This window comes from Periplaneta americana, chromosome 12, assembly GCF_040183065.1.
Source record: "Periplaneta americana isolate PAMFEO1 chromosome 12, P.americana_PAMFEO1_priV1, whole genome shotgun sequence".
Taxonomy (NCBI): Eukaryota; Metazoa; Arthropoda; class Insecta; order Blattodea; family Blattidae; genus Periplaneta; species Periplaneta americana.
This window is the reverse complement of record NC_091128.1, coordinates 93,695,380-93,767,468: the sequence shown is the minus strand read 5'-3', so window position 1 is coordinate 93,767,468 and position 72,089 is coordinate 93,695,380. Positions and strand designations below refer to the sequence as shown.

Genomic DNA, 72,089 nt, shown 5'->3' with positions numbered 1-72,089 from the left:
TCCTAACAGAATGTTCTCAGAAAAGAGCTATGACAGCCCAGCCACTAGCTGGCGAATAAAAGCTGTTGGGGGGAAACCGGGATACGACGTAGGCAAATGGACGACAGTACGTGTGCGAAAATGATTCAATATTGAAAGCTCTTTCGTCACTGGAAAACGCGAACGTATTTTTGGAACGTACTGTTGACTATGACTGTATATGCGGTCTCATCTGTGTGGAGGGCGGTTGAACTTCATTAGTAGAAGGGGTGGGAGTGAAGTACATTCAAAAACTCAGGTACAATAAAAATTGAAGTAAAAATAAAATGATGTCCCTGTATAAGAAGAGAAAGTTTGTAACGTTTGAGATCAAATATTTTTCTGTGAACTCTGATATCGCTCATGGTATCGTGGAAACAAAAATATAAGCTCAACATCGTGTCTCACGGTTTTCCATGCGGCTAGTGTTCCTTTCTTTCTCTATTTAATGTGCTTCCAGGTTTTGGAATAATAGGTTGGGGAGGGATAGTAAAAACAGTTCTGTTCTCCTGAATCAACTTAATAAGAGAATAATTAAAATATATTATTCAAATAAGCATTTAGATTATCAAACATATCTCATAATGTAAATATTTCAAGGGTTTAGTATCAAAAACAATTACAAAAATATACTAATTGGGCCTAATTGTCATAGCATAATTATTCTACAAGAGTATACGCTATTTCTCTCTCACTAATTTTACAAAAGTCTAATACCGAATATGAGATAGGCTTTAGACCTCTAATTTCGGCACAATATTCTTAAAAGCTCTATAACACGAGACGCTGAAAATTTCAACTTGAATTTGTCTAAGTTCTCTTGTGCGGGAAACTGTGACAGGTTAGGTCAGATTAGCTTAGTTTAGGCTTTTCGTATGCCTTGTATATACGAATCTGTGACAGATTAATTTAGGTTAGTTTAGGTATTTAGTATGCATATACGAATCTGTGGCAGGTTAGGTTAAGTTAGGTTATGTTAGGTAAGATTAGTTTAGGTTTTTTGTATGCTTTGCATAGACTAAACGAAGTGAAATATACGTTTCGCGTTATATTTTGAAGTATTCTACCTCTTTATTTTACGTGTTAAATAATCACTTTTAGGTTATCTACACCGATCAATTCTTTCAAATTGTTACCTATTTTCTATTACGTATTCAAGGAAACTGATGTCCTATACGAATTCATCACATTCCAAGCTATCTGCCCTCTGAAAATTAGTCCTTTAATCAGTTTTTTTCGTCGAAATAAATAATTATCTTCACCGAGAAATAATAACTGGGTTTTAAAAATAAAGTTTACAAATATTTTTGCAAACATTTATCTAACAGAAAGAATATCTGCATTTTTATATAATAATTAATCATATTTCATATTGTAATGTATGCTGTTAATATTTGTTTGTAATCTTAATATGTTTGATGTATACAGGTAATATTACTCTTAGGTTTCCAAGAAACGCAAGAAGACTCCCGAGCACAAGTTTACATCCATTTTCGGCTTTTCTGCATCAAAATTATCTTAAATCCCTTCAAAAGAACGACGAAAAACGGAGTGAGACAAGTGCCCAGCAGACTTGGAGCTCCCATAACACATTCTTCCTCATAGCCCCAAATTTTCTTTCAAAGACGCACGATCGCGTTCCTTTATTTGTTTTTCCATTTCCGCTTCTTTCATTGCGCCATTTATTAGGTTATTTAGAGTTCAATGAGATGAAGGTGATAATGCCGGTGAAACTTGTAAATTGGTAGACTCAAAAGTTGAAAAGTAATAGCAAATTTTTCACTTCTTTCACTTATGCACAACAGCCATACGTTCAGACTATCCAGTTCCATTAACGAAGTTAAAGAATTTTAAATCTTTCTTGACTTGAATAACCCTGAATATGTCTGTGCATACTGCAGTTTCTTACATTCATTCATCGTGAATACGTTAAATTTAGGTTTCCGGTATCTTGTCAGTGGAAATTTTTATGAAGCATTCAATCCCAAATATACGTCGTTTAAAAAATGGAAATTATTTCTGATAAATACTACAAATCAAATTTCTGTTAAAATAAATAGTCACTTAATCCACTGTAATATTCATTCTTAAGGTCCCGCCTAAAATTTTCTACTTTTTCGTAGATCATGGACAACATTTGGTCTAAAGGGAGTTTAATCAAACAATACTGTATACAATGTGAAGTTCGCTTGACGAAATTTGTCAGAGGAAGAACAATTCGGAATATGTATTATATGTCTTTCTCGTGTTAGATTTTACCGTACCTGGTTAACATGTTTCGGCCTGTTATTGGGCTTCTTCAGAACTGGTTGTTGCTGGTCTTGGCACCATAATACGAAAAGAAAACGTAATCACAAAAAACATAAGAATACAACACAAACACAACACAAGAACACAAAAAATACATCACACTAACATACGAAAACAAAAACACACACAAGATTGCAACCTCATTCAAGAAATTAAATTACAACATCACATACAGAACAAATAATACTCTATAAAAACATCTCAACACACAAACAACATAAACAAACAAATACAACCACACAGGCATATATAAACTCAAATGTAACACCAGCAAATAGGGATTATAAAGAATGGAAACTTCGCGTCGGTACCTTTGATGTAGCCGGACTGATTTCAATGACCTTCAAGCCAGCTAGAGCGTACGATTCTGCTTTCTCCCTAGAGCTGGCGCTGACATCACACCAGTTAGCAGTCGACACAGCGGAAATATAACACATAATAATTAATACATCTAGGTATATTATGTACTCAAATAAAATAAATTGGATCCATAAAATAATAGATCCGTCATTAACTGTAATGTCTAGACTCTAGAGTTCCTTTATAATGAGAGCTGAGACGTTGACCCCAACATCAATTAAAATATGTAATGATTTGATAGCATTGAAAATGGAAAAACAAAACTCTTATGAGAAGTAAAACCATATACATATATTATATTATATACAAATATTAAACGAATTTGATACATCATTTTATTATGTATTATATTATTTTATAATATAATTTATTATATCTGAAATATAAAAAATTATTATTACAACTAGTTCGTCACCGAGAAATAAGGAAAAGTTGTTAACTTGAATTTATTTGAAGCAAAGCGTTACTGGATTATGCAATAACGTAGGCGATGTTTGAATCCTGTGTCTCAACTTTATTCTCAATTATTATCTTAGCCTATGCTCGATTACACTAACCCATAGCGCTTGAAAGTAGAGCTAAACGCTGGCGCACAGAGAAACACAACACAGGAAAATTCGCTCAGTGGCCATTCTTTATAATCCCTATTCGCTGGTAACACCTGCAACAACTTCTACATAGGACGGACAGGCAGATCATTTCAAACACGTTACAAAGACCACATCACAGCCATAATAAAATTACAAAACACTTCCACATATGCAGAACGCATCACAAATGCTAACCACACATACAGAGACATCACCACAGACATAGAAATTCTACAACATCCAACCAAAAAGTCAGAAACTAAACACACTAGAACAACACAAAATATACAGACATACAAAAACACATCCAAATGAAATTCTCAACACACAGCTCAATTTCAGAACACACACACTCTTTGACTCCACATTAGACTACACAAATACACCCCCACAGAAAACAAAACAAAAGGCGCCAAGACCAGCAACAACCAGTAACAGACCGAAACATGTTAACCAGGTACGGTAAAATCTAACACGCCAAAGACATATAATACATATTCCGAAGTGATATAGGCTAGTGTTAAAAGTTGTGTAATCAAAATTTATAGAAGTAAAATTGTTTGTATGCATCTGAAGTCTGATTACTGTAATATGTAGGTAATCGGCGATATATGAATTGGAGGGGAGAAAGGAACTGCCACCCTATTCCTTTTCGGGCATCCCCCATTTCTCCTGCCCTGATTATATCATAAGTGGTGCCTTGTTTGTATAACTTGAGAGGTTCAGATCTGTATTTAGATAGTTAACTAAACAACAATTTGAAGGAAAATAAAACTGATATAACATATTAATTTTGAACTTACCTGAAATGAAAATCCATGGAAATCACGTCGTAAAATTTTCGTTAATGATGGTCTTAGCCGTGATGTTACAAACTGTAGGCTTAGAGAAAAGTTATAGACAAATATCTTGCAAGTAAAATTATTCTTTCAAGGCGATCACCTCCGTCAGTATTGTCCATAAGTTGAAAAATTACAAGGACTGGGTTCTTAAAATGGCTACACTTTTATATTATACACAAAGTTCACTGTCACACGAGATGCCTTTATTTTAAATATTTACTGCAGAATTCATACACTGAAATTATTCTTTCAAGGCAATCACCTCCGTCAGTATTGTCCATAAGTTCAAACATTACAAGAATTGTGTTCTTAAAATGGCCACACTTCTATATTATACACAAAGTTCACTGCCACACGTGCTGTCCACATTAAAATGTCTATTTAAATATTTACTATAGAAGTCATTCACAGAAATTGTCATTCATTTATAAAACAACGTCTACTATATCCCACACAATTCACTCAAACGTGACGTAGTGCGTTTCATTCAGAGGAAATTCTTCATCGTCATGAAACCCATTATAAAGAATTCTTTCGTCATATAAAAACGAAGCAAGTAGTGTATATTGGCATACAAGTCCAACAATCCCAACGTACTTGAAGACTCGAGAATAGTCCACCAACGCAAAGGCAATTTGATAGAAAATTGCTATCAGAGTTAAGATTAGGGTTACATTTATCAACAGCCGCGGTGGATCCATCGATTTTGATATACACAACGCTCTGTCAGATTGTAGACTTGAAACTATACTGATAGGCAACTGTTGATCATCCCAGCCCCGTTAAAATGGTCCAACTACATACTAAATTCTTAAGATGCCTGTTCGTATGAATAACTTTCTGAAGTCATGTGGACAGGATGCTTTAATTCTCGATAGTTGATTCTGTTACCTTTATTTTTTATCTTAATTTTGTTTTGTGGTAATTTAATATATTTATTTATTGTAATATTACTTATTATAGTTTGAGCTAACGAAGTTAATGAATTTTATTCCGCTGTTACTTTTATTTGATGTTTTTAGGAAGTAAAATAAGTGAGCAACTCCATAAATGTAATTATCAACTGATATTTGTGTCATATTGCTTCAAAGACAAATAGGCCAATTAAATAGTTGTTATACTTGCGAAAAAAGTTGAATGTTCAAGATTCTTGAAATGAAAATTTTCGTCAAATTATAGTTTCTGGGATGTGGTGCTTCCTAATTCATTAATTTCTATAGCATCAAATATTTCTCTCCCTTTACCCTTTTTTTACTAATGGCGGGTACTTGACTGTCATTCACCCAATTGAAGCCAGTTGTGTAGACCAATTTACCGATAAAGACGTTGCCGAAGATGCGTCATAGGAGGCTGGTCTACGCTACATCCGTCATGAGATGATGGTGGAGATTTATTCGGATACCACAGGAGAACCGAACGCCTTGTATTACATGAACCTCCCCAACACAAGTTATAAATCGGGAAATCGAACCCGGCTGCATAGAAATATAAGTCCAGCGCGCTAGGTCTATATCACCGTGACGACATAGCATCAAATATAAATGTTTCCTTTGGTAGCTATGTTAGCAGAACATTATTGCTTACGATGACTGCGGGACGAAGTTCCTATTCCAGTGATGACAAAGTCATATTTGTGGTGGATAAAAAGCAAGATTCATGAGGACGTTTCTCGGAGTTCTTCTCTTTCCCTCCATAATTACTCTCAATTTAATATTCATTGTCATCATTAACATTAGTATAAAAAGATGCAACTGTTGTAGTATTGTCTAGCGTACAGTTGGCAACGGTCTGTGTATTCGCTTCCCGAGAAGGTGCAGGGCACTGTAGTTTCTATCGAAATTGTAAAGATACGCTAGTTGAATAGTGACTAGAACAAGAATGTATGAATCCCCCCCACCTCGTAAGATCAACAAGTTTCCGCAGCTCCACCTAAGACAAAACGGGTCATCATGTTGTAAATAAATGTTATGTTTTATTTAGCGACACTCGCAACTCCCGAGGTTATATCAGCGTCGCCGGATGTACCGTAATTTTGTCCCGCAGGAGTTCTTTTACATGTCAGTAAATCTACTGACATGAGCCTGTCGCATTTAAGCACACTTAAATGCCATCGACCTGTCCCGGGATCGAACCCGCAACTTTGGGCATAGAAGGCCAGCACTATACCAACTTTCCAACCACGTCGACTCAGGTCATCATACGGAGAACACATCTTTGCCTTAAGTGGACTTAGAATCCATGTGTATGCTTCATATGTCAGAACCATGATTTAACTCCTGGAGTAAGAAATGAAGAAGCAAGAATAATTTAACACATTAATAGAGTGTCGTTTAGGGACATCTCGACATTTTAAGGAAAAATGTTAATTTTGGGCTAAATTTAGCAAATTTTATTCTATTTTTTCCCTAATATATATGAACATGTTTTCCGTATATTTCACATATTTGGTGCCAATGTAATCACTTTATATCACTGTATTTAACAAAATATAAATTTATACCGGTGTTGACTTCTCCCATAATTGGGGAGATTCAGACACAGTATGACAAACATAGGAAACACTTTAAAACCCAACATTTACAACACAAATTTTGCTCCTGAAATGTAAATATTTTATAATACTCTTATTCGCGTTGGTCACAAGTGAATTTTTCATCTGTGCCATTTCCCACACATGCCTCATAAAACCATTTGTGACATTTTCCAACACCTAAAGTTATTTAGCATTGTCATCGTATTAATACTCAGAACATGCGGCACAAAAACTTTTTTGGATTGTCCAGATTGTTTGGTGAATTAGCTTCCTTCCCAAACACGCTGAGCATTAGATTGCTACCATCTGTGGGAAAGCTTAACTTCTTTTTGCAGTTTACTCACCTTCACCTATTTCCTATTGTTTTCAGACGTTATAACGTCTGAGTCTTGCAGTTTTATTATTATTTTGCCACCAGATGAAGTGTTAGTAGCGGAACTGGCAAGTTCTTTTAAATGTCCTTGTGCAAATTGTATCTGTGGTGTTCTTGGGAGAGTGGTAATGTCTTCTTCAACGCGAATTTCACATCAATTTTCGGTTAGAACCAGATCGTACTCAAGCATGTTATCGTGCAGTACGTCAGGATGTCAATTCCCTTACGACATTAATTAATTTTAATTCGTATAGCCTTTAGAGTCAAGGCGAAGGATGATGTTATTTAGTCAACTGTCCGAAGAAAGGTCTCAACCTTACAAGTGATATATATATATATATATATATATATATATATATATATATATTCGTATTAGAGGCCCTCACCGTCCTCTAACGAATAATATGTAATCAATGATTTTATGTAGTAATCAAGTAGATACTTATTAATGAAGAAAAATTTGCCGGAACGAATATTTCATTAATAAGTACTCACAAGAGATACCAACAAGGCACCACTTATGAGGCAACCAGGCCAGGAGGTAATGAGGTAGGGTGATCAGTTCCTTTCCTCCTCCATTGCATATATTGCCAATTAGCTACATATTGAACTAATCAGTAATCAGACTTCAGATGCATACATATAATTGTTCTTCCTCTGACACATATCAAGTGAGATGTACTGCTTGATAATAGATGTACGTACATATTAGAGGGAAGGATACGCCGAACTAATTGACCTTACATGTTTGTATCGAGAGTTGTGGCATTTATTATTTTCTGATATCAATTAAAATTAAAATATAAAATTTAATTAAGATTGGTTCAATGGAAGATGTGAAGTTTCATACATTCAGGCAGACACACAGAGAGGAAAACAGATAGACGGTCGGACAAAGTGTCACTAAAAACTCTATGAAGGACTGCGAACTCTCCTAAGATCAAACACACCAAAAGTTTGATAGAGACAGCCCCCCAGGTCATCTAATAAGGACCACAAGCGAAATCAGGGAGAACTCGACACCACATATCGAGACCTCCCAAAAACACAATTTCGAAATCTCCCCGAGGTACATCTTCATTCAAAAGATGACAGCACAACCGAAACAAATATATTTGTTTGAGGATAATCAGTTTGGCGCCTTTACTAACCTGTAAAACGTATATACAATAATTTGTCATCCACTAATATCACGCACATCCAGTCAAAGTACAATAAACTAAATATGGTATGATGAAAGAGTAATGGAACGGAGAAAAATTCTCTCCGGCGCCGGGACTTGAACCCGGGTTTTCAGCTCTACGTGCTGATGCTTTATCCACTAAGCCACACCGGATACCACCCCGACGCCGGTTAGAATCGTCTCAGATTAAGCTCCAACTCTTGGGTTCCCTATAGTGGCCGCCCTCTGCACTACGTCATAGATGTCTATGAACGCAGGACCGAAGTCCACACATGTGCTAAGGTGCACTCGATATGAGTGACTAGTTGGCCGGGATCCGACGGAATAAGCGCCGTCTTAAATCACGAAGTGATTTACGCATATCATATATATTATTTTTAATGTACCGAAGTACATATGATATTTCCATGCAGATTATCTGCGTCATCATACGATGAAAGAGTAATGGAACGAAGAAAAATTCTCTCCGGCGCCGGGACTTGAACCCGGGTTTTCAGCTCTACGTGCTGATGCTTTATCCACTAAGCCACACCGGATACCACCCCGACGCCGGTTAGAATCGTCTCAGATTAAGCTCCATCTCTTGGGTTCCCTCTAGTGGCCGCCCTCTGCATTACGTCATAGATGTCTATGAACGCAGGACCGAAGTCCACACATGTGCTAAGGTGCACTCGATATGAGTGACTAGTTGGCCGGGATCCGACGGAATAAGCGCCGTCTTTAATCACGAAGTGATTTACGCATATCATATATATTATTTTTAATGTACCGAAGTATATATATGATATTTCCATGCAGATATTCTGCGTCATCATACGGCCACTAGAGGGAACCCAAGAGTTGGAGCTTAATCTGAGACGATTCTAACCGGCGTCGGGGTGGTATCCGGTGTGGCTTAGTGGATAAAGCATCAGCACGTAGAGCTGAAAACCCGGGTTCAAGTCCCGGCGCCGGAGAGAATTTTTCTCCGTTCCATTACTCTTTCATCGTATGATGACGCAGAATATCTGCATGGAAATATCATATGTACTTCGGTACATTAAAAATAATATATAAAAAATATAAAAAAATAATATATAAATATGGTATGCTATATTTCATGACCGAAAAGAAAAGTGTAACACACATTTGTTGTATTTATTGTTTTCTGTGTAAGTAAAACACAAGTTGAAGCAACGAAATTTGCTTACACAGAGATTACCAATACAGTCAACACAGATCTCGTGTAGTTCGAAGTTTTTCCACTCCCAATGTCGAGATCTCCCAAAATGACCCTATAAGTAAATACACATTTAAAAAAAACCATACACGCTTCTAGAAACACAATGTATTCGTACTTAAGTACGTGCAGATGAACGTCAATTGAAATGCACGACACGCGTGTTGGCTGGCTGGCTCGTGATTTCGACGCGTGCACTATAATGTGTGTTGCATGCTGTATAATTAATGCAGCCTGTGCTATATCGGGAATGGAGTTCACTGACGGTCCCAAATATATTCCTAATCCAAGTTCATTTACTCCGTTACCCTACAATGCTGTAATTTTGTTTCCTCGGTCATCCAGCGGTTTTAAGGTTATATTGACGACAGTACTTCTTCACTGCCGTGTTTCAGACTGTAGAATAGCATGACTAGTTTTTTTTACTTGGTTATTTAGGGACGCTGTATCAGCTACAAGGTTATTTAGCATAGATGGAATTGATGATAGCAAGATGATATTTGGAGAGATGAGGCAGGGTATTCACCATAGATTACCTGACATTTTTGCCTTTAGTCTCCATTATCGTCAGTAGTTTCTATTTAAAGATTTTGTCAAATGTTTTTACAATACTCAATAAAAACAGTATGTGTGTTTTGAAGTAAAATTATAATCTCATTTTCATTGCTTGCTTCATTTTAAATATACAGTGTGTACAAGACTTGCCCTTTGTGAAACCATGTAGTTCATTCAGTAGTAAAACCTCACTGATAACATAGCATAAATTGTAACACAGATGTGAGGAGACTGATACTCTAATAAATGATTACAATTACTTCTATTTTCTTTTTTTAAAATAATTTTATAAGCACACCAGCAGAATATAGCCTATTAATAATATGTAATAATATTCTTTTCACATTATTTTTTTAAACTTAAGCATTTGAAACAATATAATACATAATCCAATCCTGAGATGTGATACAACACAATGCAAAACCGAATTAATTGCTAAAATTAAAAGAAATAAATAATTTAATTAATTTGAGGCATAAATAAGAGCCTGTCTCCTCTTACATAGTTGTTGCACGAAAAAAGTTAATAATGGCATAATGGGACTAATTTGGTGAAAGGCAAGGTGAACTGTTAATTCATATTCTCTTTTACACATAGGGCCTATATATAGTTGAAGTTTGTGATGCGAACTTACAAAGGGATAATGGTAACTACTCAATTATACACTTTTATGCCTATTTTAGGTTAGGATATATTATAGGCTATCATGTGTTTTGTTTGTGCCATTTTCATTTTAGAGAGAGTGGTTGGATCTAATCATAGATTGGGGGGGGGGGGAGTGAAACCTACAAAGTAGCACTTGTTTTACACATCACGTACGGTCAGAAGACCCGTACATTGGATTTAAGAGAAAATTCTGATAATATAATAACTTACATCTGTATGTATAATATTGCTCAATAAATCCATCTATATAAAAATAATAAGATATTTATTTTCATTCATTAATTTAAAGCATTCTGAAATTTACAGAATATAACAGCACTCATAAAACGAATCTGTTTCGAGTTAATAAAATTCTTAATAAATATCTTCGAGGTAGACCATTATTTCTTGTATTGAATTCGTGAAGAGTGAGGGAGGATTAAGATGAAATATCGAAGCCTTCCAGGACTAATGTCAACTGAAACGACAAAAAAGAGACATAATATGTCATAAATAGTATTTACAAAATGTTTTGCAATTATCTAATACATAAATAGTTCAAATATTGCACAGTTACTCATTAATTTCAGACATAATATTAATCACTACAACCACAATAATCATCACTATAAACAACAACAACAATAGGCATTAGTATAATTGGCTTGGAAATATGTCTGTTGTAAAAGATAATTGGATGAATATAGCAGCAGGGGCGATTTATATACACTTGTTTATTATAGAGTTAAAAAAGAGAATTTCAAACTTAGCAAGTAAAGAAATTTGAATGTTTAAAATAAATGCAATGCATTGAAAACTTGCTCTAAAACCAGAAGTAAGTGCAAGTTAAACAAACATAAATTGAATAGTTATATGATAGAAAATTTCTTATTAAATTGTATATTTATTGTGTATAATCACTATTTGTGTATATATCAGTTTTAATTGAATCGGTTATTGTTGAAAGGAACTAAGTCCACTTTTTAAAGTTTTGAGATAATCGAAAAAAACTGGTCTGTGTATAATCTATCGAAGATTAAACCAACATATATTGTACACATATTTTTTATGTGTACAATATATGTTGGTTTAATCTTCGATAGATTATACACAGACCAGTTTTTTCGATTATCTCAAAACTTTAAAAGGTGGACTTAGTTCCTTTCAATAATAATCGATTCAATTGTTAAATTTATGTACTTTTGAACTGTTAATAAATAATACTAATAATTGGCTTGGTTAAATACTAATCCTACACTTACTGCATAAAGATAATATATCAACAATAAAACAGTTACGAATCACAAAACTAGAAAATGCATACAGTCACTGTGATTAATGGCTTGTTAAATCAAAAGATAATGCTAGTAATTTGTTTATATTATTATTAATCTATTATTTAAGATTAAATATAAAGAATGCAGAATATAATTACAACAATAGAATATAGAAATAAAATAATAATCAATATAAAAAAGAAGATTCTGTAATTATTAGATTAATCAAAGAATTTCTGAATAATTTTAAACAAGTTATTACTCCAAAAGAAAGTTTGAAATTCATTTTGGTACGTACCTTTGTTTTGAAATTTCCTTATAACAAATTGTGATGACTTTTCGTAGAGCGCAAGATTTGCTCAAAGAGAGGTTCTGGAAAAGTTGTAATAACTGTTACATATTCTTGCATTATTTTGGTGAAAAGCGGCGGAGTGTCCTTCAAATTAAAATCTGTTTTATGTACCTATTAAATAAAGAGAGCTTCAAGTTATAAATGCATGGAGCTGGTAATATCCTCAACTTTGGAGAAATGAGTTTGCTTGGAAAACAAATAGAGATTTAAATCATTGCCTTAAGTATTCCCTTCTGAAATTTATAGAATTCCTACATTTTACTCGTATATGAAGATCAAAGAAAGGCATGCTATATAATATTATAGGTTGAACTAGCCTAAAACAATTCAGTCTTAATGATTAGTCTATATGTTAATAAGTTACAAGTTTTACTCAATATTCTTATGAGGTAGCATATCTGACTCAGTTTCTGAAGCACGTAATTTCTTATTAGTTTTCTTGCTCGATTCTCAATTAATCGAGATTGCAAAGAATTTATCTTCTACACATGAAGGTTGGAATTCAAAATGCAGTTTTATTTAAATTGAAAAAATGCATATTGAAGTAAATCTAATAAATGTGTAATAGTATTATTAACGATTCATGCATCCCTGATTAAGATTTTGACAGGTAATGTATATCTTATCAGTCAGTACATCTTACTTCACGTTATGTGTCATAGGAAGAACAATTTTTTTGTATACATCTGAAGTTTGATTAGTGAAACAGGTTACTAGTCAGCGATGTATGCAGTGGAGGAGGAAAGGAATTGGCCATCCTACCCCAGTATCTCCTGGCTTAGTTGCCTCATTGTTGTTTAGTCAACTGTCTGTAGACGAGTCTGAACCTCACTAGTGATATCGAGAAGGCACCACTTATGAGGCATCTAGGCCACGAGATAATGGGATAGGGGGCCAGTTCTTTTCCCCCCTCCATTGCATACATCGCTGACTAGCAACATATTACACTAGTCAGACTTCAGATGCATACAATTGTTGTTCCTGTGACACATATCGTCAAGAGAGATGTACTGCCTGATATTAGTTGCCTCAATGATGCCTTATTGGTGTCATTTATGAGGTGCAAATCTGTCTTCGTACAGTTGACTAAACAAACAAAAAACATAATATGACAAAACATGAAATACCGGTTTAAAAAGGTGAAGTAATTAGTGGTGATAGTATGAGCAAAATAGGATTAGTGTGTAGCAGCAGCAGCAGTAGTATTAGTAGCAGTAGTAGTAGCAGTATTAGTGTATTCAGCGACAGCAGTAGATCATGAAATACCAGTTGAAAAGTGTAGAAGAATTAGTAGTAGTAATAGTAGTAGTAGTAGTAGTAGTAGTAGTAGTAGTAGTAGTAGTAGTAGTAGTATCAGAAACAATATGTATCAGCAGTAATACTATTATGAGCAAAATGAGCATTAGTGACTGTAATATTAGTAGTACTAGCAAAAGTAGCAGTACTAGTAATAGTAATAACAGCAATAAAGGAGTTATCAGTAGCAGATCATGCAGTAACAGTATCAGCAGCAGGAGTAGGAGGAGTAGTAGTAGTAACAGAAGCGACTGTGGTAGTGTTAGTAGATATAGTAGTAGTAGCAACAATTGTAACAGAATAATTAGTAGTGGCAGTAATAGTACTAGTAGTAGTAGTAGTAATTGTGGTAGAAGCAATAGCAGTGTCACCAGTAATAGCAGTAGTGATCGCAGCAGAATCAGCAATAATAATAGTATTAGTAGTAGTGACTGTAGTAATAGTAGCAGCACAAGTAGAAATAATAATAATAATAATAATAATAATAATAATAATATAATAATAATAGTAACAACTGTAGAAGTAATGTTAGCAGTGACAGCTGTAGTCGTAATGTCATCAGTAATATCAATAGTAACAGTAGCAGTTTCAGCAGTAGTATTATTACACAGTACTAATAGCAGTAGCAACAGTATTTGTAATAGCAAGAGTAGCAATATAATTAGCAGTGGATTTAGTAATAGTAGTAGTAGTGAAAGTAAGTATGTTAAAGATCTCCTTATGATAGTTTCCTAGAGAGCTTATACCGCCACAGATTGAAGTGGCAGATCTTGGTGTAAGAGTAATCAGAATTATAACGATACGTACGATCGAAGTTAAGGACGATGTTTTAAATATTCTCTAAATCATATCATAGCCAAAAAATAAGTTATACTGCAAAGAAAGCAAAACTTCAGCTAAAACCGTAGCCCGTCATGACGGCTTCTTGCTTTCATTTTCTTTCGAAAATGACCATATTTCATGGTTTTTTTAATCTGAAAATTACTCAAAAATGGCGGAAACACAGTTTAAATTTCTGAAAGCAAATAAAACGTTACAAATTCAAAATTTGAAATAACGCTAAAAATTATACTTTTTACGACGAAAAATCAAAATGATTTACTTTTCACAAATGTAGCACAATTATACTCCCTTTTCCCATTTTTCGAACAAAGCCCTAGGTGCAAAGCATACCCAAAACCTAAACAAACATAACCTAACCTGCCACTATGACTCGACCTTACGATAACTCACTGTCTACCTATCTATCAAAAAACGTATATGCAAAATATATCAAAAGACTGATAAAACCAAATCTAACCTGTCACTAATCCTCGACCTCACGAAAACTCTCTTATTCCTAGTTCCACAATTTGTACAAAGACATTGTCATGTTGGATAAAATAATTACCAAAGTTTAAAACATGTAATACTGTATAAATAAGTAAAAAAAAAATACGAAACTTACCAGATTGAAAAACATCTTTGATCTTAGAACTGCATTATAAATCTTTCTACCATATTTGCAGTACATTGCAGTCATAATTTTGATGTGATATCAAAGATACATACGTTAAAATGTGAATCTATTTCTTCGAATAAGTGTATCTACAGGCTGATACATGAACATGTAAGTGCAAATGAAGACCGCCAACGAATATACGAATAGCTCATAGAAAGGAGACCAATGGCTTATTTTATATATGTGGTCTAGCGTAACTGCAATTAGAAGAATTACTACAGCGCATAAAAACACTGAAACCATAGCAGCCACCACTAGAAAATAATATTCTAGTCGTCTGTATAAACTATCACGTAGGCCTAGTATGTTGCCCTCTCGTCTGATCTTCTTAGAATGAAATGTGATTGGCTTGAAGTTTCCACTGTGACATGTATGACATCTATGAATCAAAAACCATGATTAGGCCGGAACAAGTAAGGCAGAGAGAAAAGTATTTACCAACACAACACCTCAGAAGATATTCTTTCCTTTCATAAACATTAAACTAAATGAGTGCCAAAAGGTAACAACTTCTTAGAACACAAGTAAAATAGCACTGAAAGGAAGGGAATATTTTGGACTTCCCCGGTGCGCTAAACTGGAGAAATTGCTGTGGTAGCTTTGAACCGTGTCGTTACGGTTACGACCAAATTGAACTAAAAACACATTGTCACCAACATAAGGACATGCTGATGGTCTGTGGTGTTGTTAGAAGGAAAAATTTGTTTTTTTTTTCCTCTCTCTCTCCACGTCCTTCGTATTGAACATTATTGAGAGATAGCACCACTGTTAGCGAAAAGATGTATTTGCGTAGATTACATGATTTAGATGAAGGGCTCGCGACAGGAACAGTTTTACTGTGACGCTTGTGCAGTGGCAGCTTGAAAAAAGAATGTTATGTTTCATTTAACGACGCTCGCAACTGCCGAGGTTATATCAGCGTCGCCGGTGTGCCGGAATTTTGTCCCGCAGGAGTTCTTTTACATGCCAGTAAATCTACTGACATCAGCCTGTCGCATTTAAGCACACTTAAATATCATCGACATGGGCCGGGATGGAACCCGCAATCTCGGGCATAGAAGGCCAGCGCTATACCAACTGCCCCAACCAGGGGAATGGCAGCGTGACCCTTACTTGAATTTATTTTCGTGTGTACATTCCAGATCAAATAAAAAAGATCACTTCTTGCTCCGGTTACACATCTTGCATATTATACGAAGGTTAGGTTTGGTTAGTTTAGGTTTTTATTATCCAAGTCCGCGCATGCGCAGATAGCCAAGGTGATCCTGTCGGTCATGGCCGTTATGATATTTTTTGTTTCGTAATATTGATAAACAATAATATAATGAAAGCGGTGAATAATTTTCTTTGCCTCTGAAAGTTTTCTTCGTAAAAGACAAGGTATTTTATTTAGACCACAAATAAAACGGCAACGGAATCATAATTGCTTACTTAACGCTTTGGTGAACATTAACCGGAAATTTACTTTCCTTCATTTGAATGATATTCCCTGAAACACATTCTCCCTTTATTTCGTTGTGATAACCTACTTTAAGATCTTCCTACATCTGCATTTTCTTTTGGTGCATTCAAAACATCGCCGTTGTACTACATACACGTTGCACTTGATTAATGGAGTCAATTATTTAAGAATATAGTCTCGAATTTTACTACCACTATTTCGATTGTCTTGTGTTTGACACGGCTCGGTACGGGTCGGTTACTGGTGGCCAGCGAGTCGACTACCGACGTTGGTCTATCGTGCGTATTATCCAGTTGTTCCAAACTTCAATGATAGAGAGTCCAACCATCCGTTGTAAATACTATACTTTTCTGTAACCAAAACTGACACAAATTTTAATATGTTCTAGTTATTTTCCCACTACGTGGTAATATTATGAGTAATATAAATATACGAAATTAATAGTTACTGAACCTAGTCTTGTGTACATTTGCTTCAAAAATATCCAACCTACAGTTTTCTGATGGCTTATATGCGAACTTTCTAACAACGGGGATAAGTCAGAACCAAAGGAAAGCTTTGAAATAGTTCCTTTAGTTCTCAAGAGGTGACATTATTATTAGACCGGTAAAGGCTTTGGGAAAAATTATGATGTAGGTCAGGGCTGGGGACCAAGAGCGAATTCTACTCTCTCACAAGGAACCATATGACTTCTCTTCAACCCCTTTCTTCCCTAGCCGAACACCGCGCAGCATTGAAGCAGTAACGGATGAATATTAAGCATCCGCGTTTAGAGTTTCGATTCGCTCCCGATGCCCAGCACTGATGTAGATTAAGTAAGTGGGTGGGTGAGTGGATGGATGGATGGAAGTAGGTAGATGGGTGGACGGGCGGACGGACGGACAGACAGATATATTGAGCAATATTATACATACAGATGTACTATGTTATCAGAATTTTCTCTTAAATCCAATGCAGGGGTCTTCTGACCGTACGTGCTATGTAAAAAATGTTCTACTTTGTTAGATTAAATATAAATTATTCTCATAATTGACAATATCAGCAGTCTCTTCCCAAGCCAACTGCGTTTTACAATCAGCAAAGAGGGGTGAAATTTTGAATATTATAATGCGGGTACATTTATGTACCATAGGCGATACTGACTGTTGTCTTCGCTATCTATTCATAGAAGTAATAACTAAACAAGCCACATTTACACGAACAAATCTTCGATTGCTTTCGTTACTAGGTGTCAAGTATCTTTGAACGCCAGTGTATTAGCAACATGTGAGATTTTAATAGTTACTAAACCTCTTGAATATACGCTATTCAATGGTAAAAAGCAATGAATCGAAGCCTCACTTGAAATACGTTCAGAGTTTACTACAATGGAAAGTGTAAATATATATATATATATATATATATATATATATATATATCTCAAATACACAGAGTGATAAAATTAAAAAAAAAACAACCGAAATTATTCCAGTGTCAAACGCATGATTGTGGATATTTGAGCGCACTCATATCGAGTAGAGGTATTCCGTGTTTTTACATTAAAGATTTACTCTGAAGTCACTCGTGATACCATGGCAACAGAATTGTAAGATGGAATTCGTGCTTCCTTTTTTCCACGCTATGCTTCTTTCTTTATTTAAGGTGTCATCCATTTTATACTTTTCACCTTCAAAATTCTCTTAAGTTGCTCCATCGGAACGATAAAGATCGGAGTGAGACAAGTGGTTAACAGGCTTGGATCTCACATAGACATTTTTCAGTCCCAAATCCCTTGCAAGGACACGCGATCGCGTACTTTTTAATTGTTTCTCCTCCCGTTTCCCCTCTATCTTCACATAATAGACATGGAAATACTGGGTACAGGCTATGAGAAATATATACATTAAAATCAAATACAAAACACTACAGTGTTAAAGAAACCATATATATATATATATATATATAATTTTATAACTTTAATTAGGGCACAGACATTTCACAGAATCAATGGGATTTCTTCAAATTCCATATCAATTATTTATCTTTATCTTGCAAGGAACTCTTTTTAGGTATGTAAATGAAATCTGTCTTATATTTGTTACAGAATGGAAACTCCTGAATCTGTTATGTTAATATTTATTTCATGTATTATTATTTTATTATTATTATTTTTATTATTATCATCATATAAAGGTCTGGGGTTATTTCGAGTTCAAAGGGGAGCATACTTATAACCCATCAATGCCTGTAAGAAAGTAATTGGATCTGCAAATATTTATGTTACCACATCGTACAGTCTTGATTCAGATATAGATTAATATCTTCATAAGGTTAGCTTCATTGCTGATAATGAAGTCGCTGAACATAACAATGTTAGAAATTTAAGAAAATAACTTAGAGAAGGAGAGTTTCAGTCTTTAAAACTTCAGAAAAAAGATAAAATCTTTTCATTAATCCCCAAAACTAATATTTTAAATAAACTACTTTCTGACATTAAAAATATTATAATTAATTATATATATATATATATATATATATATATATATATATATATATATATATGGTTTCTTTAACACTGTAGTGTTTTGTATTTGATTTTAATGTATATATTTCTCATAGCCTGTACCCAGTATTTCCATGACTATTATGTGAAGATAGAGGGGAAATGGGAAGAGAAACAATTAAAAAGTACGCGATCGCGTGTCCTTGCAAGGGATTTGGGACTGAAAAATGTCTATGTGAGATCCAAGCCTGTTAACCACTTGTCTCACTCCGATCTTTATCGTCCCGATGGAGCAACTTAAGAGAATTTTGAAGGTGAAAAGTATAAAATGGATGACACCTTAAATAAAGAAAGAAGCATAGCGTGGAAAAAAGGAAGCACGAATTCCATCTTACAATTCTGTTGCCATGGTATCACGAGTGACTTCAGAGTAAATCTTTAATGTAAAAACGCGGAATACCTCTACTCGATATGAGTGCGCTCAAATATCCACAATCATGCGTTTGAGAGCAATATAGATTTATTCTATAAATAGTATTTATGTTTAGGGAAATCTTTGGTTTATTTTTGCGTGAAAAGTATTCTTACAGTTAATATATATAATATTAACTGCAAGAATACTTTTCACGCAAAAATAAACCAAAGATTTCCCTAAACATAAATACTATTTATAGAATAAATCTATATTGCTCTCAAACCCAAAAGAGAAAAAGTGAGGTTCTCTAAAAAAATTGCCTTGGAGGCCTTCTTTGGTCCTTCCTGCGCCCTGTATACCCTATATGATTATTATCTAAGTCCGACAGGAGGTCTGGGTGGTATTCGTAAATCCAATCCTAACAGGTGGATCATTCTGCCTTAGCCCTGATAAGAGCCAGGTCCCGCTTCGCGGACGAGTATTATGGCAAGGCTCGGAGCCCAAGCCCTTCCTGTCATCGTCGGATGGCAGGGAGTCATCCTGATTAAGCCCCTGATAGAACCAGTTTCTGTCCGCATACGAGTAGCCTGATAAACCCAAGAGGTTCGGAGCCCCAAGTCCTTCCTATATCAGCATTGGAGATCCGTACTACGTTCTACACACAAGACTGCATCTCAGTCTGTTTTTACTATTGCAAATAGATGAATTGAAGAGAAATGGAAGGTACTGGTTGAAAGATAAAGGGAAACAAGTATCTCGAGAAAAACCTTATTACTTTCATGACAGTTTTGACTTGGCTTTTGGCAGGCCACAAATTACACCTGCATAACTTGTGAAGAGAATGTAGTTAAAATTAGAAGCTCTACTTTAAGTGATCATGCTAGAAATGTGGCAGCAGTGGAGCTCATGATTCATAAACTTAATAAATCCACAATTTCTTCACATGCATGAAAGAGAGAAAAGAAAGGTGCCTGGAAAGTAACAGTGTCTTATCACTGTGCTTTGATTTCATGCAAAATTTGGCTCTTCCACGCATCCATTGTAAGATGTATTTTATCTCGGACAACTTTGGGTTAATATATTCAACATTCACAATATTGCAACTGGCCACTTTGTCATATATGTTTATCACGAAGGATTAGCGAAGAAAGGAGAAATGATGTGTGTTCATTTATTTTGGACTATGCTAAAAGTCATGTACCGAGAAGTATTACTGAACTGAATTTGTACTCGGACGGATGTGTTGGATAAAATAAGAACCATGCTATGGTTACAAAGAGTGCTGCATTAGTTGAAACTCAAACGTTTAACAAAACAACTCATTTATTCCCTCTTAGAGGGCACTCATTTAATGCTTGTGACAGGGACTTTGGTTTGATTAAAAGATCAGTTCGTAGGGAAGATACGATATATTCCGTTAGAGAATATGTTTCAATTATAGCGGCAGCTGCTAAAAATAATAGGTTCGTAGTGATTTTGGTGGAAAATGATGATGATTTGGATGTTAGTAAATGGTGGTCTAAATTTTACAGAAAGATTGCAGTGGCAACTGAAACAAAAAACAAACAACGTGATTAAAGAATCATGTTTCAGCCTACTTTGTTCAATAAGTTTGATTATTCTTCTGTACACCCTGGACAGGTAATTGCTTCAAGATCTATTGCTGGTCTTGAACAGTATACATATGATCTAAGGTTGACAGCTCCATCAAGAGTGGTTCAACTTCCAACGCATAAAGCTTATGACAGCAAAATGCCTATACATTTTAAAAAGATTGCAGATTTGAAGAGACGTAGGCCTATGTGTTATATCCCAGAAGAGCACAAAGGCTTCTATGAAGAAATTTTAGCTTGACCTATATGCAGTGCAGATGTTCATGAGTGAACTGGTTTAAGTGTGTCTATGTCGGAAGGGTGAGACTGAAGTTAATTCAGTGATACAAATTACTTTGTTGAATATTTTGAACTGATTTTGAAATAATGAAAAGTACAAAAGTAAAGTTTGATATTTCCGTCTTTGACTTATTTATGAAAATGTCAACAATGTCATTTTTGCTAATACATCTCATTACACGTGAACGTTTTCGCCCCTTGTTATGGGCATCATCAGAAAACTGTGTGGTGAATAAATCAATATTACATAGTGCAGGAGCTTAACCAATTTTTACAAACTTTAAAATTTAAAACATTTTTAAAAACTTTTAAAAACTTTTTAAAAAAAGCTTTCTCTTGCAATATGTACTATTGATTTATTTACCCTACATAGGTATCTACACAGTTGTCTGATGATGCCCATAACAAGGGGCGAAAACGTTCACGTGTAATAAGTTGTGTTAGCAAAATATCTTAGAACTGTGAAGGTTTTGAGTTAGAACGGGGTTCATCTGTTTAGCCTCAGGAAGCATTTTGTAATTCTTTGTCATTTTTTTTCTATTGCAGTATAATTATAAAAGTCACGTGACACAATTTAAGGGTTCTCAAATAGGAAATGGAAACCATTTTATTAAACTAGAAGGTTGAAATGTAATTACGAACATAAAACCAAATAAGTAGATTTTCTTAATTGTTTAGGCCTATCATTATTTCACCTAGGTTTTCCCTTAATCACCCACAAGGACACAGACAACAAACTTTTCTGAGAGTAGGTAGCCATTCCTGTGTAAGAAGTCGTCTCAGTGAGTCGGAGAAATAAAATGTTTGTTGGTAGTGACGTCTGTGTATATAAATATAAGGAAAAAAATTTTGTTAAAAAAAATATATGCTGAAAATCACGCTTTCCGACTCTACTCTGTTCTTGGCCTAACTCTATTCTAAAGAGTGGCTGGAAACCTTACTATTTCAACATATCCTTTTCCCTATTATTTAGTAGAGTGGAGGACCTAATATGGGATATTCCACGTTAGATATAGGCCTAGTAAGTGCAAATGGGGCTTTTTTATCTGCATGTTTTCTACAGTATATGAATCTTCATCCTCACCCGAAGATGATATTAAAAATAATAGAGACAAAATTAATTGTGAGTTACTGAAATGCTCTTTTTTAGATGATTATTTAACGACGCTGTATCAACTACAGGGTTATTTAACGTCGATGAGATTGTTGATAGCGAGTTGAGGCCGAGAATTCGCCATAGATTACCTGAAATTCACCTTACGGTTGGGGAAAATCTCGGAAAAAACCCCAACCAGGTTATCAGCCCAAGCGGGATTGCAACCCGCGTCCGAGCGCAATTCCGAATCGGCAGACAAGCTCCTTAGCCGACTGAGCTACGCCGGTGGTTAGTCAGCTCTTCTGTAGTGCTGAAATTTACTTTTTTTTTTTTTTTTTTTTTCAAAATATTGGGTTTATTGAATACTATTCTGAAATCCAATCTGATAAATAAACAACCAGATTAAGACCCTAAAACACTATGGTAGTTTCACATTTAATACTCTAGTTGTGAGGCAATGAAGTTTGGACTATTCGAAAACAGAATACGAACAGATTAAACGCATCAGAAATGAAATTCCTCATGATACATAGACATAACTTAATATGACATAAAAGAAACGAAAATATAGTTCAATTATAATGAGAGATCGTACCAGATGTAGAAAAATGTAAAATAAATGGATATAATTATCATGAAATGACCGATAACAATTGCCTAGCATTAATTGTCTGTGTCAATCCAGAGGAAAATGAAGTTTTGGTAGACCCTGAAATAACTGGCAAATGAAATTAATTTGAAGATCGAAACTTCATTAGATCTATTATACGCGTCATAGCATATGATAATAATTAATAAGAAAGTTATGGTAGTGGTTTCAATGCTAAAATAATTAAAATTATCACATATTTGTAACCATTTTTATAAATATGTATTAGTATAATAAATTACAAAGAAAGGCTAAAAGTTTTGTTAAACTAATTACTTAGTTTTTGTGCGTTAACATCTCACATGAAATATAAACAATTTTCATGTTTAATAATACAATAGGTAGTTCTGTTCTCGATTGATACGACCCATGAATATATTTATGAAGTTGAACTATTATACGTATCATGAAATTTTACTTTATTAATGTCACAAAAGCATTAAAAATAAATTGTATATAATATTTATAATGTCAAAATTAGTAATTACACTCTAGAAACATTACATTAGTATACCAATCAGGTCGCATTTTTAGTGCTTTCTTTATTTTAATATCCAATTAGATTAATGCAGATCACGTGGTTTGAGATCAAACATTAAACCTATCAGGTGTTGAGCTTGATACAGAAAGGAACGGAGAGTTTCGACGAAGCGAGTGTTATTGCCGACGTTGGAAGTAGTTGCCGAGATTGATGTTTTGGACGGCATGAATTGCTACACCTTTATCATATTTTTAATCATGACTATCATCTTGTTGGACTTTATAAAGCAGTTCGGCGATGAGTTAAATTTTTTACGTTTCTTTATTTACATTGTATCTATATATATCGCTATGTGTCATATTCAACGACAGTTGATATCCAGTCATCAAAATCCACCAGGCTTTTAGTTTTTTGTATGTGGCGATTTATTTTAAAACATTGGAAACTAATGCATTAGGGTATGGATTATGATTTCGGTTGTGGACAACATTTCAAAAATATGCTGTACAGTTTTGAGGAATGTTAAAATTAAGTTTTCGATCTCATATCGAAATGAAGTGTTTCAATTGGTTTTAATTTTTTTAATTTAACTTAAACTTTCATAAAATGCATAACTAAGACTAGCACCTAAATCTGTGTAATTACCCAATGGAAAATTCCGTTGTTATACTGCGAAGCTTCAAATATTTGACATGAGAATCCTAACTTATTTTAATGGACAAGGTAAGTTATTTTCATATATTTCGTTAACCTGTTCGCTGTAGTCGTTTGTGGATTCGAGGTTCGTTGCTTTGTATCTCATGGGCGGTAAGTCCAATATAGGATGATTATAATAATAGGGAAGTAAAGCTGAAAATTCAGATCATAGTTTTGGAACATAAAGATTCTGATCTAAGAACCAGAAGAGTTTAAGCAAAATGGGGAAACATCCCCGTTAAAGTTCCCTCTTCGCGGACAGACAAAGGTTTAATGTGAAAAGTAGAAATTTAGTTTTTTAGCAGCGTTTGGAAGGTCAGAATTTCCACAAGGACAGTAAAATGTGATAAAAATAACAAAACTTATTTGTAAGGGATTTACGACATAAAGTGTGTTTAGTTAATATGCAGGGTGAATCATAAGGAATGTAAATAATTTCAGGAGATTATTCGTAGAAATATTTCAAACAAAATGGTTAAATATATTTCCTAGATAAAAATTGTTTTGTATGAAATATTTTATTGCGTGTTTTGGGAAAACAATTGATTTAATTCCAAATATACTCGGCCAATTTAAGAAAGCAATGTATTATGATAATAAATAATTGAAAGAATTTAATTTTGTCCTTTAATTATGTAGGAATTTTATCCGAACAAATGTAACATTTTAAAATTCCTTTGCAGAACGAAAAGTTATATTTGTTCGGATCAAATTTCTGCACATCTAACGGAAAAACCTAAAATTCTTTCATTCGCTTATTATCATACCTACACTGGCCTCTTAATTAACTGAAAATTGAATTTACACAAGTGAGGTCAGATTCAACAGTGTTCATAAATGAGATATTCATACAACTGTAATAAATTATATCTTTGTATGCTTAATAACTGAGAATATTGAAAATTACATCACTAGCTTCCCCAAAACACGCTATGAAATAATTAATATAAAACAGATTTTATGTCGAAAAGGAAGCAAACACTAGCAAAATTTTATTCTAATTTTTTGTTTGAAATATCTCGAAGAATACCCCCTGAAATTAATGACATTGCTTACAGTTCACTATGTATATTGATTAATGTCGATTGTGCATATATTACCTACTTTATCTGCCTTCTTCGGAGTTAAACAAAGGCTTGCGTAAGTGAATGCAATGTGTGTAATTTCTTTGAACGTATTTTGCCACAACAATATTTATTAAAAATATGTACACACTGTACTGAGGAATAGTTATAAAATATTTCTGTAGAGTATCTAAACTGACTCATGATAAATTCTGCATAATTTTTCATCTTCAGATGTTTTTTTTTTCTTTACTTAAATTGACGCTTGCGTGAGAAACGATAGTTCCTTTGAACGAATTTTTTTATAACTATATTTTTCAAAATTTCCACGTTTTCTAAAGATGTGTAATAATTTTTAATTACTCAAAAGTATAACGCGCTTTGTTAGAAACAATGTTGACATTTAATTGTAGTAACTGAGGATAATGTGCTACTATATATCAAAATGGTAATTATTTATTTCGGCGATACTGGCCGTATTTACTATTTTTCTACTTCCTGTGTGATTTCGATCCAGCTATGCTTGCTTTAGACTACCCGTCACTCTCAGGAAGTTAAGTTAGATTGGGTTATTTTCGCCTTGAAACCTTCCAACCATACTTTCTCGATTTTATTTTTGGCGGTGTAGGCCCATATTATTTCCCGCAATTGAAAAAAAAAGCTGTTTCTATTTACTTTCACTGACCATTCACGACGTCCACATACCATGTTATTTGTCATGTCGTTGGCCGCTTGTTCAATTAATTCCATAGACACGAGAAGTACTGTATCGCTAAAGTAAATAATTACCTGATAGTAAAAACTGAAATATATGATTTCCGACATCATATTAAATAAACGTTATACGTTCATATACTATTATCCCATTATTCAATGATTTCATGGGTACCGGTATGTATTTATTAACTTGCTGCTGAAATGTTGACATTTTTGTTTAATATATACAGACACATTGTACTGGTTTTGATTGCTTTTTATATTAAAATTTAATTTTTACTGATTTCTTCTGAATCTACTCGTATGTACTTTATAACTTAATTGCAACTAATATTCCCTGACACTTCGTAAATGTCATGAAAGTAACTTCATTATGCCTTAAGCGGTCGGAAAGATAGATTAAATTTTTAGTCGATATTCCTGAAACTTCTCAAGATATTTTAATTTTGTATTCCAAGACAATTACAGTGGATATTTAAGAATGTTCATAATTCAACAAATATTTTCTGTAGAGTACCTGATTTATTTTCTTCACATTTTGTACTAAATTTGTTTAGTTTCAATTAACTTTAAATAATACAAGGCATAGGCCTATATAAAATTGCACAGATTCTAGGCCTATAACATTTAGGGAAACTTGTTTGACCTTTAGAGCCGAACCATAGTCTTGCATACCTATATTTGTAAATTTGATGAATATTACTTATGTCCCAGCCACTATAGGAACTTGAAAAAATACCTTGGAAATGCCTTGGATTTATAATATTGATTAATAGAAATTGATGTGATCACTGGGAGACCTGTAAGTCCACCCAACCCGCCAGTACCTTATATATGAAAATCGTCGTGCGTGAATGATGAATACGGCCATATTTAGTTTATGTAACAGTGGGTTTCAGTGTTTCCAACATAGTAATAATACTACACACCTAATAAAACCTAACCTAAACTCTCTTATAATACTACACGCCTAATCAAACACCCGGTGGCAGTGGTAAGTTAATTACATACTTATAACCTACAATAAACAAGTTCTAGCTGACACGAACCATAATCTTTGAATTAACCATGGTGAAAAATTCATTCTAAAGGGAGACTGATTTTGGAATGTAGCTTCATATGAAAAGAAAAAAAAAATATTGCTTTGACTTCATTATTTATCATACGAGTGTATACCCATACTCCCTGTTTATAAGACGAAACAAAATAAACATTCAAACAACTCTTGTTTTATTCCCGAAACTAGTATTTTGCGTGCCACTGTATCCCTGATGCAGCGTTTTTTTAATTTTTGGGCATTATTTTAAATTCACGATAAACATTTTTTTGTTACAACAAAAGAAACTAATTACTTTAAACATTCAGCTTGCAGAGATTCTTTATGCACAACTAATTTATAATATTCCATTGTAAATATAGAAAATTATAAAATATATCTGTTATTAATCTATTTAACTAAACTCAATACCACTGCCTTGCTTCATATCAACGCCTACTATCAGTACTATATTTCCATTGGAAAATAATGTACAGTCCCAGACTCTTGAAGCTTCTTACAGAGCACGATTCACACCACAAAGTTTTAACAACGGTTTTCAACCCAGTATTATTTGAATAATATTACACACAGGTATTTCACAACTGAAGTCAAAAGCACAAGATTAAGTAACGTCAAATTAAAGCCTAAGATACAGGCAACTTCGATTGTGACAATTCATCTCAAGCATTCCTATAGCTCTGTGCTAGCGTGCTCGCTCGCAGACTACAGAGTTTGGGGTTCGGATGCTGTTGAGTTTTTCTTTAATTATGCAGGTAAATTTCGTTTACCTTCATTTTATTTTACTACTTGATTTATAAATATTCATCTACTATTAAGAATAGATCAATTTTCGTCGCATCTTTTTAAATGCCTTTCGGGTTACGAAAACAGTCGACGTAAAATTGATTTCAGTAACTTCCAAAACGATCTCTTGTATACCACTGGTTTGGTGCACTGAGCATGCGCAATGCGTTGAATCTTGAACTTACAAATTATAGGCTGGCCATTTTTTTTCTAGAACTGTACATTGTGTTGTAAATCTCGCAGAGGAAATGCCTCTACTTCGCATCACATGATCTTCAGTGTCACTCATATCGTAGAACAACTCGCTCGTAACGAAATTTCGAAGACTACCCAAACTATCCCATTCCTACTCCAAACAAGATCTGTAATTAAAAAGATCATCGAAAGTTACCATTTCACCAATATATTTTTCATTTAGACGTGGGGTACTCTACAAAATGAAATCAACTTTAATCTATGAATTTTTTTCTTGTTTCGGAGTTACAAAATTAAATAAATTACAATCTAATTTATTCATAAGAATCCAATTCTTAATTAACATTTCTCTTGTTTCAGGTATGGAAATGACAAATTGACTTTTCTTCTCTTCTGCTTTTGGTAACTAAAATCTCGCAATGGTTGTTATTCTACAGACTTGAAGAACACATGTAAGTATAATACGGGTAATAGATAAGACGTGACTAAATTATTTTTTTTTTGGCTTTCAATTAATGTCTGCATACGAGAACGTCATGTAACAGTGTATCGTTGCTGTAGTGAAAAGAAAGATTAGGCACTGAGATAAATGTTCTCTTAAAAACTATAGCTCTTTCGTCAACTTCATTAAAGTGAACCAGTCAATGGTAGTCACTTTCTTTGTCCAGTGTTTTAACTTCAGAAATTCGTAGAAGAAAATATATTTCCAACATGGTGCAACTTCGATTTCGCTAAGCATCACATTGGGAGAAAAATATTCTAATCATTGAAATAACTTCAAAATTGTAACACACCACCTAAGAGATACGATGTGATCTCTGCAAAGCTTATAAATCCACCCAACCTAGCGCAAATACCTTCGTTTCTCATATGTTCGACTAATGATTTTCTCAGTCATTCACACGCAGAGATCACGTAACCCAGTTATATTACTATGTTGAACTACGAGGGGAAAACACACTTTTTCGATCCAGGATAAAATATATTTTGTGTACGCATCTACCAAAAAGCATATGTGAAAGTCACATCAAAAGCCTGAACAGACTAAACCTAATTTGTTGCTGATCCTAGATCTTACGAAAATTTTCATTCTATTTAATTATAAAACCAACCTGTCGGTGTTCTTCGGCCTTAAAAAAGCTCACTTATGTACTTTTCCAGATATTTTATATAAAACTTCTAGGGATGGTAGAGGAGCCCAAAACAAAGATTTATCGCTAAATAACCATAGGTCGGAAAGCAATAGTTACGTCAGTCGTCACTTTAGAATGCATCACTGAGTAGAAACAAGCATCTCTGCGCATCACAAACACGTCACAATTAGCAGACTGCACACAGCTTTTACGTGACACATTCGCTGAACATTGGATTGGCCGGGGTGGGGCCCATTGCATGGCCTGCTCGTTCTCCTGACCTTACCCTACTCGATTATTTTATGTGGGGACATTTATAGAGTTTAGTATATGAAACGCCAGTTGTGTCAGAGGAGGACCTCCTTGCTCGGATTCTTGTACCTGCCGATCACTTACAACATCAACATGGAGTATATCAACGTATGAGAGACGCATTATCACGTCCTTGTACATCATGTATTGAAGCAGGAGGCCGCACGTTTGAACAATACCTGTAAACAAAATGTCACCAAAACCATTTTAAATAGTTACCACACTCTCAATGTCTGTCAGCAATGTCTGCGTTCGAAGGTGAGAACTGACGTAACTATTGCTTTCCGATCTATGGTTATATAACAAAAAATGTTCGTTGTGGGCTCCTCTACCATCCCTAGACGTTTGAGTATGGATTTTTGCAACACTCTGTATTTGTAAAGGCATACCGTGTCTCTTTCATATAATCATGAAACAAAGCAACATAAATCAAACGTGAGTTCCATATGTGGTGCATAGCGGGATCGAAGTTTCATTCCAAACTTCTTTGAAGCGATCGAGGTAAAATAAAAAGTTAACTACAGATGTTATCTGGAAACCCCCACAATTTAATACATTGCAATAAGAATCTCGACTTTCTTCGAATAGCTCATATTTAACGGACCTGAAACCTTGCTTTCGGTTATCTAAATAGTCTTCAAATGGCACTTATTCCCTGAATGAGAAGTTATAACATTGCAAAATGACTACTTCGGTGTGACCGAAAATTATACAGTCATTGATTGTTTAACCACCGAAGTTTATTTTAACGTGGAACGTTTCAATGAACGTCTATTCGAGAAAAATATCATTTACAAATTTCTATATTAGGCCTACTCTAAAAGCATCTTTCTCGTTAGTGGCAGCGGACCAATCCAACCCGCAATACGGCATAAAGGATTCAAATAAAGTATTCCCCGTGTTCCAAAATATGATATAGAAAGATGTCATTAATTCTGTTCCAAAATATGGTATAGGCCTAAAATTGTTAAAGTTCTCAGTAATATAATGTAACTTTAATACATCTTCTACATACTTATTGTTTTGATATATTAACATAAAAACATAAAAATTAGGTACATTTCATCGTGTGTGACATAAAATTAATAAAAGACAAAACAAACATTGCTTTGAGAGATGCAAATTAACATAAAACGGAAATTATAACTCGTTTTTGTACGACTGTTGTGCCTTAGATGTTCTATTCAACTTAATTGATTGGGTTGGTGTTAAGTTTCCTGTAATAGGAACACAACAGCAGGTGTCCATTTGATTTCTGTTCACAACGAACTATTTAAATATTATAGTTTAATGCACTACAGAAGGTAACAACAGAATACTACACCGCGAAACATTTCGTGCGCGCATGCGCAATAATGAAACTCGCTTTGTTTGTTTCTATACCATATTTTGGAACGGAAGGAGTAACTCTTAAGATGATACGAGTACATGCATAATCTTTAAATTTATTTCATAGACATCATAACCAGACAGCGGATTTTCGGTGCCGATACTAAATGTTAGGTCTACGTCATTTGCTGGGAGGTCACTGCACTCACTGCTACGCTGTCCACACGCGAAGGGACGTGACGACTATGTAGGGACCGAAAATCAGCTATCTGATCATAACTTACAAACTTCCACAATCATACAACATTAACCACTTAACGTTCAGCGGAATTATAAGGATTCTCCGAATCCCCTCCTGACATCTTTATTCGGGTAAGCTCAATTAAAAACTTGAGCCTGTCTCGAATTATGTTGACATAAAAGTTACAACTATTGTCTCTTTGCATATTAAAATTGTTTATATTTGAAAATTTACATTTAATTAAAAGAACATTAAACATTATTTTCATCAGATTTTAGACGTAAATTACATTAAAATTATCGAAATATGTATGATAAGACTTTCTTGTGTTAAGTTCTAACGTACCTTGTTTATATGTTTTGATATTTTTTGGGTCATCCTCAGAACTGGTCGTTGTTGGTCTTGGTGCCTCTTGTTTTGTTTCCTGTGAGGGTGTGTTCGTGTGGTGTAATGTAGAGCCAAAGAGTGTGTGTGTTTTGAAATTGAGTTGTGTGTTGATAATTTCATTGGGGTGTGTTTTTGTGTCTGTATATTTCATATTGTTCTAGTGTGTTTAGTTTCTGGCTTTTTGGTTGGATGTGTAGTATTTCCATGTCTGTGTTGATGTCTCTGTGGGTGTGGTTAGCATTTGTGATGTGTTCTGCATATGTGGAGGTGTTTTGTAATTTTGTTATGGCTGTCATGTGTTCCTGTCTGTCCCATGTAGAAGTTGTTGCAGGTGTTACATTTGAGTTTGTAAACGCCTGTGTAGTTGTATTTGTTTGTTTGTTTGTGTGTTGAGATGTTTTTATAGTGTGTTATTTGGTCTGTATGCGATGTTGTAATTTAATTTCTTGAATGAGGTTGCAATTTTGTGTGTTTTTTTGTTTTCGTGTGTTAGTGTGATATATTTTTTGTGTTCTTGTGTTTGTGTTGTATTCTTATGTTTTTTGTGATTATGTTTGTCTTACGTATTATGTTGTCTATTATTTTGGGGTTGTATCCGTTTTCTTGTGCTATGTATTTGATTGTGTTTAGCTCTTCGTTGTAATCCTGTTGGTTCATTGGTATGTTGAGTAGTCTGTGTACCATTGTTCAGAATGCAGCTTGTTTGTGTTGTGTTGGGTGGTTGGATGTGTTGTGTATGTGTGTTGTTGTTGTTGTTGTTGTTGTTGTTGTGGGTTTTCTGTATACTTTGAATTTGTGTTTGTTGTCTACTTTTGTTATTATCATGTCTAGAACATGTCTGATGTCTGCATTCCGAACAATGGTACACAGACTACTCAACATACCAATGAACCAACAGGATCAAGATGTATTAAAACTATATTTGAAGGTTTGAATATGTGTACACCAATTTGTAGACGTAGACATAATGAAATCGCTAATGTAACCTAGAAAATGAGAGCGCTCTAAGAAACACGATGTGAACACTGTGAATCTATAACTTCACCCATCCGTCCCATCGCGAACGGAACAGACTGCTGAGATCGCTCGGCCGCTGTAGGGTAAAGGAGTGAGAGGGGAAAGTAAAAAAGGAGTTGAGAGTTTACAGGCGAATGAAAATGAATACACGTACACAGAAGAAAGAGCTTTTCCATATGGAGTTAGAATTAATTGATTTTCTTTGTATTTATTTTGACAGTATATTGGTCAGAATCCTATATATTTACAGAAATTTAAAGAAATAAAATTTACTACCTATGCAATTTTTAATTTAAGTTCTTTAATTTTGTCACTCTAGATGGAAAAATATATATTTTTTTTTTCAATCTATTTTACGTTTAATAATGCGATCCTGTTTCAATTTGTCACAACTTGGCGTGTCGTTATGATAATGCTTCATGAACTGATGTATAGTTTTGTATCCATATTTAATCTTACATAACTAGAGCCATGGAAATATAATCCCAACTGTAACTGATTAAAGTAATGAATTTAATTATGTGTTCTTCCGCAGGAAATGTGAAAAGTTCGACGATTTGTAATGAAATTTTCATCTACAAGTTTTAGACCATGGTCTTCATTTTAGCTGAAGAATCTCCTCTGTTTTTGTCTGAAGATCTGCAAGAGAAGACAATTTTATCTCTTAGTTTTATTAAAGTTTTATTGTAAAATGTTTGTGTAGTTAGAAATTATTTCTTTGTTGCATAACTGATTTCAGTGCCTTGAAATGATTACAAATGTCCTGATTTTACATAAATAAATACTTTGTGATATCTACATGCTGTAATCCTGCTTTCAAACTTTACCTCAAATCTTGCTAAAACGTACAAAGTGTTAAGAGAGCATATGTTGATAGTTATGTATGAGAAGTAACTGCCCTGAAAATATCAAGTCTCTATCTTAAATCTATCGAATTGAACAAAAATTATAAAACACCAATTTTCAGCAATTTTTAATGTGATATTTCTGTGGACCAGCCTAGACATTTTGGGACGACTGTTTCCCTAGTTTGTATTGTGGAAATAGCTCTTTAAAATTAATCATGAGACATTTGCTTTTAATAAGAAATTCAACACCACGTTTTTGTATTCTAGTGCTTATTTTCATATTAAAATGGATTTGAGGGAGGTGGGATATGATGGTAGAGACTGGATTAATCTTGCTCAGGATAGGGACCAATGGCGGGCTTATGTGAGGGCGGCAATGAACCTCCGGGTTCCTTAAAAGCCAGTAAGTAAGTAAGTGCTTATTTTCAAAACTTTGGATAGTCCTAGCACGCAAACTATTTAAATTTTACGATTTTCTTTTCAGAATTTGCGTGTCATATTATGACTTCTTCGCAAAAAAAAGTTCATTTTGATTACAGTCGTACAGTCACTCAAATTAGGTGAGTTCACATGGAACGTACTTTTATGTTCTCCTCCTTCCAGCAATTCAAATTATTAAGTTCAATCTCAGATGTGTCTCTTGTAAGTGTAACTAACATAAAAGGTGCAACATAATTCACTTACGGCATATGTTTTTAATAGATGTGTAGCAGAAAGTTTGATTGAGGGTTTCATGGAATTGTTTAAAATTACGAGTTTTCTGTGATGTAATGTAAATTATAAAAGTCCATATATTAGTAGTAATTGTTAAAGTCTTGATTAATGGCCTAAAAGATCACTGCAAATTATACTCAACTGTAATGACGTGGTTGTAGGAAGTCTGTAAGGCTGCAGCCAGGGTACTTCTGGCATAATTACAGACCTTTCCGCAAGTTAGGAAAGCGAAGGAACATGTATTGTTATTTGTGTGCTGCAGCGTTTTTACATGGTGCATTTAATTTTCTGGGAATGCTCAGAATTATATTACTAATGCAAAAAACTTGCTTGATAAAATTGGCTTTTAATGACTTTACTTAGTCCATGTTGAATCTTTCGGACACTACTTTTAACACTTGAATATAAATAATGGATTAAATGGCGATCTTACTCGTGTTAATTATGTAAGCATGTGCGGCTTACAGCTGTAGGCTCTGAGGATGGTGTTAAGTAGCACCAAAACAGCTGTAAGCCGCACATGCTTACTTAATTAACACGAGTAAGATAGTCATTTAATCAATTATTGACTTTACTTAGACCTATAACTCATGTGAATAAATGTTTTCTTTCTCGTTAAACAATGTAAAAGCTGTTCAGAAGTAAAGATATCTCCTATACACGCCACGAAAATGTTTGTGGGGAGGTATAGTTCCATTCTTTCATGACCTCTGCACTAAATTGAGGTGGTGTAGTTGACACTAAACTCTATCGTCCTCCTCCGGGAAAGCCCCGGTACTCAATTTGACCATTGACAATTTGTAAGGAGACTGAGTGGACCTCTGGTTCGGTCTGGAAGTTTTCGGAAAATGTTTAATAATAATGAAATACATGTGTTGTCCCCAGCGTCCGGCGTTTGGGCACCTAGGAGAATCGCAATGCAAACCTCAACAGTGCAGATATGTAGGAATATGGAGTATAGCTCGGTGGAATTTCACAGAACACCATTATCGAGAAAAACAAGTTTTAATACCCGAATATCTCCAGTTGTTAACCAGTGTAGACATTACCAAATGTTGTTGTTTTCTAATGCCAGGCGTTTGACAATAAAGTCATTTGACCTCTTGCACTCCAATATTTTTCAAAGATATTATCATTACCGGCCACTGAAGCACAGATTTTGAGGTGTTCCGAATCCATTTCTTGGTTTGAGTTGCACAATGGACAGTTAGGGGACTGATATATTCCAATTCTATGCAGGTGTTTGGCCAAACAATCATGGCCTGTTGCCAATCTAAATGCAGCTACAGACGATTTTCGTGGTAAATCGGGAATTAACTGTGGATTTTGATGCAGAGAGTACCATTTTTCCCTTGGGATTGTGTTATCAAATTTTGTTTGTTGAAGTCTAAGTATGTAGATTTAATAAATCTTTTCACAGAGTAATACGTAGATTTAGTAACAGGTCTGCAAGTAGCAGTGCTGCCCTTCTTTGCTAAAGCATCCGCATTCTCGTTTCCCAGGATTCCACAATGAGATTGTATCCATTGGAATACAATTCTTTTATTGAGTGATATTAATTGAGAGAGCAATTTAGTTATTTCTGCTGTTTGAGATGAAGGTGTGTGTTTAGAGACTATTGATAGAATAGCTGCTTTCGAGTCTGACAATATAACTGCATTTTTAAATTTACTGATGTGGCATAGAAGATTCCTGAGACTATCACTTATTGCAATTACCAAATGTTTAATGTTACTTTACACCGAGCTTTCCAATTAATTTTTTACTTGTCTGTCCTGTCCTGTCTGTCCGTCTATCTGTCTAACGATTTATTTATTGGGCAGCTCTGTAGTTCCAGTTTCCATCTATAGAATGCGTTGTATACCATGTAATCGTTTAAAATGGATATTCCATGTCCCCCCTTAACACACCTCAATTTTAAAAATAAATGTATTATTTTTCAATGTTTTACCCACACATGACAAATTTACCTTATGTGAGAAAACCTAAAGAAATGATCAAAAAGTGATGTCGAACTTATCATTTCGTTATTTATTTTAAATTGTAATTAAGCTAGATTTTAATTGAAATATATATTTTATGTGCATCATTCCTATGTAATGGCTCTTAGATACTGAATGTCAACAAATACTCGTCCAAAAGTTTAGGAGACAGTTCTGTATACATCTACAACATTGTATTATTCTGTATGTTTTATCTTTAAATATATGTACTCAGTGAAACATGTATCTGTCTTCTATCTATAAAGTCTGCATCTGTAAACCCTTCATTCATTGTCATTCAGTATTCGTATCACATCTTTTCTTCCTGTTGCACATAGAATGCTCTTCCCCCCTCCCATTCGTATCTTCAAAAGAGTCGTAGCCGCTGTAAAAGGTAGAGAATAGAAAAGTATCAGTACCATAACATAGTTTGATTACGAAATTTTTGTAAAAGGCAATACATTTAGGGCGACTTATTATGGAGTTACGTAATTATTATTAATAGCAATAATAAGGAAACTTGAAAGGTGAAGGATCCGGCATGAAAATTTCGCTGATTTCTGAAATTAAAAATGAAAGAAAAAATAATTGGTCGTATAAAAATACAGTGTGTTTGAAAAAAGGAGATACAAATTTCGATAGACAGTATTCATCAATTACGTGAAGATCATGTAATAAAGTTGAAAAGGATAATTACTCCAAAAATTACAGAAGATTTTTACACTGATGTATGAAACCTATGTTACGATACATGCATTGTACAAGACAATCTAATTTTAACTTGCTTAAGCCTTACGCTAAGGTCTGAGGACACTATTGAACGCTATAAGCATTTATTTTATTTTAATCAAAGATGGCTTTAGTTTGACTGTAATTTGTCTGGATAAACATACATGTTACTCTTATTCATTCAGTGTACTGTTCTCGGAATGATTTGCTACTTTCCAGTCAGTGACTTTGAGACTTTACAACTTTATATCAAAGCATTGTGAATGCACGTCAATAGTTACACGAACAACCACGAATTTTTAATGTTTTCGTGCTTTCAGGCGACGAAGGGTTGGACATTAGAAGTGACTGAACACTACATGGTGCACTTATAATATATTATATTGATATTAGCTCCACAGGTGTTGTTTCTTGGTCCTATGATTATTAGAAATTATTTTTCTTATTTTGATCAGTAAAATATACTGTAAAAATCTGTAATCATTTTTTGGTACACTTTATAGGCCTCTACAGTGCAAATAATGAAATAAAGTGCCGCTATGATACTTCATTGCAATGTGTTATTAAAATTGAAATGAGAATTGTATTTAAATGTCTGTGTATACAATTAATAGTAAATAAAGGATCTTTATAATAAATTTCGAGTGCTATTCGGTTATGCTGCCCAGATTAGCGATATCCTATTGGCTTTCTGTACTCCTCCGTTTTAGATATTTATTTCCTACTATAATTTATTTTTTATTTTCTTATTTGACCATAAAATAGTTAAAAACCGTAGAACCTGTAAAATAAGGGAAGGAAAAAGAATAGTTAAAACAGATAACAATGAAATCACAATAAGTTAGCACCAATGCAAACCCACACATTTAATCTAAATTGTACGGACAGGGGTTTATTAAGATTCTTTTGATATATTTGTTAGAATACCTTAAATCATTCACATTTTTTTTTATTTCATCAGGCAAATCATTATATATATTTTTAAGCAATAGACCATATGCGTCTTGTTGAAACTGTTAAACGATCTACTGTAATATTAAAATTATCCTTAAAACGAGTGTTTTAGTAATGAAAATCACTATTTCAATAAAAGTGGTTCTTATCAGAATGTATTAATTCCATAAGCTTAAAAATGTGTAAAGCATATACTCTTAAAATATTAAAACTCTTAAAATATTCTCTATATCGTGGCTTACAAGGAAAAGGTATTAAGTCCAAAATTGCGAACACTGACTTATTAATATTAATAAGTACAACAAATTGTGCTTTGTCTACTGGGAAAACGAATTAAGTCTCAACTCCTTTAGTTCCTTAGTAATGAGACTTTCACAAATTATTAAGTCCATTACAAACAAAATGTTCACAGGAAAAGAGTAGTAAGTGCACTTAATACCTTTTCCCTGTACACCTCAATATCACTTTCAGAATATCTGTACAGGCAGAATGATTTTAGCTCATAACCTGACCAGGAACACAGTGATCTATGCTAGTGATTAACATTGATTGTATATGTTTTTTCTCATAAACATGAACGATTATGTGACAAGAGGAAGGAAATTATTGCAGCTAGCTTTGCAGAAAAATGCTGAAGTAATTGCTAGTAGGTGACTCTTGTTAAAATATACATGATAGCCAAAACAAATAAATACAGTAATTACTTCAACATTTTGAGGCGAAGTTGCTGTTTTTATGCTGTACCTAATGGCATTTTTTAATCTTGTTTTGAGATCCAGTAGGTTCATTATTAAAACTATTTAAATAACATATTATAACATAAAAAATAATATCAAAACAAATTCTAAACGTAGACCACCTAATGACAACAAAGTAGTATATATTTAAAGTTTTACTGTGAATATTCCATTTCTTATTAAAAATGTTTGATTAATAAATAAAATTGGATATGATCTGACAATAGAACTGTGAGAAGGGTGTAACCAAAAGTATAGAATTACTCGTCTTGATTGAGTGATACTGCAGATAGGCGAAATAAATTAAATAAAACTTAGCATTGGAACAAACATGATGATGTAATTTATTATAACAATTATTATTCAGAGTGTAATAAATAAAATGATCATTTACCAGCAGGAACCTCATCAGTCATAAGTGAACAAGATGTGTTAGAGAAAATTGATAATGCTTTCGGAAGTGATTTTGCATATTTATATTCTCATTATCGCCCTAACTCTGAGTATTCAGAACACAATGAAAAATGTGCGGCACCTGGGGAACCAACTCAAGAAAGTGGAAGCAGATGGAGAAAAAGGAATCCAAGCAAATGGAAACGCAATGTGAAAAAAATTAACGTAGGGATGGCTTGACATATAAAATAAAAACATCACAAGATGCTAAAGTTCCTGAAACCTCTAAATTGTAATGTGTGGATTTTAGTGCACTGAAAACATTTCTGAAGAGCAGCGAAAGGGGGTTTGTTCAATTTATTGGAAGGCAGAAAGACTTCATTCTCCATTGAATCTTCAGCAGCACTCCAGGAAGGAGGAGGGATCGTAATAATCTTGACGAAGGCCACTGTTTTTACGATTCTTCCTCCTTTGCGTTTGGAAGCAGTCAGAATTATCTTGCTTCTGATGCAAAGTATTTTCAGAGAAAAATTATTCGTAAACTCTGAATCTTCTCTCTGAAAGAAATACTTCAATCTACAGCAGGTGGCAAAAATTTTGGTGTAACAGAAATCCAAAGATGAAAATGGTGATGTTAATTGGCTCAAAGTAAAGTCTTTCAATTATACGGGAGAAATATATTGGGTTCTGCAATATAAGTGTGAGTATTCTAATGAATGTAGAGTAATCTAAATTCATGGAGAGGGACGACCATTAATTTTTCTAAAACAACCGCTAGCAGAATACTCAAATTCATTGCCTATAAGCTAAGCAAAGAAGAATAATCTTCTAAAAGTCTGTCGAGCAAGTATCATTCCTGAAGAGTTGCATGGCTGGTACAACATTCTGCCAGCATGTGACACTGCAGTTGACAAGGTTCCAGTACCTGCTTAGATGACAGTGGAAATGATAAGTGATGATTCTGAAGATGATTCTTAGAAAGATTGTGATTTAGCCTCTAAAAAAGATCGATCATTTAACGCACTCTTTACATCATGAAGTTCAAAGCCTGTGAATAAATAGTTTCATTCAGTTCAATTCAACCTGTGTTAAAACCATAATTCAATCTGCAAAACATGTTAATATGTAGTTTAATACCTGTATTATTTAAAAAGAAGGAGTAGTTGAGTTTAAATTCAAAACTAGATTTTTCATAAACATCTAAACTTTTAAGTTGATTTATCTCAATACTAGCTTTTTGGACTTAATACATTTTCCTTGTAAAGTTTGCAGAGTTAAGGCCATCAGGCCTTTTCTTGCACTCAACCAGGATCAAATCACATACAGAAAAAAAATACATACCGGTATAAAATATGAACTTAAAAATAATAATAAACATAATTAAGTAGAAAAGAGAGATTGAATGCATATACACAATCAGTATTAACTTTGAAATAACAATAATATATATATGTAATAAAGAGACTAAATACATAATCACAAACAGAAAAATACATTTTAGTATACAAGTATTAAGTTAAAAGAAAAAAAAAAAGAATTGTAATCCCACGATATGATATATAATAAACACCTGCCATGCATCTTAGTAATAAATAGTTTCATTCAATTCAGTTCAATTCAAGCTTTGTTAAAACCATAATTCAATCTGCAAAACACGTTAATATGTAGTTTAATACATGTATTATTTAAAAAGAAGGAGTAGTTGAGTTTAAATTCAAAACTAGATTTTTCATAAACATTCGAACTTTCAAGTTGATTTATCTCAGTACTAGCTTTTTGGATTTAATACCTTTTCCTTGTAAGCCCACAATTATCAACGCCTGCCATATATCTCACAACATGCTTCTGAGCAATAAAAAATTAGTATAAAACTTCGCTAAGTATTAATCTGCAGTATATGTTTACAAAACAGAAAAAATTTGTTCGAGAGCGACGAATAAATTTTGCCTCGAATCCCCGCATATAATTATAGTTAAGTTGAGTAGCCTACTGGTACTGTAAACCTACGGCATATGACTGTATCTTTCTTATTTCTAAAGAGTGTCATCCTAAGGAATTTGGGATCCAATGGAAGACAAAAATTCCTTCAATATAGGCGCTAGTATGTCTCAATAATTTATGGAATTTTATTAATCTGCGTCGGAATATTTGCTCAAAGACTAATAATTAATTGATGAAAATTTAATATAAAGTCAGAAGTAGAAAAAAACTGCACATGGATATTTTTTTTTATTCAAAGAAAACAATGCGATTTGTAATCCTGCATGAATTTCTACTTTTTATATTCCCTTTAATATTCGTACAATTTACCACGACAGTGGCTTAATGTTAGCGCACTGGACTTGTACGCCAGTACACCCTGTTGATCCACCACTTGTGTTGGGGCAAGTCCTTACTTAGTCGAGGCAATAGAAGAGTTCTTCGGGTCCCCTTTGACATCCAGCAATTACCCACCATTCATTACGAGTACAGTGTAGACCCATCTCCTATGGTGCACTCTGAATACTGTCTGAGGAACTAAGTGGTCTATATACTTATCGATACGAGAGACATCCATGAGCCATGCTCGTAGGGTCGGAGCGAGTAACAAGTTAGGCTTCTGTCATTGCAAAAAATAAATGCTGCACTACGGTAGGCAGTAAGAGTTGGTAATCTGATGTTATGGTATTGCATTTTTTTTCTTGTGAAAGTGAACCTTACACCCCTAATCACATATATATCAGATTGGCCATTCGCATTGTTATGAAATGGAAACATAAAATGAGAACAACCACTAAAGCTTCCACCATCAAAATTACATTTTTGATAACGACCGCTAGATGGAAGTACAACTGCTTGGAATTATTATTATATTATGGAATATTTTGAAATCGCTAAATGGCAACATAATGAAATTGTTAAAGTGATTGCCTTAAAAATTCATTAGGCTGATAAATGTTGTATGTGATCACGGCTTATAGTTAGGAAGGAGCTACAATTGACCACAAACAGTCCTCTATATTCTAATCGAATTGTTAACGTGTAATTTAAACAATTTCATTATTTTAAATATTTTAAGATGTCCAAATTAAGAGAATTGAGAATTTTTAATGCCCTATTATGGCTTCCAAATGCTGAGAAAACCCAAAACTTTAGTTTATTCTATCGGAATTAGGGCTTATATATTGGTCACGCCTTAATGTATCGTGTTTCATAGCAGACTTTCCCCATAGAAACCAGAGACGTTATCGAATGCTGTTGTTTAATCATTTCCATCACTGTTCCATATATATTATTCTACAAGTATCAGTCAGGTTTCAGAGCTGGACACAACACAAGCACTGCTCTACTTAAAGTGACCGAAGACATTAGTGAAGCAATCGACTCTAATAAAGTAACCATGCTAACACTTCCTGGCCTTAGCAAAGCTTTCAACTGTGTAAATTTTGACTTGCTCATTCATACATCGAGAAATCTGTATTTGTCAGAGACTGCTGTAAGTTGGTTCGAATAATCCTTATGGGAAAGAAATCCGGGAATCGAAGCTCCTCCTGGCTTAGCATAACATCAGATATACCGCAGGGGTCGGTACTCTGATCATTGTTGTTCACAATATATGTCAATGATATTACTAAGGCATTGTAACTATCACTTGTATGCTAACGATCTTCAATACTATATCTCTTCCCGCTTAGACCGAGTAAACGACGCTATATATAAACTAAACGAAGACATTGACTCGATTGTGACATGGACAAAGAAACTCCATCTTAAAAACAATCCTGGAAAGACAAAAGCAATTATATTAGGACACAAACAGCAAACTGACGCTGTAAAACACCTTGACATTTCCCCCATTAAAATAAGTACAGTGCATATTCCTTTCAGTTCTTCAGTAAAAAAATGTTGGTATTCAGATGGATAATAATCTCAACTGGGACTTGCAAATCACAGAAACCTACAGAAAAGTATATTCTGTTATCCATGTGCTAAAAAGGATAAATGTTCATCTTCCCTCTTGCTTAAAAAAAGTCCCTTGTGTAGACGCTTGTATTTCCCTATTTTGACTATGCCGACATTTTACTGTCTGACCTTTCCAGCGACAACAAAACGAAACTTCAACGTGCTCGTAATTTGTTTGTACGTTTTGTAAGCAATGTTGTAAATATGATCATATTACCCCATCCCTGGAAGCAATAGGTTGGCTTAAACTAGATAAGAAAAGAAATTTACATTCACTACTCCTTCTCTTCGAAATCTTACACTCTTCTATTCCTTCGTACCTGCCGTCCCGCTTCACTTATCTCTCTTCCCACCATAATCTGAACACATGCTCTCGCCATGAAGCAATACTAACAATACCATCCCATCGCACCTCATTTTTTTTTTATTTTAGTAGGTTATTTTACGACGCTTTATCAACATCTAAGGTTATTTAGCGTCTGAATGAGATGAAAGTGATAATGCCGGTGAAATGAGTTCGGGGTCCAACACCGAAAGTTACCCAGCATTTGCTCATATTGGGTTGAGGGAAAACCCCGGAAAAAACCTCAACCAGGTAACTTGCCCCGACCGGGAATCGAACCCGGGCCACCTGGTTTCGCTGCCAGACGCGCTGACCGTTACTCCACCCACAGGTGTGGACGCACCTCCTCATACTCATCCTCTTTCACAATAGCCTGCCAAGACTCTGGAATTCGCTACCTGCTAGCATCAGGGACTGTCGAAATAAAATTGAATTCAAACGCAAACTTACTAGGCACTTGGTCAGTAATTGAGACTCGTTCAGACATGGCTTCTTGTAAATAGTTCTCTTAATCTATCACAGAATATTTCAATATCCGATAATTTCATCACTATAGAATTTTGTTATTCTAGGTTTAATTTGTAATTCAATAAATACAAACAATATCCTTCGTTCTTAACTTCTATGTTAAATTGTTTAGCTGTCATTAATCAGGTAATCTTTTCGTACTTTGATTCTTATTGTAATTGTAAATATAATATTAATTGTAATTTTATTCTTCGTATTGTAGTTGTAATCCCCTGATAGAGAGGCAGAGAAGGCCTGACGGCCTTATCTCTACCAGGTTAACTAAATAAATACTAAATAAATAAGATATAATGCATCAATGCTTCACTTTAATACTACATCATCGTCTGACAAGCTTCAGTTCTCTAGCCACTAAAATGATGCTATTACTACAGTTAGTGATGTGAAGCGTTATTGAGGCCTACAATAATTCTAAATCCAAAATTTCAGTTTACTCTATCGAAATTATATTGATGTTTTATTATAATGCTTCTTATGGTAGTCTTTCCTACAGAGACCTGGGACATTATTAGAAGCAGCTTTGGGAAAGAATCTATCGAATACTTCTGTTTTATCACTACACCATCGTTCCATATCTATATATTTCATCGCCTGACTTATCTGAGGCCCTTAAAATGCTATTGTTACAACTAGTGTAATCAAGAGGTTTTGAGGCATACATTAATTGAAACGACTATTTATAAAAGGGCCTTCTATCGAAATTACAACAATCACATCTCCAGAAAAATTGCCTTATTCCAAGAATAAGACCCTCTCAAATATGCTTTGAATATTGTGAAGACTGTACATCTTAATAAATGCATGGTATAATGACCTTTCTTAGCAGAAAGGTATATTCAAGTGAAACCAATACGATAGGGTTCTTAATTTATTTGAGGAAAAATAGGAATAAGACACTTTTAGAAATGAATGATTGAATTCTAAATCTATTCAGTAGAAAACTCCATTAAAAGTACATCTCCACGAGGAACTCTTTGAAGCTGAACCTCCTAAGCGAGTTTAATTGTAGTTGCTACGTAATATGCTACAGACCAGAGTTTCAGTTCCGTCGCAGGTGCTATGTCAGGGTGAATAGAACTTTAGTAAACTTCGTGTGTATTCCTTGAGAACAGAACTATTCTTACAAACTTTCAAGAGATAAATTAGGTATTTTCGAAGTACAAAAATATTTATATCAATGTAAATTTTAATCATGTTTTAACATTCCGAGAACCTCCTCTGAATGTAAATATACTTTTCTTTTTACAAAAGAAAGCTCTACAACAGGAAGATTGCAAAATTTGGGGGTCACCATGCAAAAATATTTACCAAAATTTGGGAAATTTTCAGTACAAGTATTTTCTTTTTCGTGAAGAAGTTCAATATTAAAATCCAAGATACATTTAGTATGCATCTGAAAATTCATAATTTTAATACAAGACTACCCTCAGCTAGTCTCGGCAGTTAAAAAGTAGTTCACTATTTAAGTATTGCAGTTTTCAGTACACTGCCTAAATATTTTCAAGATTTGAAGGGTAAAGATTAAGGGTTTAGAACAGAATTAACAAAATTCCTCCATACTTATACCGACAGTCTAGTATATAGTCACAAAGCTCAATATGTAGAAAATATGCAGCCATAGATAGCTGCTAACCACTAGGATCGCTACTATCGCCCCATTACAGACAATGCGAAATATTACCGGAACAGTCTATTGTTCCTAGTACCCTCAAAACTCAAGCTTCGTCACTGTATATACTAGACTGTGCTTATACCTTCTACTCAGCTGATGAATAATTGTTTATGCCTGTAATTTGAATTTCTCTGCTTATTGTTTGTTATATACTTCTGTATAACCTTCGACTTATACCACGTCTCAAAGCTACATTGCTGAGTAAGATCTAATTTAAGAAAACGTTGTGCGACTAATTGATCAACTTTTCATGTCGAATACCCAGATACGTATTCTGGCCAATCCAGACGTTATTTGTAGTACATAAAATTTATTTTGAAGCAGGTTTGCTTGGAGTACTCAAGTCATTTCACCAATAAATCATAATTATCCCTGTACAGATAACTACAGAAAACTTTTATATCATATTTTCCCTAGAAATCAAGTGTATGAGATGTTCTTATAGTGAATGAAGCTAACAAAATGAAACATTCAGAATAAGGTAGGTAGTTAGATCTTAAGATACAGTACAATGATGAAGTAAATTTAATAAAAATAAACAAGTTTAATATACAGTAGTCTCAGTTTAATGATTATGAATAAAATTAATGACAGGAGTTTTTAACAATTGTACATACATGTAGGAAATTTCTGTGTATGTATATTATATGTTTAACTGCATAAGTGTCCTCTTCAGGCGAGATACCTTGTCCTTACTGTATGTAGCAGACGATGAACGAGTAGTAAGAAAGATTGTGTGCTGTCACTACACAGCATCCTCAGCTGATCTGATGACCGTTTCTGTAGATTTCTAGCAACGACACTTCGAAATGAACGAGCGATAGTTTTCAATTAGTGTATTAATTTTGTAGAAAAATCGTTGTGGAGTAATGCCAACTTACTCATTTGTCGAGAGGTTTCTACAGCAACTGTAATAAAAACAAGTTTTAGTGAAATCCTGTTCAAATTCTTTTGCAGTTTCTGTCTCACGAAATAAACATTCTTATTACATTAGGAGAATAGCCTATAATCTACTACATTTTCCAGCTGGTCAAGTATATCGGGCGATATTTTATAGAGGGTGTAGGCCTACAAATCTTGGTCACAATGTGGGCTATCCAAAATAGGTACAAAATAAAATAACTGAGCAGTACAAACTTTCCGGGAGTAGAAATTGATAGTCATCTTATATGGAAGAAGCATGCAGACAAAATTTGCAAAAAGATAACTGGTGTACATTTAATGAAAAGAATATAAGATCTAAATGACACAGATTTAGTTAGAACCATCTACTGTGAAGTAATACATCCCTCCATGTTCTATGAAAGTACGGTTTTGGGAAAAAATGTTCACGTTTCAGAAGAGAGCGATACGATATTATAACGAGACTGAGAAACTGATACATGTAGGGTAGCTTTTAAGTGTCTAAAAATCCTGCACCGTCTATTCCTTGTATATATTCGAAACAATAATGTATATAAAGAAACAAGAAATATAATATACCAGTGTTAATCAAATGCACGCCTACAGTACTAGAAAAAAAAAAAGAAAATTATCTTGTAAAAATGCACAATCTGAAACTTTTACAACTAAATCATTAATAGCAAGATGCCGATATTTTAACCAACTGCCAGAAAACAAAGAATATAAATTCCCCCCACAAAAAAACATTAACGCAAGTTAAAAGAATACCTAATCAATAAATGTTACTACTCATTAACATGTTTTTGAATAATAAATAAACACCTTTTGTCTTGCTCTATTAGATTACGTATTACATTTATTTCCTTGTTTATATGATTATCACACTACGTTTTGAGAAATAGGAAATGAGGCTTGTATATAGTGATGAAAATGCATACCGGTACTATAATATAGAGGTTTAATAAAATGTAAAATTATAGTGGCCTGGTATATAATTATGCAACCATATTGTATATAGGATTTTAAGTAGTTTACATTAATGCATATTTTAATATTATGCTCCACTATTTAGCCTACATGCCCTATATCAATTATTAATCTACAGGACTAAAATAAATTAATTAATTAAATCTTGGAATAAGTTTACAATTCATTTTGGAGGATCAGACAAGTAAATTCTAGTATTATTACTAAAAAAATGTTCTGATTCAGTCACGTGACTTATCAATTTAATATAATCTACAGGATAGTTTACACTACATACATTTATTGTGAACGTTTTCTCCTTAAATACAGCATCTTCAAAAAATTGAAAAGATTTTAGATAATATATGAAAAAATTGCATAACTGTTCTAAGTGACGTATGCATATAATGTGTACAAAAAGTTATGAGCAAATATACATACTAATATACATAACTGTATGTGTCAATGTTAAAATTACATGATTTAAAATACATTTAAAACAAGTTAAAGATATGGTGTATTCAGGTTAAAACAATGATATGTATATAATTTTGTAAATGATTTTAATTTTATGCTTTGCGCTTTATATTGATGTGAGTGGTTTTACTGAATGTGTTGTAGGCCTCTATTGTGTTAACATGTCTTCAATTTTTGACATTGAGTATTTTGGCTTTAATTGATAAAATCGCATCGAGAAAAATGGTAATATTACATTTTATTTATTTCAAAATATATATTATCAACTGCAGATCCCCTGATCCCTAGGGAACAGCGGAGCACACTTTGGGAACTACTGACTTAGTGGAATCTTTGTTTACTCTTCTAGCAAACCACCAAACTGGTGTTTTATCGTAAAAGGAAATTGTATCTGATGATGCTGTATAAAGGCGAAAACGTTCATACGTTATTTTAATATTTGACATGTATTAGCACATGTTAATATTAAATTGATGTCATAACTCATAATATTGAAAAATTAAAACGTTATTTATTGTATTAATAACCGACTTATCGGAAAATAAAACATGAATTGTAAAACAGAAAATACGTGTAAAATTATCTTATGAACGGCTTATTAAAATTAATTAAAAATTGAATTAAACATTAAAATTAAATTAAATTAAATTAAAATTAATTAAAAATAAGGGCATGGAAAATATGCTCTTGGATTCTCTCTTGTCAAAAACACTGGCGTTAGCACTCGCGCGGACTACATTTGTAATCCACTCTAAAAACATATATATTGATACACAGAAAAAAGTTACAATTACATCCAAACACTCCAGATATCAGAGCTAAATTGTAACAAGAAGGTACTGAAAATTTCACGCTATCAGCATTGAAATCTGAGATGTGATGACATGATAAATAGCAGTGGATTACAAAATGTATGCCGCGCGAGTACTGGAGGGCTAACAGAGAGTTCCTCTGAGCTTTCGGTGAGAGAAGCGTTATTATGAAGTACCCTGTAACAGTTACAGTTAAACTACAACAACAATGATGTTAATAAAGAGCATAAATAAATACCTATTTTAAACTTGTCATCCTCGATGTTTATCACGTTAGCTTCAGGATCCGGTGTTCGCCGATACATAGCCAAGGACAAAGAAATTCATAGCATGGCGTATCGTAGATTTATTGCAAGATGAAGAATCCTGTACACAATGAGGACTGCAGACAAAATTTATCGTCCATCTCTGTCGCACGTTGAATTCCGACTGCGAATAACACCTGCAGATGTAAGTGCCATTAAATTAATTACTGCAGGTACAATATTCTTACTGTGGCTTTTAAGAAGAAAAGTTACCAAGTTTCAAATATAGTAGAATCCTATGACCAGAGACTAGTAGTTTCCATATTGCGGGCTGGAAAGGTTTCCTGTCAGGTTGGCGGCTTATGCTAGCGTGAAGTTATCATCCCCACGTCATGATCACGTATGGTAACCTGATTGAATTTTTTCCCCTTCAGTTCACATTACTCTCTCCAACGGATTCCAGGAAAGTTTCGCCGTCAATGTGTGGGTTGGCATCATCGTAGGTCGTTTTATTGAGGCGTACATTGTGCAACCACGCCTCAGTTACTTGACCTTCCTAAGGGGAAACTATGCCACTGATATTGACGTACGGTACTGTTCAGAAGTTAACAGAAATATTTCAGTATGATGGTGTTGGTGCATATTTTACTCTTCTTCTGCGTCTGCCTTAACCAAACATTAACTGACCGAGTTAAACTAGAGGCTTGTCCTTCATTCTCATCGGATTCAACTTGAGACTTCATCTGTGGCCATATGAAGAATACTATGGAATCTGAGGGTAATATAGTACTCGAATTATGAACAAGGTGTAAGACAGTCAACAAAGGGCTAGAATATTTTAGAGAATGGGGCACACCGCCGAATTCGACCCCGGTATGTCCGCGTTGAGTGAGGGACAGACTGTGTTAGGCAGTAGATTTTCGTGGGGAACTTCAGTTTCCCCCCCCCCCCCGGGATTCAATTAATGCTCCATTCAGTTTCCACTTGAGCTAATTACCTGGCTTTGTTTGTGATACAGAATACATCATTCCCCTCCACAGCGAGTATGGATTCCCGATTCGGGTTTCTTGGTGAAAAACTGGCAGAATTTCAAATGCACAAGCTTATGAGCCACAGACGAATGCTAATGTTGTTAGTAGGGACCGTATTCTAGCACAGAACGTACGGAGATAAGGTTAGTTGTTCATAGACTATAAGGACACATGTTTGGCGACACTCGCATCTTGTTTGTGCTGAAGTAGACTCTCTTTCATGATTCGAAACTAGATTTCGTAGCCTGTTCACAGTGAATTCCAATGATAAAGGCGGATACTACGATGACCTTTCCTACAATTTAAATTATTAATTAATTTATTTGATTTTTTTTTTTTTTTTTTGCTGGCAGGTTTAAGGTCGTAAGGCCTTCACCTTTACTCAACCAGTACAAAAATACACAACAAATATAATCAATATAAATAACAGCCATGCAGAAAACAATGGATTAAAAACAATTATGTTAATAATTATATATATATTTATTAATTTAATTTTTATTTATTTATTTATATTATTTAATGTGCTGTACCACAGCCTTTGGCTAATTACAGTTCAGCACAAAGACAATATAACAAAAATATTAGTAATGATATAAATTACAATAAAAGTACAATGGAATAATTACTAAAATAATGGAAATTAAATAATTTTTTTTATTTTAATAATTATTTTACGACGCTTTGTCAACATCTTTGGTTTTTTTAGCGTCCGAATGAGATTAAGGTGATAATCCCATGAAATAAATCAGTGTTCCAGCAACGATAGTTACCCAGCATTTGGTCGTAAAGGGTTGAGGGAAAATCCCGGATAAAATCCTCAACCAGGTAACTTGGTCCGACCGGGAATCGAACCCGGGCCACCTGGTTTCGGGGCCAGACGCTCTAACCGTTACTCCACAGGTGTGGACCCAATTAAATAAAATAATTGCAAATAATAATAAATAATAATAATAATAATAATAATAATAATAATAATAACGTGAGCAAAATGTAAATGTGTTTATTTACATAATAATTCTAAGACTTAGACGATTACAATTTAGTGTTAAGGAAGATAATTTGGACCAAAGAAATGATTAACATAGTGAAGTAAAATGGTTATATTAAAAATTAAAATCATATTTTAGAAAAGTAATATTTCAAGAAAGATCATATTCTAGATATTAAAAGCAGTCTTTTCGAAATCGGATATTGAAAGTAATCAGTGTCTGACAGCCTTTTTACAGTATGTACACTAGAATACGCTATTTTTACTATTTACAGTACCATAAAAAATGTAGGCTTACATTGATCATAACTCTGATTGATGTTCTGGCTAATATGTACATCTATTATCAGGCAGTACATCTCACTTGACGATATGTGTCAGAGGAAGAACAATTGTTTGTATACATCTGAAGTCTGATTTATGTAATATGTAGCTAGTCGGCGATGTATGCAATAGAGGGGGGAAAGAAACTGGCCAACCGACTCCATTATCTTCTGGCTTAGTTTCCTCATGTGTGATACTTTATTGGTGTCACTTGTGAGGTTCAAACCTCTCTTCAGACAATTTACTAAAGAACAACATAGAACAGACATACATTATTTACAAAATAAGAAGGTTATAGTATTTATAAAAAAAATAGCGCTGTATCAGGGATACACCGATAAGCCTATTTCGTAAGACTTCGATTTCTTTTATGTCACTACGACTAATGCGTAATTTAAAAACGGTTGTGGGAAGAAATTCGAATGTGCTTTTAGATTAATATCATTACATTTGTTACACATCAAGGTATTGTCCTACATAGCTTCAGAGTGTGTTTGAAGTGGATAGATATTTAATATTGTTTAATATATTTCGCTAAATGTATATCTTAGCTCGAATGGTTTCCTCATATTATATCTGGACGAAATGTGATACCTTCTGTTTTTTTCTGTCCATACCTAGTAAAATTATCTTTATTGAATATAAACTGCTTTCAAATACATACTTATTGTTGCTATTATATCCAAGTGGTATTCCTGTTGTCCACAGACTTACACACACAGGTACACGAATAAACAGATTTAGATATACAGTATCGGTGCATAAGGGGCGACTTCTGGTTCACTATTGACCAAACATTATTTATACTAGTACATTCAATTTACAAAATAGATAGGCTATAGCATTATGAAATAAAATACTTACTTACAAATGGCTTTTAAGGAACCCGAAGGTTCATTGCCGCCCTCACATAAGCCCGCCATCGGTCCCTATCCTGTGCAAGATTAATCCAGTCTCTATCATCATACCCCACCTCCCTCAAATCCATTTTAATATTATCCTCCCATCTACGTCTCGGCCTCCCTAAAGGTCTTTTTCCCTCCGGTCTCCCAACTAACACTCTATATGCATTTCTGGATTCGCCCATACGTGCTACATGCCCTGCCCATCTCAAACGTCTGGATTTAATGTTCCTATTATGTCAGGTGAAGAATACAATGCGTGCAGTTCTGTGTTGTGTAACTTTCTCCATTCTCCTGTAACTTCATCCCGCTTAGCCCCAAATATTTTCCTAAGCACCTTATTCTCAAACACCCTGAACCTATGTTCCTCTCTCAGAGTGAGAGTCCAAGTTTCACAACCATACAGAATAACCGGTAATATAACTGTTTTATAAATTCTAACTTTCAGATTTTTGGACAGCAGACTGGATGATAAGAGCTTCTCAACCGAATAATAACACGCATTTCCCATATTTATTCTGCGTTTAATTTCCTCCCGAGTGTCATTTATATTTGTTACTGTTGCTCCAAGATATTTGAATTTTTCCACCTCTTCGAAGGATAAATCTCCAATTTTTATATTTCCATTTCGTACAATATTCTGGTCACGAGACATAATCATATACTTTGTCTTTTCGGGATTTACTTCCAAACCGATCGCTCTACTTGCTTCAAATAAAATTTCCGTGTTTTCCCTAATCGTTTGTGTATTTTCTACTAATATATTCACGTCATCCGCATAGACAAGAAGCTGATGTAACCCGTTCAATTCCAAACCCTGCCTGTTATCCTGAACTTTCCTAATGGCATATTCTAGCGCGAAGTTAAAAAGTAAAGGTGATAGTGCATCTCCCTGCTTTAGCCCGCAGTGAATTGGAAAAGCATCAGATAGAAACTGACCTATACGGACTCTGCTGTATGTTTCATCACTGAGACACATTTTAATTAATCGAACTAGTTTCTTGGGAATACCAAATTCAATAAGAATATCATATAATACTTCCCTCTTAACCGAGTCATAAGCCTTTTTGAAATCTATGAATAACTGATGTACTGTACCCTTATACTCCCATTTTTTCTCCATTATCTGTCGAATACAAAAAATCTGATCAATAGTCGATCTATTACGCCGAAAACCACACTGATGATCCCCAATAATTTCATCTACGTACGGAGTTAATCTTCTCAAAAGAATATTGGACAAAATTTTGTACGACGTCAACAAAAGTGATATTCCTCGAAAGTTACCACAGTTGGTTTTGTCCCCCTTTTTAAAAATAGGTACAATTATGGACTTCTTCCATTGTTCTGGTACAATTTCCTTTTCCCAAATAGCAAGTACAAGTTTATAAATTTCGCTATATAATGCGCTTCCGCCCTCTTGTATTAATTCTGCTGGAATTTGATCGATACCTGGAGACTTGTACTTTTTCAGATTTTCTATCGCAATTTCGACTTCTGAAAGCGTGGGTTCGGGTATAAATAGCTCAGCAGTTTGTATTTCAATTTCGTCCCGATCATTTCTATTTGGCCTATGTACATTTAGTAGTTGCGCAAAATAGTTTTTCCATCTGTTTAGGATTGATGGAGAGTCTGCAAGCAAGTCACCATTCTCATCCTTGATCACGTTTACCCTTGGCTGATATCCGTTCTTAAATTCCTTTATACCTTTATATAAATCTCGAATGTTTTTATTCTTACTATTTGTTTCTACCTCATTCAGTTTTTCCTTCAAGTAACCTCTCTTTTTATTCCTAAGTGTACGACTTGCTTCCCGTCTTTCATTGAAATAATTATCTCTTCTCCTCAACTGGATCCTGTAAGAATTTCAATTTTGCCTGTTTCCTTCTTTCTACTACCATGCAACAATCTTCATCAAACCACGGTTTCTTTTTCTTAGTTTCATAATAACCTATGCTCTGCTCAGCTGCAATTTTGATACTATCTCTGATATTTTCCCACACGCTATTAACATCTAATTCTTTCTCAACTTCGTCGGAACTTTCTAAAGTGGCAAACCTATTCGAAATTTCGACCTGATAATTTTGCTTAGCTTCCTCGTCCTTTAATTTCAAAATATTAAATTTAGTAATATTAACTTGTTGCTCTACTCGCTTGGCTACTGATAATCTTTCTCTTAATTCTCCAATCACCAAATAATGGTCAGAATTACAGTCTGCACCCCTGAAAGTTCGAATATCTACTATACTAGTATGTCTCCGTTTATCTATCAAGATGTGATCTATTTGGTTGTGTGTCAATCCATCTGGAGAAGTCCAAGTATATCATAAAATACCTTACATAATCTCAATACTGTAAATGTTTAATAAATGTAGGTCTACATTTTTTATTATGGAGTAAATAGTGAAAAAAGCGTATTCTAGTGTAGCCTGCACAATTTAAATAATTTAAATCCTAAATATTAGTGAAATTGTTAAAGTGGTCTAGGTTTTGTTCTACCCAACTTGACTAAACGAGAGACACGTGAGCAGTCAGTCAAATAGACTTCGCTCGCTAGAAACATGCACATCGTTCACTTGAAAACTCCAGTAATACATATCTTGTAGCCTCCTGGGACAAAGTGCGGCCAATAATAAAAATATTAATAATAATAATAATAATAATAATAATAATATATTCCGTATAGTAACAATAACAAATAATGAAAAGGTAAATAATTTGAGTCGTAAATACCCACCTTTAAAATCTTCTGCAGGCCATATTGTTATTCATGCATTCTTTAAATATCTTAACGTTGAAATGGAATGTACATACAAATTTATTTGCCAGAAATCAAGAAATTTTCTCTGTCGTTAAGTTTAATACATAATTTTGTTTCCATTCTTTGCGAAAAAATCAATTTCTGATACAGTGCTTTCTACCTCTTGCACTATGTTCACATTCCAATGCATCAATCCACCAATTTTATTCAAACTCATTATCTCCCCGACGAGGAAACTTTTGGGTAAAGAAAGAAATCAGGACAAAGACCGGCATAGTTACTCGAATTTGTACAAAACTGTGTTAAGTGAAAGTTACCATCGTTGCATGTAAATTTTTATGAATTAAGATTGAATTCCACAAAATTTCTTGTAGTAAAACGTATTAAATGTATTTTTAAAACATAATGTTCACATATTAAAACCTTACTTAATTCTAATTTATTTTAAAATTCCTTCTTCACTTGATCTTCATAATGGTTTAAATACCACAACATTATTCCTCTCATGAATTCATACAAGGATACCACGAGGACGAACATCAGACTCCACATAAACGAACGAAGTTAGCATAAAGACAATGAAGAATATGTAAAATATTACTGCCAGAATAACACAATGATCACTTATACGATACATTGCGTCGAGTATTATGATAAAGGTGCAGACGGCTACCACGTAAGGCACCACACCCTGATTCCAATACAGCTCCATGTTGCTCCAAAAATACAGCGATCACTCTTCCGAATGCAAGCTTGCTTCCAAACGACACAATGAACAACAGAAATGCAAGCCGATCAGATGTTACACACAAGCAAACTTGTGGCGCCATCTGTATCACTGATTTTATAATAAATGTATTTAAATAACATTAATTTATTTGCAATAAAGTGGCACAAATTAGTATACATATAGCATATATATGTTATAAATTTCGTATTCTAAGACTACTATAACAATAATGTAACCAGATCCATTTCAATAAATTATTAATTTGTGTCATTTACGCTACGGCTAAACCCACCACATTTGACTTTAAATGGCTGACATATTCAATGGTTAAATATCGTAGGCTCAGGACTAATATTATGCATCCTTCATCACGAAGTCCACCTCTTACCTATGTAGCTTATATTAGAAAAAGTCCCAAAATGTATACTATATATATGAGTTTAAACTAAAAACTGCTCACAGGAAGAATATTTTCTAAAATCTGTTGCTTAATGACGTTATATCAACTGCTAAGTTATCTAGTATCTTCGCTAAGCTTCAAGGTAGGGAGAGTAAGCTGAGCTTACCCAAATATTTTCGAAGAAGGGACAAGATCAATTTAGAATTTAGTTAATTAAAAACAGGAGCGTTTCCGCGTTACGTTTACGTTTTAGCGACGTAAAGCACGGCCTAGATCACCATGCCTTCAGCCCTGCTTACCCAAAATGTTTGTCACGCTTCGCTACTAAATTTAGTGAGAGCGAGATGGTATTTTTGTGAAATGAGACCGAGGATTAGCTATGAGATTATTTTCCTTTTGTCTTACAGTTGAGTTGGTAAAAACGTATGAAAGTGTCCAAATAGATATTCAGCAGAAGCGGGATTCAAACTCACGTCCGAGCGTATTCAAGAAACACGAATCTAGCCCGCTAGGCCGGGGCTCATGAGGTTAAATGATTATAAAAAAAAAAGCAAAATAGTGATAATTTTGAGCATAAGATACAGGATGTTAAAAAAAGGGTCTAAATATTTAAGATATGGTAGAACTCATCAATAGAAATAAAAAAACCTCAAAGAAGCATGTGTCCTGAAATTAATATCTTCCGGGATATTAAAACTTAACCTGTTCATAGCAGGTGCTCGATGTAACTTTCATTCATCATATCACTTCTTTCTGCTCGACATATTAAGGAACCACGCAACCTTTCAGATAACCCTGGTTGGTCTCGAATGTGCTGATAGACGTTGAAGACACGCTCTTGTGGCGTCTTCAACGTTGCATACGTTAAGGCCTTTAAGTGTCCCCATAACCAAAAGTCCACAGGATTAAGATCTGGGGAACGAGCAGGTCACTGTACAGGACCTCCCCGGCCGATCCATCGAGGATGAAATATTTGTGTTGGATGTCGTCTGACTCTATTATGGATATGAGCTGGTGCCCCGTCATGCATAGACCACATTTGTAGTCTCTGATTGTATGGCACTTTCTCCAGCAAAACGGGCAATTGGTTTGCTGAGAAACGCCAATACTGAGAAGTAATTAATGCATGAGGTAGAATGTGTGGCCCTGCCAACTAATATATCAATAAATATAATTTTTCTCTACATTAATCATTTTCATTGTTCATAAATGTGAAGTAATTAACTGTCGTATGATGAATACTAATATTAATGTTAATTCCGTAACTATAATAATAATAATAATAATAATAATAATAATGGTTATCATTATTATTATTATTATTATTATTATTATTATTATTATTATTATTATTATTATTATTATTATAGATTATTTCAAAAAGCCGTATGACTCGGTTAAGAGAGAAGTTTAATATAATATTCTTATTGAACGTGGTATTCCCAAGAAACTAGTTCGATTAATTAAAATGTGTCTCAGTGAAATTTACAGCAGAGTACGTATAGGTCAGTTTCTGATGCTTTTCCAATTCACTGCGGGCTAAAGCAGGGAGATGCACTATCACCTTTACTTTTTAACTTCGCTCTAGAATATGCCATTAGGAATGTTCAGGATAACAGAGAGGGTTTGGAATTGAACGGGTTACATTAGCTTCTTGCCTATGCGGATGACGTGAATATGTTAGGAGAAAATCCACAAATGATTAGCGAAAACGCGGAAATTCTACTTGAAGCAAGTAAAACGATAGGGTTGGAAGTAAATCCCGAAAAGACTAAGTATTTGATTACTTCTCGTGACCAGAATATAGTACGAAATGGAACTATAAAAATTGGAGATTTATCCTTCAAAGAGGTGGAAAAATTCAACATTTTAGAGCAACAAATATGAATGACACTTGGGAGGAAATTAAACGCAGAATAAATATGGGAAATGCGTGCTATTTTTCGGTTGAGAAGCTTTTGTCACTAGTCTGCTGTCAAAACATCTGAAAGTTAGAATTTATAAAACAGTTATATTACCGGTTGTTCTGAATGGCTGTGAAACTTGGACTCTCACTTTAAGAGAGGAACAGAGATTAAGGGTGTTTGAGAATAAGGTTCTCAGGAAAATATTTGGGGCTAAGAGGGATGAAGTTACAGGAGAATGGAGAAAGTTACACAACGCAGAACTGCACGCATTGTATTCTTCACCTGACATAATTAGGAACATTAAATCCAGACGTTTGAGATGGGCAGGGCATGTAGCACGTATGGGCGAATCCAGAAATGCATATAGAGTGTTAGTTGGGAGGCCGGAGGGAAAAAGACCTTTGGGGAGGCCGAAACGTAGGTGGGAGGATAATATTAAAATGAATTTGAGGTAGGTGGGATATGATGATACAGACTGGATTAATCTTACTCAGGATACGGACCAATGGCGGGCTTATGTGAGGGCGGCAATGAACCTGTGGGTTCCTTAAAAGCCAGTAAATAAGTAAGTATTATTATTATTTTTATTATTACTACTATTATTATTATTGCTTTCCAATTACAACTAATTTCTGAGGAATACGGGATGGAAATTTCAGTTAATAAAACTAAAGTTTTGGAATTCATGGAAAAAATCATAATAAACCTGTATATCAGATCTCATGTCTTAAATATTTTGATTATAATTTGAGCAATGAGCAAGAAGAAGATACTTCTACAAAATTTAATTACTTCAACTATGCAATGAATACCATTAATAACATTTTCAAACCTTCTCTTGTACAAAATCATCCAAGAATTATAAAACCTATAAAACATTGGCGAGACCTGTTCTCGTGTATGGAACTGAAGCTTGGACCATACGTAAATGTGATGAACATCGAATCACTGCCAATATTGAAATGAAATTTGGAGAACAACTGCTGGCTGTACTAGATTAGGCAAGAAGAAGAATTAGGATATTCTGAAATATTTAAATATTGACCCAATTTTAGAGAAAATTCAAAATTACAGACAGAAATAGAAATCTGATATACTCAGGATGCTTAGAACAAAGGTATCACGCCAGGCACTAAATTACCGGCCTTTAGGAAAAACATATCTTTAAACCGTGCGCTGAAACGATGGAGTGAGACCATAACAGGCCACCAGGCTTAATAAGGGATAGGAAGATTATTATTATTACTATTATTATTATTATTATTATTATTATTATTATTATTATTATTATTATTATTTCTGTAATTATTGTAATAATATTTCTAGTAATATATTACTGACTTATCGTTCTTGGATAGGACAATAACATAAATAAATAATACGATATGCATAATGCAACAAAGTAGGCTTTAAGAACATTATAGTTTATAAAATGTACAAACTAAAGCTGATATCTGTATAAACAAATGTTGTTATAGCATTATTCTACGCAACAGATGGCGCAGTGATCCCTTAGTAAACCAATGTGATTCCGAGAGACTCATTGTCATTTGTGCCTTCTCGCTTCGAACGTTTGGTTCACTTTTACAGTTGGTCTCGTTTTATTGATATTTTAACTAACGCCATGAACGCTATTTTTATTTGGGCTCTTCTGTGTGCAGTTGTGTTCTATTTTCTCTTCTGCAGAAGTAACGCTTTTATGATATTCAATGTTTTTCCTTTGTTAGCATTAACATGGCTTGCTATATATTTCGTGATGCTTAGATACAAGAATCGCAGGACAAAGCAACGAAGACGTAGGAGAAACAACTAATATTATTTTTATTCATAAATAACGACTGCAAAAAGGATCCGATATTAAAATGACAATGTAACATACGGAATTATCAAACGGAATGCATAGTTAATGGAATAATTTGACTTGGAAATTGTTATGACGAACATTATAAAGAATGTAATGATACCTGACCAGTTTAATAGACGACATGTGGAAGTTTTCACATGATTTACATGTCTTTGGATACCCATTTTAATAGGTACGTATTTGTCTGGATTTATATACTCTTATGTTTGCATACTATTGCCACTTTGGAAAGTTTAGGGAATGATTTCAGCATCGTCCTGTAGCATAATACTGTATTTCTGCTTCTTGAATAATATAGTCATCGTACTAATTAGAAATCACTGAGAATATGTGTACAATATACTGTACTATAATTTTTTACTTGTCTTGAAGGTAGGCCTAAGTTTTCATAATGACGATAAGGACGTTAAATGTAACATAATCACGATCAGGATATTAGTTTAAAAAATAATACAACAAGGATATGTTTCCAATAATTACGAGAAGGATATTATTTTCAATATTTACAACAAGGACATTGTTTTAAATAACTGCGGCAAGAACAATGTATTCAATAATTACAAAAAAATTGGTTTTTAATAACTATGATAAGGATATTATTTACACTAATTACGACAGTGGCATTATTTACAATAATTACGACAAGGATATTATTTGACAACTTACAAGGATATTGTTTAAAATAATTACGACAAATACGTAGATTTCAATATTTACGACAATTACGATAAGGGCCAAGTTTTCAATAAATACTACAAGGAAATTGTTTTCAATAATTACGACATGGACATTGTTTCCAAAAATCACGATAAGATATTACTTGCAATAAGTAATTATGACAAGACATTTCCAATAATTACGACAAGAATTTTCTTCCAATAATTACGACAAACTATTGTTTGCTTTAATTACAAGACGTTGTTTGCTTTAGGTACAAGACGTTGCTTGCTTTAATTACAAGACGTTGCTTGCTTTAATTACAAGACGTTGCTTGCTTTAATTACAAGACGTTGCTTGCTTTAATTACAAGACGTTGCTTGCTTTAATTACAAGACGTTGCTTGCTTTAATTACAAGACGATGTTTGCTTTAATTACAAGACGTTGTTTGCTTTAATTACAAGACGTTGTTTGCTTTAATTACAAGACGTTGTTTGCTTTAATTACAAGACGTTGTTTGCTTTAATTACAAGACGTTGTTTGCTTTAATTACAAGACGTTGCTTGCTTTAATTACAAGACGTTCTTCCCAATAATTACAACACATTGTTTTCAATTATGACAACACATTGTTTCCAGTAATTACGACAAACATTGTTTCCCATAATTACGACAAACCTTGTTTCTAGTAATTACGACAAACCTTGTTTCTAGTCATTACGACAAACCTTGTTTCTAGTCATTACGACAAACCTTGTTTCTAGTAATTACGACAAACCTTGTTTCTAGTAATTACGACAAAACCTTGTTTCTAGTAATTACGACAAAACCTTGTTTCTAGTAATTACGACAAAACCTTGTTTCTAGTAATTACGACAAAACCTCGTTTCTAGTAATTACGACAAAACCTCGTTTCCAGTAATTACGACAAAACCTTGTTTCCAATAATTACGACAAAACCTTGTTCCTAGTAATTACGACAAAACCTTGTTCCTAGTAATTACGACAAAACCTTGTATCCAGTAAATACGACAAAACCTTGTATCCAGTAAATACGACAAAACCTTGTTTCCAGTAATTACGACAAAACCTTTTTTCTAGTAATTACGACAAAACCTTGTTTCTAGTAATTAGGACTAAACCTTGTTCCTAGTAATTACGACAAGCCATTGCTTAAAATAATTACAACACATTGTTTCCAATAATTACGACAAACATTGTTTCACAGAATTACGACAAAACGTTGTTTCTAGTAATTGCGATAAGGCATTGTTTGCAATAATTACGACAAAACATTGTTCCAATTAATTACAAGAATATATTATTTTCAATGATTATGACAAACCTTGTTCCCAGCAATTACAAGATATTGTTTTCAATAATTACGAGGATATTTTTAGAGTAATTTCGACAAGAACATTCCTCGCAATAATTGTAACTAGAACATTGTTTCCATTAATTAAGAAATAGACATTTTTTCAACAATTAAAACAAGGAGATTGTTTACAATAATTAAAACAAACCCATTGTTTAGAAATGGGTATTGATTTAGATAATTAGTTTTATATAATTACAATAAGAACATACTTCTCAATTAGGGAGATTAAGAATATTTTCATTTTATTTATTTTTTGAGGGTAGTCTTATCCCAACCCTTTTTTTTACGACAGAAAAATTGTTTTCGATGATGAAGACAAGAACTTTGTATTTTTATAATGGACACAAGATCATTGTATTCGATAATTAAGACAGGACGTAGTTTTCGAAAATAATGACATTCTTTCCAATAATTACGACAAAGACATTCTTTTCGATAATTACGACAAGGACATTGTTTTCGATTTGGCCAACGACATTTTTATTCAATTATTAAGGCAACGACATTGTTTTCAATAATTACTTCAAGGAAATTTTCAATAATTACAAGGACATTATCTTCATTGATTAAGAGACAAAGGATATTTATATTCAATTATTAGGACATTGTTTTCAAGACAATAAAATACATTACAATAATTACGATAAATACAGTGACTATAATAGTCATAAGTACATTGATTACAATAATTACGATAAAGACCGATTGTATTAGTTATAAATACATAGATTACAATAATTACGATAAATACAGTGACTATAATAGTCATAAGTGCATTGATTACAATAATTACGATAAAGACCGATTGTATTAGTGATAAATACATAGATTACAATAATTACGATAAAGACTGACTATAATAGTGACGATAGTGGTATTGTTGTCAGTAATGACCATAAGGATATTTTTTCAATAATAACGATAAACTCATTGGTTTCATTAATGACGATTATAAATTGTTTTCATTTATGACAATAAGTACAGTACAATGGTTTCAATAATAAGTACATTAGCTTCGATAATGACTAGTACATTTGTTTCGATAATAAATATGTTGGTTTCAGTAATTTCGATAAGTTCATTGGTTTTGATAATGACAATAATTATAGTGGTTTTCAATAATGACGATATTTGTTTCAATGACGACGATAAATACTTTGGTTCCAATGATGATAATTATATTGGTTTCAATGATGACGATATGTGCATAGGTTTCAATAGTACTTTTTCCAATAATGATGATAGGGACATTAATTTCAGTAAGTACATTTGTTTCAATAATGATGATAAGTACATTTGTTTCAATAATGACGATGAGCACATTTGTTTCGATAATAACGATGAGTACATTTGTTTCGATAATGACGATGAGCACATTTGTTTCGATAATGACGATGAGCACATTTGTTTCGATAATGACGATGAGTACATTTGTTTCGATAATGACGATGAGTACATTTGTTTCGATAATGACGATGAGCACATTTGTTTCGATAATGACGATGAGTACATTTGTTTCGATAATGACGATGAGTACATTTGTTTCGATAATGACGATGAGTACATTTGTTTCGATAATGACGATGAGTACATTTGTTTCGATAATGACGATGAGTACATTTGTTTCGATAATGACGATGAGTACATTTGTTTCGATAATGACGATGAGTACATTTGTTTCGATAATGACGATGAGTACATTTGTTTCGATAATGACGATGAGTACATTTGTTTCGATAATGACGATGAGTACATTTGTTTCGATAATGACGATGAGTACATTTGTTTCGATAATGACGATGAGTACATTTGTTTCGATAATGACGATGAGTACATTTGTTTCGATAATGACGATGAGTACATTTGTTTCGATAATGACGATGAGTACATTTGTTTCGATAATGACGATGAGTATAGTGGTTTCAATAATGACGATGAGTATAGTGGTTTCAATAATGGCAATAAGTACATTGGTTTCAATAATGACGATGACTACATTTGTTTCGTTAATGACGATAAATATAGTGCTTTCAATAATGACGATATTGGTTTAAATGACGACGATAAATACATTGGTTTCAATGATGCATTGGTTTAAATGATGACGATAAGTACATCGGTTCCAATAATGGCGGTAAGGACATTAGTTTCAATAATGACTATAATGACTTTAACACTGCAAGATTGATAAGGCTATTATGTGTAACTCTCAACATTAACTAAGACAATGTGACGATAATGATTTTAAAAGTAATCACTCTAAGTATGCATAGAATTGAAGAATATTGGTGTAGAGAAAGCAAGGAATGTCCATATTTAGCGATTTTTATGGTATATATCGCGTTCTATATATGGTAACTTGGTCTGCAGATCTGTACAATGACAAAAAGAAATATAAATTGAAAATTTTCGTAATGTTTAAACGTGTATTAAGAGTACACCCATTCAAGACTCAGTAATATTCAGGTAATAAAACTTGGTTTTCTCGACAGTTACGTTTTGTTACTTTCCTTGTTTTCTTCAGACGCCCTTCAAATTGATAACACTTACGATAAAAATAATTTCGTTTTTTTCTGTATAGTTCGAAAAATATCTGTAAATTTTTCGCATTAAATTATTTTTACTTTCGAATTATATATGGTGAAATTAAACGAAAATCTGCTAAAGTGATTTTAATATTAAACTTAATACGTTAACTTTAAGATACTGTTATAATTATAAAGTAATTCATACTGATTTGATGTCCAAATTCAAGCCATTATAATAATGCAGTATACCTCGATGTATCAACTTTAATCTTGTAGCAACTTTGTATCTGTGAGCTTTACCTGAACACTTCATGTAGCGAACATTCTCCACATTCTTTGTGGACTTCATTAACAGCAATCTAAATAAAAGTTCCCCACAATCTAATCAACCCACTACTCCTCTTAGACTGAAGTAGCAGCATCTCGCTAATTAGTTACTCTGACAAAGAAGTGGATTCGTATGCGTATTCAATTGACCAAAGGGCCAGATGTTGTGCGTTAATTAATGTCTCTGGAATTTATGACTAAACTATGTCGTGGGATACATATTCTGCAAGTAATAAAGCTTTTTCTTCAGCAATATCATTCTACCATCATTTATTGTCGGTACAATTCTCCATTGTCTCCGTGTATATATAACATTTAGGATTTAATAAGTTGAGTTCAGTTCCGTCGGTTAATTCAGTGACAATTTTTTAGAATCCAGATAAATGTACACAAACATTTTGTATTTATTTAAAATGAATATCTTTATTTCAGGACAAATAATTTTGGAAGAGCACGCTTTCTCCACATCTGAGGCTATATCTTGGAAGATTCTTCAAGTGATGATCTTTACAGTGCATACATTTTATCTTTCCACAATCGCGGAAAGTAGACTGGAAGCGGCAGTGCACAACGCAGCTTCCCACGTGCAAACGTGTAAAATTTTTGCACTATATATTCTGGAGATGAACAGTTTTTCCACGAATTTTATACATTGAATGTTTATTTTACTATTTTAGTGTTTTAATAAAGTGTGATATTTTCAAATGGATATTAAACAGTTCTGAAATTCGTTTATCTTAAGACAAAAATTATTTGCTATCCTATTACCGGTATAAATTCCCTGCAATTATATGACCGCATATTACCTTGTAAGCAAACTTTTTGCACAACTAATAAGTACAGTGGAAGCTCTTAAGTTTGACAGAAATAAAGTTTCACATCCTATAGTTCGGCTGCTTACGCAGGAGAATTAGACACGCCCCTATACGGGCACTAAGAAATGGGTTTGCCATTTGAACGGGAATTGTTTCTGTGACTTGCAGTGATACTTTTCTTAAAGGAAAACAGACTATGTTATTGATTAGGACATCCATATTGATCACTGATTTTAAATTAATGAAATGTTCTTTTACTATTTGAGAATTTTGCCGTTTGTGAGACGGAACTTTCGAAACCCACTGTGGTATTATAGGCATCCAATAAGCAAAACTCAGTGCGCAAAAACCAGCGGGCGTGACTGTCTCGCGCAGATGACGTATGCTCCCATTCCCAGCATGCTCTCAAGCCTACTGCAGCGCGGTAAGAGGGGTATAGCATGCGCGCCACGAGAAGTTCGAGCTGAGTTTTGCTTGTAGGATACCTATAGAAGCGCATATAGAAGTCTTAGGGCGGGAAGGAAATGCAAGTACAGTACTGTATTCGTTAATGGATAACCAATAAGAATTTGTATTCATTTCACCTGCCATACCCACTACCCTTATTGGACTGAACTTTCAATTCTGTTTTGTCGAACTTAAGAGAGTCCACTGTAATGTTAAGTTAATGCGTTTGAAATTGGTAATATTGCCGCTGTGTACGCACAGAGCATAGCGACAGTCACGCTACAACATGGTCATGGTGACATAAAACGCACTGGGAGTAATTAGGATGAACGCAAAAGACCTTAATGTGTGAGATTATGAAACGAATGATAATTGTCATAGAATAGAGGCTTCATTAAGTAATGCAAGATAAAATGGACAAAATGGGCTCGTGTTGAGGCCTACGTCTTGAGAACCCAGTAAGTTTTATTTTGTTATAGTTTGATAAATACTTCTTTATAATGTTGAATTTCATACAGGATAAAATAACGTGCACTTGGAATTGTATAGTACATTAATGCAGTGATGTCAAAGAAAGAGTGCCTGAACGCGTTCGATTCCTTCGCATGCTTACGTGCTGGAGTGGAATTCCTAAACACAGAAACTAGCAAGACACAGGGGGGGGACAAAGCGAAAATGATCTGGTGTCCAGATGTAATAATTCCTTACACCTTCGTTTATACAGGGACATCATTTTATTTTTACTTCAATTTTTATTGTACCTGTGTTTTTTTTAGTGTACTTCACTCCCACCCCTTCTACTAATGAAGTTCAACCGTCCTCCACACAGATCGAAGACCGCATATACAGGCATAGTAGCCTTACAGTCATAGTAAGCAGTACGTTCCAAAAATGTGTTCGCGTTTTATAGTGACGAAAGAGCTTTCAATATTGAATCATTTTCGCACAGGTACTGTCATCCATTTGCCTACGTCGTATCCCGGTTTCCCCCCACCAGCTTTTATTCGCTAGCTAGTGGCTGGGCTGTCTTAGCTCTTTTCTGAGAACATTAATTTCTGTTAGGAATTGGACGTAATATTATACAACTGTTTAAAATAATTTAAATAAAAGGGCCTCGTTAAGTAATTAACTGTCACGTGATTTCCTCCCTTTCTACGACCCTACGGCATAACCACTTGGATGGACAGTAGATAGTATGTTTGAGTAATTTTATCTTTTCGGATCGGGCAGAAGTGAAGATTGAATTTACAGTACGTAAGGTACTCTTTTATAGAGTAGGTACAGTATTATTTCAACATGAGTTACTAGTACGAAGAACGAAACTGGTAATTGGGATTAGGTGCAATAGTCTATAGTGCGATAATATACACATTAGAACTGAAGCCTGTATCGAAATGAACGGCCATCATTTTCAAAAAATATGTTTAAATATCCATATTATAATTATTTTTCAATTTAACTTCATTCTCTATATTGTACGCTAATGTGCTGTACACAGTATAGCTAATATACACTGCATAATGAATACGTCCACATGGACAGCTCAGTTCATGAGTAAGAACACTCACTGTTAATACTGTACTGTATTTGGATTAAACAAACACCTGATGAAAATGATCAAACTCAAAAGTGCAATATTTCCTAGTTTATGTAAATGTATGAACTACTTTTCTTTCCTCCTATACCTAGTAAATTGATTCGTTTGTATATTATGCCAGTATCACAGAACTCCAGTCGTGGAAGGAGGTAGCAAATGGTGTTGATCCAGAGGTATAGGCAAGTTAATATTAAAAATGTTAGTAAAAATAAAATGATGTCCCTTTACATTTATATTAAATGCTGAATAATTTATATATGCTTTACAATAGTCAGCCAAGATTAGTTTTGTAACTTAATATAGCCGAGTACTGTTTTAGTAACTTAAAAATAACATAACAGATAGAATGATTTCTGAATATTCTTGGTTATTACAATGACTATCTGCAGTAATAGCGAAAATAGGGAAAATGAACATTGCAAAATGTCAAGGTTAGCTTTGTAGACTATTAGGCCTATAGCCGACAGCCATATGAACTTGGAATTTTAATCTGTTTGTTTTTATTGACCATTGTTTATAATTACGCTAATGTGATTCTGACAAACATGATTGATTGATTGAATACTGCTTTACAAATAACCTAACATATATAATGATTTTTTAACATTCTTGGTTATTAAAATTACTACTGTATCTTCTGTAACGGCGAAAATAAGGAAAATTAACATTTCAAAATGAAGTGTTACCAGAATCGTTCCTACGATTTCTGTTAGGTACCAGTCTCGTAATATTTGGTATTATGTTATTTGAAGTAGCAAGTCTAACCGTAGCACGCATACTGTCATCAGATAATTTGGACCTTAGTCTTGACTTTGTTAGCTTCATAAATTAAAAAAATTGTTCACATACATATGAGCTACCGAAAATTGTTATAATTTGAGTTGCAAATTTACGGACCATAGGATTCAGTTCAGGGCTCAAACATTTGTAAAAGGTAAGGAGGTCATGATTATTACTATGCATGTTTTAACAACGTTGTATTCCCATTATCAATTATTTCTAGCTGAAATCTAGTGGTACAGTTTCTATGTTTGCAGCAAGAGGTCGATAGAAAAGTTCTAGTTTATTTTGCTGGGTGCATGATTAATGCCAACTGTACATTGTACAACCCTCACTGAAACACGTATTCGTAGCTGGCGCGCTCTACGTGGTCCAGTGGCGCAAGCGTTCTAGTAGCGCATTTACGCTCTAGTTGACATCCCTGGATTAATGCTTTCCAGTCATACTTCCAAGTGGTCTGGTTGTATGTCTACACGCTGTAATTCCGAGTTGTCAAAAACACGGAAAACTAGAGGAAGTTTCTTGAGGGAGTCGACACTCAAATTGGGCTATTGAGATGATGATGATAATGATGATATACTGCATGTTCAGTTCAAAGTATGTCATGGCTCGCTGTATGCCGTCATGTGTCTAGCCGATGAGCCTAGAGAATTCAATCTACCTACATTTCCGTAGAGGCGTATTACTTATGTGCCAGAGAAGTTGTCTGGCAAGTACGGCGTTTATTCTGAAGAGTACGTACCGATACGTACGGTAACGCCGGTAGTGGCAGCAATGTGAACTGTTTGGAAACACGTACTGAGGTGAGTTTTTCTTCTTACTGTCGGGAAATGGGGAGAGGGTTAAGACGATTACTTACGTATTTGTTGACATTAACTTCGACGGTCAACATGGACACGGAGCATTTGATTTGTACTGTGGAATGTTGCCGTACGCAACCGATGATAACAAATACCCTGCGTACGACTTGCCCGCGCAAAACACAGTTCGAAAGAGGTTATGGTAGCACATAGACCGTCCGCCATCTGTTGCTATGGCGACGTTCAAGTTATACCGGGCACGTTCTCAAGTTCAGATCGAACGCCTTGAATAATAGGCAACTTCTCTGGCATAAAAGCTGAAACTCGCTTCAAATCGCTGCCTCACAGCAGTGACGTCATGACACATTTTGAAATGAACACCTAGTAGTCATGATATGATCATGAATTGTAAACAAGTGATGCAGAAAACCCAAGTCAGAAATTCACTTCTAGATTTGTTTCAAGTTCAAATAAAACTGAAGGTCTGGTTATGATTCGCATTAAATTCAATACCCTATTTATAACTGTACCAGACGAATTATCAAAACTGTTGCTCTGAAATTCTCTTATCATTGCATAACTATCTTCGTATTATCATTTCATTCCAATAACATCATTTCAATAACATCTGTAGTTGGAAATGAAGCTTAAAATAAAATTATAACTAATTAAACAGGAATTTTCTAAAAGCATTTGGTTCTGAAGTAACTAATTTTTGGTAAAATATGAAATTGTATATAATAATAATAATAATAATAATAATAATAATAATAATAATAATAAAGTAGTAGTGTAACTTGAATATATGTGCATCTTCAACTATATGAACTAAATTCGCTCTTTCATATGTTTTTACTGTTAGATTCTCGTAGTTTTAACAAGAAAGAAAGAATGACAATTTTATTAGCTTAATACAGTCTCTTTCCCTCCGTTTGTAATGCTTCATACACTTGGGATTTCTGTCAGCTTTCACTCTGTACAAATGTTGCCATCTCTCTTTTCTGCCATCACGAACAAGCGTTGTTTTTCCATGTAGGAGAAAATATTATAATTTTCATAGTCTCCAAATGGAATGTTTGGTAGACAAAATCTGTATTACGAAATTTTAGAGCAGGAATTTATACGGGCGTGAGATAAAATTCTCTGACATTTGTCTGGTGGGCGGGCAAAAGGGCTCACGTCACTCTATGCAGCGTTTACAGGAAGAATATTCAAAGATTTAAACAACTGCTGTATATCCGAGAAATTACAGGTTTCGGCTATTTCATGATTTTCTTAATGTTTACGGCAGTGGTTTTAGGGTCTCTCTTAGGAATCTTATATCACAAAAAAAATGACTTAAGTCCTTTTGCCCGTCCACCAGAGATTTGTAAATTTAGTAACTATTTGACTAAAGCCATCAAAGGATATCAAGATTTTTTAAAATAAGAATTTCGAAATATATATTAAAGTTTCAACTCTGTTTATTTAAGATAACCAAATACTGTAGTTACTGTAAATCCATAAAAATAATAGAAAATCGCTGTAAACAGAATGTGACCAAAATCTAAATATCATGAGCAAGCCATTAAATACCGGTAATTATAAACAAAATATATAACAATATCGCTGTTAAAAAAAATTAATTTAAAGGAAATGGGTGTAAAAATAATATAAAAAATTTAAGAGGAGATACTAAAGAACAAGAACGATACCAGAATAATAGGCTATATTTTATGTTGTCTAGAAGAACATAAATGGTATAAGCAGCATAAAAAATAAAAGGAGATGTATAGTGTATATATTTAAACATGATCAACCTACTAAACTATTATATAATCTAATTTCTCTATTAAATTTAATGAAGTTGAAGCTATATTACAAGATCTTAATAAAAAGTCATCAATGAGTCATCATATCGGCATTCTAGGTAGCGTATAAATCTCATTGAACTTAGTCTACATCAATTGATAAATTTTGCCTACTTAAATGCTCGTAAGAATTATTAGCCACACAAAATAAACCGAAAGGAAATAAACCATGGTCAATTAAAACATACGATTCACAAAATCTACAATAACTCAAAGTTATTAATGCTCCAATAATAATTTCTATACGAAGGGTTCAGAGCCATAGTGGGCCAAGTGCCATTTATTATAAACGGAGAAAGCAAGGTTTAAAGTGAACTGAATACTGTAGTTTAATGAAGATTGACACGTCATTTAGTTTTAATGTGCATATATTATATTACTTACTATAAGTTTCATTAAATTATGGTATTCACTTAATTTTAGCCCTTGGTTTCTTCGTTTTTAATACATGGCGCTTGGCCCACTATGACTCTGAACCCTTCATATGAGCCACAAAAGAATAAGCAATTATTGAAGATGTTAAGTCAGTTTGACGTATACAAATTAAACGTACGACAACACCATCAATTAATATAATAAAAATTGAGCATATTAAATTTTGGTAGATGAAGTTATATTTACTATATATATATATAATAATTAAAGCGTGGACTTGAAATGGAAATTGTTTTATTTTTAGCTGCAATAACTAAAAGACCTCAGATTCTATTTTATTTTTTGATATCCTGCTCCTATCATTGTCCCTACACTAGTATCTCTATAGTTAACTTACGTACTTTGTTTACTGCTGGAATTTTTTTATTAATTAGATTTAGAGTTTGTTTTAGTGATTGAATAAATATTTTTATTTTACTCATTTCTGGTTTAACAATATTGATGGTTGGTTTAGGAGCTGCTTTTAAATATGATTTAAGAAGATATTGCTTCATCTACTTTAAGACAGGTTTAATAATGACTAGCTGTTGATAATCGTCATAAAATAACCTACCAAAAAATAAATAATTACTATTTTATCTATAGGTTTTACCATTTTAGTGTATGTCTTTGTAATTTTTTGTAATATATTGTAAATAGGATTTTCACAGCATGCAATAAAAATTGTAATGTTCATAAACTATAAATGACTAAATACGAAGTTGACTCGTAGTTTTGAAATTTGTGAATTAAACTGAAGATAGCTGTACTTCAGTTATCGTATCCGAAGTCCGAAGATTATGAGCTTTATCTAAACAAAACTTAAACTTTTCAAATAATAATTCAATAGAACTAAAATTTATATTTATTATTACA

General features: G+C 33.8%; 2 long non-coding RNA genes across 2 annotated transcripts; one reads left to right on the top strand and one right to left on the bottom strand.

Annotated features, from left to right (window-relative positions):
* Positions 1-23,685: 23,685 nt before the first annotated feature.
* On the top strand, positions 23,686-33,850 carry LOC138710059 (uncharacterized). The gene is made up of 3 exons (XR_011335038.1): positions 23,686-24,254; positions 28,407-28,498; positions 33,001-33,850. It is a non-coding gene; the product is annotated as an uncharacterized lncRNA (long non-coding RNA).
* A 12,003-nt stretch (positions 33,851-45,853) lies between these two features.
* On the bottom strand, positions 45,854-55,500 carry LOC138710058 (uncharacterized). The gene is made up of 3 exons (XR_011335037.1): positions 54,696-55,500; positions 48,704-48,907; positions 45,854-46,215 (listed from the first exon to the last, which is right to left on the bottom strand). It is a non-coding gene; the product is annotated as an uncharacterized lncRNA (long non-coding RNA).
* Between the last annotated feature and the right edge of the window lie 16,589 nt (positions 55,501-72,089).